At 37.5% G+C, this 72,089-nt stretch overlaps 1 long non-coding RNA gene across 1 annotated transcript; it reads left to right on the top strand.

The window, feature by feature from the left end:
- The first annotated feature begins 21,823 nt into the window (after nucleotides 1-21,823).
- Nucleotides 21,824-65,858, top strand: LOC120243737. Its single transcript, XR_005531383.1, has 3 exons — nucleotides 21,824-22,021; nucleotides 45,245-45,367; nucleotides 65,763-65,858. It is a non-coding gene; the product is annotated as an uncharacterized LOC120243737 (long non-coding RNA).
- Nucleotides 65,859-72,089: the final 6,231 nt, after the last annotated feature.

Raw genomic sequence — 72,089 nt, 5'->3', positions numbered from 1 at the left:
GGGTGGCTTAGTCGGTTTAGCGTCCGACTTTCGCTTGGGTCATGATCTCGCGGTTAGTGGGTTCGAGCCCCGCGTCGGGCTCTGTGCTGACTGCCAGCTCAGAGCCTGGAGCCTGTTTCAGTCTGTGACTCCCTCTCTCTCTGACCCTCCCCTGCTCACGCTGTCTCTCTCTCTCTCTCTCCTAGAAAAAAAAAAAAAAAGAGGTATAACTTATGTGTAATGGGGATACGAAAGGGGAAGAGAAGGAGAAAGAAACAGAAGAAATATTGGAAACAATAATGACTGAGAATTTCCCCAAATTAATGTCAGATACCTAACCATAGATCTAGGAATCTAGGAAGCTCAAAGAACACCAAACAGGAAAAATGCCAAAAAATTACGCATACACATGTCATATTTAAACTACAGAGAACCAAAGTTAAACGAAAAATCCTAAAAGAAGCCAGAGGAAAATTACACCTGACCTACTGAGGAGCAAAGAATTACATCTAACTTCCCCTTAGAAACCATGCAAGCAAGAGGCGCCTGTGTAGCTCAGTTGGTTGAGCATCCGACTTTGGCTCCGGTCATTATCTCATGGCTCGTGGGTTTGAGCCCTGCATTGGGCTCTGTGCTGACAGCTTGGATCCTGGAGCCTGCTTTGGATTCTGTGTCTCCCTCCCTCTATCTCTGCTCCTCCCCTACTTGCTCTATTTCTCTCTCAAAAATAAATAAAAACATTAAAAAAATTTAAAAAGAAAAAAAAACATGCAAGCAAAAAGAAAGTGGAATGAAATATTTATTTAATATGATAAAAGAAAAAAACACTGACCTAGAATTCTGTATCCTGAGAAATTAACCTTCAAAAGTAAAGGAGAAATGAAGACTTCCTAAGACAGAAATTGAGGGAATTAGTTTCCAATAGTCTTAACTTGCAAGAAATGTTAAAAGACGTTCTAAGGAGAGAAGGAAGATAATAAAGGTCAGAAACTAGGATCTATGTAGAGAAAAGCATCAAAGAAGGAATTAGTGAAGGTAAAATAAAAAGCTTTATTTTTCCTATTTTTAGTTGATCTGACAACAGTTTGTTCAAAACAATACTAACAGTGTATTTGATTATGTATACTTATTTGTAAATATATATATGATATATACATATGATACACACATACAATATATGTATATTATATATGCATATACTATATATATAATATATATGCTTATGGATGCTGTAGATAAGTGAAATGAATGACAGCAATGATATAAGAAACAGAAATAATTAAGATTATTTGTTACAAGGTACTCATACTTCCTGAGAAGCAATATAATGTCATCTGAAGGTTGACAAGATTAATTGTAAATATAAAAAAAAGAAAAGAAAGTTTAAGAAAAGTATAACTGATATGCTAGAAAAGAAGAGAAAAAGGAGTCACATAAAATACTCATTTAAAGTCACAAAGGGCTAAAGGAGTAAATGGAAGATTAAAAAATAAAGACAACAAATAAACAGTAATAGCAATGGGATATATGAATGTAACTATATCAGTAATCCCTTTGAACGTCCATGGTCTAAATGTACCAATTAAAAACCATAGATTGTCAAAGTGGATCAAAAAAAGAAGATCCAACCATATGTTGTCTATAAGAAACACATCTTAAAAATAAAGACAAATATAGGGAAAAGTAAATCGATGGAGAAAGATATGTCATGCTAATACTAATCAAAAGAAAATAGGAGTGGGTATATTAATTTCAGACAGAGAAGGCCCCAAAGCATGGAAAGTTATCAAGGATGAAGGGGAGCATTACAAAATGAAAACAATTCTCCAAGAAGATAATAATCTTTAATATGTATGTGTCTAACAGCAGAGCATCAAAATAAGTGAAGTCAATCTAAATATATATATTAAAATTTAATTTATTGACAATTACTTTGTCAGTCTTTGAACATGAACATGGTTATGTTTTTTGAAGTGGGAAAAACACAAAAACTGAAATATATTCATACTAATGCCCTACCTATGTAAAATTCACCTAAGAAAGCTGATTTTTTTTTCCTTTTGAAAACAAAACTAAACAGGACAGCTCTCCTAACAGTGTTGAGCTGCTTGAACATCTGGAGAATGTCAAACATAGCTAATTATTTCTTTTTTTTTTTTTTAAATGCCACCTATTGTTTTTTTTTTTTAATGTTTTATTTATTTTTAGGAGAGAGAGAGAGACAGCGTGAGCAGGGGAGGGTCAGAGAGAGAGGGAGTCACAGACTGAAACAGGCTCCAGGCTCTGAGCTGGCAGTCAGCACAGAGCCTGACGCGGGGCTCGAACCCACGAACTGCGAGACCATGACCTAAGCGAAAGTCGGACGCTTAACCGACTAAGCCACCCAGGCGCCCCCATAGCTAATTATTTCTAACATGCTTCCTTTTAAAAATGAAAGGGATAAATCTCTATGTTACTTAGTGGTCATTTAGGAAACGTAAGCATTATTTACACGGAAAAAAAGTCTAAATAGTTTTATTATTTTGAAATTGGATCCTGAATTTGCAAAAGACAAAGTTAAGAAGTTGTTAGAAGAGATAATTTATGAACATATGTCACAGTATCTAACGACAGTAGTTAACAGGCAATATTTTAAAACTTCAGTGACTAGCAGTTAGCATGAACAAAACATTTTCAAAGAATAAGACACTTTAGCTGGCGTAATTTAAGAGTATGCCAAAAAACAGTTATTGTGAGAGAAAAAGGGACATTTGTTATTTCAGAAGGATATAACTTGGCCCTTTTTAAAAAAAAAAAAAAAGAAAGAAAACCCACAAATTTTACTTACACTTTTTGGACATTATCTATATAACAACATTCAGTAAAAGGTTCATGAGTCTTTTTTTCCTTATAAATAAACTCACCACATTTATACAGCTTTATCAAAAATTTCAACACATTCCATTTTTCCTTCAAGCTCATTATTTCTAAATATTATAAACCAGGCAGATGAGGTTGACAACTCGGACTTTGGACATTTATGGTACAAGCTACCAGATTTGTATTTTATTATCTTTAGCATATTTTTACTTTAAGTTTAAATTATTCCATAACAAATCAATATATATTCATTATCTTGTGTTCCTATCTCTTATCATTCCATGCTTGTATATTTCTTTTTTTAAACTGTGTTTTTTTTTAATGTTTATTTATTTATTTGAGTGAGAGAGAGAGACAGAATCTGAAGCAGGCTCCAAGCTGAAGTGTCAGCACAGAGCCCGACATGGGGCTCAAACTCTTGAACGGTGACATCACGACATGAGGCCAAATCGGGTTCTGAACTGACTGAGCCACCTAAGCACCTTTCCATATTTTAACATTTCTTAAAAATGAACATGAACTCTAACATAACAGATTCCTTTGGCCTTTTCACCTGTTAACTGGTGGCTAATCCACAATGTAGTAAATAAGAACACAGGTATTTTAAAAATTAACAGTTTTGTAAGTGATGTTAGTTTATCTGATATACCAAACCTGTAGAGGAAGTTTAGGAAATTTAAAATAGACCATTCATAAGAAAATACATCCAAGAATTGCATAAAATAGAATACTGTGCTAACAGTATTTTTACATGGTGGTAAAATGAGGAGGAACATATGAAACTATTTTTCAACCAAAGTTATTAAATTGGCGTGATTAGACTGTCTTGAAGAAAATTACATTACTTTTTTTCTTATACAGTGATACATCAGGTATTAAAACTTGAAGTTGTTTAAAAGTCATTTTTTTCCTTACATCCTAGTAACTGAGGGCATTGATTACATTTACAGGTCAAAGCTTTTTGTTTTTGTTTTATTTATTTTTAAGTTTATTTATTATAAGTACTCTTTCCACCTAATGTGAGGCTTGAACTCATGACCATTAGATCAGTATTTGCATGATCTTCCGACTGAGCCGGCCAGGTGCCCCAGTCAAGGCTTTTTTAAAATGAATTAAAATTATAATTTTGAAATAATTTTATATTCATATATGCTTAAAAGAAATAATTCAGAGAGATCCTGTGTACTGTCTTCCCAGTTTCCCTTAATGGTAATATCCAGCAAAATTATAATCCATCTATTTCATTTGGATTTCCCCAATTATATGGGGTGTAGGCATATTTAGTTTCATACAATTGTATCACGTATGAGTTGTACATCCACCATCGAGATACAAAATAATTTCATCACCAAGAAATTCCTAGTGGATGCCCTTTGATACCCACGTCTCTTTCCCTCCTCCAATGCCTCAACTTCGCTCCCAATCTCTTCTTCCTGTATCCCTACCATTCCTGACCCCTTACAACCACTAACCTGCTCTCCATTTAGGTAATTTTGTCATTGCAAGAATGTCGTATAAATGGAATCATATAGCATGTAATCTTTGGGATTGGCTTTTTTCAATGAGCAAAGTTTCCTGGAGATTCCAAGTTGTTACCTGTGTCAATAGTCCATTTCTTTTTACTGTCGGGTAATATTCCATGGTATAAACACAGCACAGTTTCTTTAACTCTTTGTCTATTTAAAGTATCTGGGTTGGTTCCAGTTTCTAACTGTTAGGAGTAACACGGCCATGAACGTTCATGTACAGGTTGTTTTTTTTTTTTCTGGACTTTGTTCATGTACAGGTTTTTTTTATGTGAACATAGTTTTCATTTCTCTGGGATGAATGCCCAATAATTTATCTCTGGCTGGTGTGTCATTGCATGTCAGTTTTCATAAGAAACGGCCAAACTATTTTTCTCTCTACTTTACATTCCCACATACACTGTAGGAGTGACACAGTTTCTCAGCATCCGCACCAGCATTTGGTGTGGTTACTATGTTAGGTCTTCTGATGCATGTAAAGTGATATATTGCATTGAGATTTTAATTTTCTTTTGCCGAATAATGGTGCTGAACACTTTTCATGGGCTTATTTGCTATCTTACACCCTCTTGGGTGAAATGTTTACCTCTTTTGCCCATTTTGTAAGTAGATTTTTTTTTCCTGTAAGTTTGAAAGTTCTGGATACTAAGACTAGATACTCGTCTTTGGATATGTCTTTTGCAAGTATTTTCTCTCAGTCTACAACTTGTCTTTTCATCCCATTAAAAGTGTCTTTTTCAGGGGAAAATTTTTAAATTTAGCTAAAGTCCAACTGATCCATTATTTTCTTTCACAGATCGCATTTTGCTATCAACTCCTTGCCTAGTAAGAACTCCTTGCCTAGGCTTACATCCTGAAAATTTTCTCCAATTTTTTTTCTAAAAGTTTAACTTAAAATTTTTTTTCAATGTTTATTTATTTTTGAGCAAATGAGCAAAAGAGAGAGAGACAGACAGACAGAGAGAGACAGAGTGTGAGTGGAGGAGGGGAAAAGAGAGAGGGGGTATACAGAATTCGAAGCAGGCTCCAGACTCTGAACTGTCAGTACAGAGCCCAACGTGGGACTCAAACCCACAAACCCTGAGATCATGACCTGAGCTGAAGTTGGACGCCCAATTGACTGAGCCACCCAGGTGCCCCTAAAGTTTTAAAATGACCCATTTGGAATTATTTTTGTATGAGTTGTGAGCTTTATGTCAAAGTTTAATTTTTGCCCATGGAGGTCAAAGGCTTTTGTTTTTGTTTCTCTTCTTTTCAGATGAAGCTATAATAAGAAAAAAAATTTAATTTATTTTAATGTTAATTTATTTTTGAGAGAGAGAGAGAGCACAAGGAGGGGGCAGAGAGAGAGGGAGACACAGAATCTGAAGCAGGTTCCAGACTCCAAGCTGTCAGCACAGAGGTGACACCAGACTCAAACTCATGAGCCGTGAGATCCTGACCTGAGCCGTAGTCGGATGTTTAACCAACTGAACCACCCAGGAGCCCAGAAAAACATTTTAAAGAACCAAAACATTTAAAGCATAAATCTCTTCCTGGAAATATTGTAACTTTATACTCTTGTCTTTCAAATGAAACCTATGGAAATAATCACCTTCTTATACATACTTGCTGTCCTGGAATTGGATTCTGTGTATACATGAAGCTGTCCCTCTTTCAGTGTCACCTACTTCAACTTTGTTGAAGAGCTACTAATGCCACCTATTTGTTGCTAATTTTCTCTGGAATAACTTCTTTCTGACAAGATACCAGAGAGAATATGTATACACAGGGACAAAGATGTACCTAAAAGAGATTCCTCTGTGACCATTTCTTCCTTATTCTCCTAGCATAAAAATTGATCATTGAATGTTTTTTCCTCTAACTCTCCATAATTGCTATTATTTTTCTTTCTTTTGTGGTTTTATATTCTTCGAATTTGCACATCTGACTCCATGATGGTATTAGCAACAATAATGATTATGTATCAAATGATGACTTTGCACCAAACCCGTTATATAATTTTTCCCTGATCCTCATAATTACGCACGTAAGATGCATCTTATTTTACTCACTTTATGGGTGAGAACATTGAAGCTCAGCACGCTTTCTAATTCCAGTGCTTGCATCATTTCCACTAAGACCCTCTCCTATCTGCATACTTCTTTTACAAATTAGCTATTGCTACTATATTGAGATGTGATAATCTACCACAATTTAAAAAAATTTATGAAATTCTTAGGTTCCTTTCGTCACTACCTTGCCTTCCAACTTCTTGAATTCATTACATTTACCTTGTTCCACTACTACTCGCTGCTGCTTGAATGGGGACCAACGATCTCATTCTCATTTTCTTCCTTACAGCCCTGGAAGATCTGGAATTTGCCATTCTTGTTCTAGTCACTTTAATTCTTCCCTGCTGCTTAACTTCAAAGATGGACCACAGTGTGTAAAGGAAATAACACAATTCGATCTTCAGAATTGAATAGATTCATTCCCTAAGTGAAGGATGAGAGTGAGGGATTCTCCTATAGTTCTACTTATTAAGGGTTTTTCTGGGTATGTTTGACAGCAACCCTTTGTACCTTTTTTTATTTAAAGCTTTGTCATCTTACATTATGTTTCAACATAATGTTCTAGCTTAATGGATTATGAGCCCTATCCTGACCAAAGATTTTCATAAAACACATTCATATTTCTATCTAAACGTGTAACATGTTAGTGTGTTCACTGGATACAAAATTGGATCTGATGACTTTTTTATAACAAAATTAAATACTTAGCCTAAGGTTTTGCATAGGTACTTAAAAATGGAAGGAATACTTCCTGCTGCCTTCAGTAGGATTAACCACAAATCAACCCATAGAATCTTAGAGACAAATAAAACCTTCTTCATGGCTCTTCATCCTTAGCTGCATTCTCTGTATGCGAGTGTGATAGCTTTCTCCACTGGTCTCAGTCACCCCTCCCCTTGAAACATAACAGCAGTGTTTTTCTCCCCTTGTTCCTTCAATAACTTTAATGACTAGCCTTCTTTACTCTTCTCCTGTATAAGGACTTTACCCCAGATGAACTCACTGTTTTCACAAAACTTTCTCTCACTTTCCTCCCTCACCCTTCATCAGATTATTCTACCCATCTGGAATGTATTCTTCACTACAATCTTTCCCAGTCCTTGCCAGGATTTAACACTGAGACTAAAATATATCTCCTTGGAAAGTTTTGTTTTTGTTTTTCTTTTGTGATCATCCTCCCTCCAATGTCCATTCATCGGTCCTTCTTCTTCTTCTTTTTTTTTTTAATGTTTTTTATTTATTTCTGAGAAAGAGACAGGCAGCGTGAGCAGGGGAGGGTCAGAGAGAGAGGGAGACACAGAATCGGAAGCAGGCTCCAGGCTCTGAGATAGCTGTCAGCACAGAGCCCGATGTGGGACTCAAACCCACGAACCGTGAGATCATGACCTGAGCCAAAGTCGGACACTTAACCTACTGAGTCACCCAGGCGCCCCCATTCATCTGTCCTTCTGTCTGTCCCTCCTTGTATTCATGTATCCATTCATCCATTCCTCCAGTAACTCAACAAACATTCACAGGGTACATAATATGTGCTAGGCGTTGTGGTGGGTGCTTGAATTATAAAGGCATGTATCAGATGGAGCGGGAATACAGGCATAACTTACCTTAGGGAAGCTGAGAGAAGCTCTTATGAATGGCCACCGGGAGGATCAGGAAAGTTTGACAACCGACGTTTAAAGATAACAGTTAAGACAGAGGCAACATGTGCGGAGCTGTCAATAGAGGTGAGAGAAGTTGAGTTCCATTGTGAGATTTACAAGAGATTCCTAGAGCAGTATGGGTCTTCAGAAGTGGGAAAGGTTGAAGGGATCATAAAGAACACTGTATACTAAGCCAAAGAATTTGAGACCTGATGATAAAGTGATGTTACTTTCTTACTTTATTAAAAAAATAAAATTGCATATATTTAACTGTGCAACTTGATGATTTGATACACATTCGCATAGTGTAATGATTTCTATAGTCAAGCTAATTATCGTATCTTCTCCTCACATAGTTACCACTTGTGTGTGTGTGTGTGTGTGTGTGTGTGTGTGTGTGTGTGATAAGTCTATGCTCTGAGCAAATTTCCAGTATTCATTACAGTATTATTAACTATAGTAACATTTCTGTATGTTAGATCTCTAGACTTATTCATCCTACTAAACTGCAACTTTATACCTTTTGAACTTCCCATTTCTCTTACCTCTACAACCCTGATGACCATTATTCTACTCTCTGCTTTTATATATTCAACTTTTTAGATTCCATGTATAAGTGAGATCATGCAGGTTTTCTTTTTTCTTTTTGTGTCTGGCTTATTTCACTTAGCATAAAGTCTTCTAGGTTCATCCGTGTTGTTGCAGAAGGTTGGAGCTCCTTTTAAAAGATGGAATTATATTTCATTGTGTATATGTACCCCAATTTCTTTATCCATTCACTTGCAGATAGATACTTAGATTGTTTCTATATCTTGACCATAGTGAAGAATACTGCAATGAACACATGTAGATGTCTCTTCAAAGTACTGATTTTCTTTCCTTCCAGCATATACCCAGAAGAAGGATTGTTGAATCATGTGGTATTTCTATTCTTTTTTTAAAGAACTGTGATAATGTTTTCTATAATGGCTGTACCAATTTACATTCCTACTAATAGTGTACAAAGTTCTCTTTTTTTCACACCCTAGCCATACTTGTTATTTTTTATCTTATTTCTATAATAGCCATCTTAACAGGTGTACATTTCCTGGATGATTAGTGATATTGAGCACCTTTTCATGTAACTGTTCGTCATTTATAGATCTTTATTTTAAATGCCTATTCAGGTTCTTTGCCCATTTTTCAACCAGGTTGTTTTGTTTTCTCTTTGTTTTGGTTTTGCTTTTCATTTGGATGAGTTCCTTATATATTTTGGATATAAATCCCTTGTTAGATATATCAATTCCAAGTATGTTTTCCCACTCCATAAAATGCTCCTTTAATTTTGTTTGCTGTGCAGAAGTTTTTTTAGTTTGATATAGTCCCACTGGTTTAATTTTGTTTTTGTTGTCTGAGCATTTGGCATACTTTACATTTATTGCCAAGGCCAATGTCAAGGAACTTTTCCTTATAAGAGCTTTACGTGTTCAAGTCTTATGTTTCTTTAGTTCATTCTGAGTTGATTTTTGTATGTGGCAAAAGATTAGGGCCCAATTCAGCTGATTACAACTGGGTTTAGCTGGTGCTGTCACGCTGAGCACAGAAAAAAAAAACCCCATCTTGGCTTGGAACTTTCTATTCATGGCAGCTTGGCTCCCAACATGAAGGTCTCACCCAAGAGAGTATCCATAAGGTGTACATTCCAAGAGCCCAAAGCAGAAGCTGCATGGCTTTTTGTGACCTAGCTATGGAAGCCACTTAGGGTCACTTCCTCTGTAGTACATAGTGTGCCGGTTGAAGCAGCCACCACCTTACCAAATCCCAGGGGAGAGAAACCAACTCCAAAGCTTAATGAGGAGGATAAAGTCTCACCTTAGAAGAACACAGAAGATGGGAGATTTGGGGAAGTACCAACTGCCCTAGGTATTGTAGCTGCTGGCAGGTTGGGGAAGGATTTTAGTAACTACATTGTCTTAAAGTCTTCTAAGAATACTTCTTCAGAAAAAAAAAATCTAAGGAAATATTAATAGTTAGGAACATTGAGAGGTAACATAATATACTCATACATCTTGGTGGAGATTATAGTTTTGTGACTTTGTACTTACACATGTTTAATTAATAGGTTTTCTTTCTGAGCTCTTGACAACAGCACCATATACCATTTGTTGCTACTTTTTCAAATGATAAATTGGGTTGCTACAAATTTTCATTAAGGTTATTATTAATATCTACTATTACTGCAAGCTTCTAAGTACTTCATTTATAACATTACTGGTGGTTCTTTACTTACATTTTATCAGAGTGGCTGCTAGAAAGATAGAACATTCGATATGCAATAGAGATAAATGATGGCAGAAAAATGGATTCTGAACATTGCTTGAAAAACCACAATTCCCTTCACTGAGTTGAGACTCTAGAACTGGCCACACTTAATCATCAACTGTTCATTTTTTATTTTTATTTATTTATTTTTTTCCTATCTGGCCCACTGAATAGAAAACAAGATTGGTATCCCTTTGGAAATCTCAGTTAAAACCATGTCCTTTTCTAAGGTGAATGGGATATATATATACACACACAGTCACATATAATTTTTTGGTTTACCTGTTTCTTTTTGCTCCTATACCTGTTACCAGGATAACCTCGTATTTTCTTAAGTCTGTCATTTTTTTCTTGATAAGCTTTGTTGGCAAGTTATTTTTATATCATTACTAATCATGGAGAAATCTACTTAGCTTAATCAACAATCCATTTCTTAACATAATTATGTGTGTGCAAAGAAACGGTTCTTGTATTTAAGGTAGTTTCTAATTTAGTTATGAAGGCAAATCACACACAAGTAGTCTATCATAGGAGAAACAGAAAGATGACATGTTTAATAATTAACATTGATCAATAATCCTTTTCTTTTTTTTATACTTTTCTGGGTCTTTTGTGTGAGGATAAAGGTGAGTGGTAGAAGTAAAGGGTAGAATTACAGTAAATTTCCAAAAGAAAAAGGGATGAATTATTATCAGTTGCTACATTATACTTTAAAAGAATGTTCCTATGCTTTTAAAATTTTTAAAAATGTTACTTTATTTTTTAGAGACTGAGTGAGACAGAGTACAAGCTGGGGAGGGGCAGAGAGAGAGGGAGGCACAGAATGTGAAGCAGGCTCCAGGCTCTGAGCTGTCAGCAGAGCCCGACTCGGGGCTTAAACTCATAAACCATGAGATCATGACCTGAGCCGAAGTCTGATGCTTAACTGACTGAGCCACTCAGATGCCCCATGCTCTTATGTTTTTATGATAAAAGTAGTACATGCTCATTACAGAAAATTTCAAAAATATAGAAAAGAAAGTAGGGGTGCCTGGGTGACTCAGTCAGTTAAGCATCTGACTCTTGGTTTTGCTCAGGTCATGATCTCATGATTCATGAATTTGAGCCTTGCTTTGGGCTTGGCGCTGACAGCATGGAGTCAGCTTGGGATTCTCTCTCTTATTCTCTCCCCGTCCCCTCCCTGTTCACTCTCTCTGTCTCTTTCTCGAAACAAATAAAAGAAAATATGTTCATATTCTCCTATTTCAGGAGACACTAAATTTAAATTGTAGTGCATGTTTTTGTAGGCCCGTATGTCTGCCTGTGTGTGTTTTATGTGCAAGAACGCTGGAGGCATAGTGAGGCAGTGCTTATGGTGGATTATCACCCTTATCTCACCTCCTCCTGCCAGTGTCCTTTGCAGTACTGCAGAGGCTAGAAAACTTAAGACGTGTATTTTCTAGATGCCTTCGTAGAGAACGAGATGCCAGTTAGTTTTGGCAGTTAGATGTTCCTTGTGAATTGTTCAGGGCTCAGGGTAGCAGCAGCTTCTGCCCTCGCTCCTGCCAGGCAAGCACAGCCAGAGAGATGGCTCTCAGTTGCTGTTGCATCACTGGCTTCACAGCTGCCTTGAGGCAGTTTAGTGATGGCAACGGCTTCCAGATCCTTGGATGTCTGGGGTTCCAAAGAGTCTCTTGATCCTTTTACTTCCCAATTGCAATGCTGATTGCAAGTCCATAGACACGCAAAGTTGATGATTTTATTAATTAGAGTAATTCACTGGTTTGTAATAAATAAATCCTAAAATTTCACTGCATTAGCACATTCTATTTCTCCCTTTTATACTAGTTCAATGCCAGTGTTCTTGTTGGCTGACACTTCCCTTCTATTTTTTGTCTCTGGCTTCCCCCAGTCTTCATCATCTGTGTCCAACCAGCAGGAAAAGAAAGGGATTATGGGAAAAGTCTACTTACATCTTAAGATCTCTAGCCCACAAATGACACACATCACTTCTGATCAATCCCACTGGCCAGGGTGGCTTTTCCTACATTCAAGGTGGTTGGGAAATGTGTTCATTGGACAATTGTTTCCAATAACAACTCTATGTTAAAGAGAGGGTCACAGTGGCTTTTTCCGGGTGTCATTCCTGGAATACTAGATGGTGAAGCCCATTCCTGCATATCTTGCAATGAATTTTAACCCTCTATATTCAAGTTCTTTTTGTTTAACCACTCACATGGTTTCTGCTCTTTACAATATATATGTCATATCATTCGTTTTGTGTCTTTTGCAATCTTTATATTTCATCAAAATCAATTTCTAGTATCATTACAACTTGCCTTTTAAGAGCTTCTCAGATGTTGCTTCCATGACTTCTACTGTTTTATATTGTAGAGCATTATAAGCATAAGTTGATTTTTCCCTTTTATTATGAACATATTTTCTACTTAGATTTAAATGTGTTATGTGAATTCACATCTTTGACAGAATGTGTCTTGATATAATTTTCTCAGGAATGCATCCATCGTTTTTGTTCTGTGGTCTCTGGGCTTTCTTCACTTCATTAAAGTTTATGCCAGCTTTAAACATATTGTTTTTGTTTTTGTTTGTATATAGGACATAAATTCCTTTTGTGAGAACACCTATAGTTTTGACACTGAATTTCTGTCATATTTAATTTTTAATGAAAAAAACCCATGTAGATATCTTGCTTTTAATTATATGCATGTATAATTTCAATAAAAAGAGAACCTAAATATTATATATCAGTATTCATAAAATGCTCTCCAAAATCTGCTCCCCAAATAGTAAGTTTTACTAGAAAGAACAAGCAGCTAGCTTTGTTGGAAACATCTTAAATACTCATGGTAGGTGCTGCGTAAGTGCAATGGAATATCCTTAAGATGGGATGTGGTATAACCCTTAAAAACAAACGAATTTTTATTTTATTTATTTATTTACTTTAAAAGGCTGTTTTTTTAAACTTTTTTTAACGTTTATTTATGTTTGAGAGAGAGAGAGAGAGAGCGAGCCTGAGTGGGGGAGGGGCAGAGAGAAAGAGACACACACACAGAACCCAAAACAGGCTCCAGGCTCTGAGCTGTCAGCATAGAGCCCAACACGGGACTCAAACTCCACAACAGCAATATCATGACCTGCACTGAAGTGGGACGCTCAACTGACTGAGCCACCCAGGCACCCCAAAAACAAACGAAGTTTTAAAAAGCAAATGAATAAAATCACAACAGCTGAGAAAACTCATTATATATCCATGTGAATGAACTTTAAGGTTTCTTTTTATGGATAAATTCAAGTTTCACAGCAGTGGAGTCATGTTCTACATTTTTGTAGAAAGGGTATGGAGGAAGAAAACAAATTTATATTAGTGTATGCATAAAATACTTTTTGAGGCCTATATTAATAATTGATCGTTTTGGTTGTCTTTGTGGGGATGGGGATGACTGGGTGGCTAAGGACAAGATTTGGAGAGAGTTTTGCATTGCAAGCTCTAGTGTGCCTCTTGAACTTTGAAATATATGTGAGCATAACTGCCTCCAAAATAAAAACAAATAAACAAACCCTATGATAATTCAGGGATTACATCATTCATGTTGAACAGTCTTGATCTACAGTCCCTTCAGTATAACTCCCTGTTGGTTGTAGAAACATCGTAGATGCACATTGAGAGTCAGCACTGTGTGTGATGCCCAGGATCCTAGAAAGAACTAAAACAGTTGTAATTTCAAATACCTAAAAGTCTAGGAGGGGAGAATCCATATAAACAAATCAGTGCAATATATGTAGTAAACATTATAATACAGACCAAAACATTGTTTTGCTGTCTATACCCAGTACAGGGAAATGTACTCATAACCTCAACGCCCTGCCAAACCTAGAACCATTTACTCTTGACTCCTTGACCTCTATGCCAGATACAGACAGCCTCTATAGCACCCTCATGAGACCCTAACTGATCTGTCCTAATTATTTGTTTAGATGTCAGGAAATGAGTGGGCAGAGATTTCTCCAGATGTCTAGGGTTGCAATTTCTTTCTTGTTTTGGAAGAATATCTTAGACTTCTTCCACTGCAGTGCTAACTGTTCTTACAGCAACTTTCCTAAATAGATGTTATTCCAGCATTTGCCTCCACTGATGGGAAATGAGGCAGCCCACACTAAAAAAGCTTATTTCTAGACAAGCTGTGCACGGGATGTCAGACAGGATTGGAGTCTCTCTCCACTGAAGAGTCTGGTGAAGCTGTGGGAAGATGATGGAGAAGCAGTGCTGAGCAGTGATTAAGACCTCAACCGCTGAAGTCAGTCAGAGCCTGGTTCAAATCTCAGCTCTGTCTCTTTCTGCCTGCTTCATGTTGGGGTAAGTTGATTAACTGATTCAAGTCCCGGTGCCCTCAATGATAAAATAAAGGAAACCAATAGAATTTATATCGTGGGATTGGCTTGAGATTTAGATAAGATAATAACCTGAAACTGTTTAGCAGAGTGTCTATAGTGCACAGGCAGAGTTTGGAGCCACGTTGACCAAATGGGCAGAGTCCATTAGGAGAGACATTCAGAGAAGAGGGAGCTGTGGGGAGGGAGAGGGGTGGACGTTCCTGGCCAGAATCGACCCAATGGAACTGTGGCCCACTGTGTTTCCTGGGGTCAGGAAAGCCTGTTGAATGGAGAGCAAAAGGCTGTATGAGCAGGAGAAATAGAGGGTAATCTTAATCAGAATTGGCTTCTGTCCCAGAGACTTCCTTCTCTTACAAATTCAAAGTGCAAGCCGAAGTGTCCTATCTGTGATTCAAACCTTTCAAAAAGTTGTGAAAAGACCTACATCCTTGACCTTCTTCCCTTGTAGGTTCTTATAAAGATGATGAAATTACCTTATTGTGGTGATCTTATTGTAGGGCACGTAAGATTTCTGGTGGCCTTTCTCATTTGGTATTTCATAGCACAAATACATTTCTCCCACAAGCGTTATTTTGTGACAGCTAAATCCTTGTGGCACAAATGAAAAAAGAGACGAAGGGCACAATTTTCTCAGAATAGCTTAGAGTCCACTGGGGGAAAACCACCAGATAAACTACTGCCTCTAACAAAACCTGGAGGGAAGTCATGTGGGAGAAACACAGGGGAATTTAGGAACACGGTCAAATCCAGATTTGGGGTGGGGAAAGGAAGAGGGAAGAAAGCTTCCAAGACAGGTGAGTCTTAAGATGAATAAAAAAAAAAAAAAAATGGATGGTATTCCATGGGCGGTGGGGTGGGGTGGAGTGTGAGGATGTGGTGTTTGAAGAAACTGCCAGAATTTGAGAAGGCTGAGCGGAAAGCACACAAGAAAACTGTGGAGAACAACCTAAGGAATCGGCAGGGGCCAGGTATCATAGATACCGAAACTCTAGATGGAAGACATTACAGTGTCCATCTGGGGAGGGTCAGGATTCACTGACCATTGCAATCTAACTAGGACAGGGAAGTCTTATCTGTTTTTGGATTTATTTATTTATTTTTTTACATTTATTTATTATTGAGAGACAGAGAGAGACAGAGCATGAACAGGTGAGGGGCAGAGAGAGAGGGAGACACAGTATCTGAAGCAGCCTCCAGGCTCTGAGCAAGCTGTTAGCACAGAGCCCGACGTGGGGCCCAAACCCATGAACCATGAGATCATGACCTGAGCTGAAGTCAAACGCTTAACCGACTGAGCCACCCAGGCTCCCCTGCTTTTGGATTTAGAAAGCCCACACTGACACATCTGACCTGAGCAAAAGTAACTTAATTTTATAGCAATTGCTACGCTTACTTGCTGCATATGGAAAAGATGACAGTTCAAATCAGCGAGAGCATAAAGTGAAGTCAAAATTATATGCACAGACTTTCTCTGTCCTTGCTTCCTAGCCGAGAAAGAAGTACATAATGGAATAAGAAGAAAAAGACTAATGGTGAGATTGAAGCCGTTTGGAAAAAAAGAAACACATCATTCTTGGGTGGTTAAAGAGAGAAAACACAGGTTGCAAGAAAAATAGGCTGGAGGGGGGTGATAATGGAGAGCATTGGATGAAATGACAAGTTTGAACAAGAGAAATATAGAAAACAGAATAAAAGCCTTGAGCAAGAAGAAAAAGGTGATTTTCTCAGAGATGGATGAGGAGCAAAGAGAAACTAGACAATCCTAACACACGGAATCCACCCTTAATTGAAGCAAAGAAGAAGGGGTACAAAGCATATGGCCAATTCATAGGGAATCTCCATTTTTAATTTGTCTTTCCCTTCATACTGCAGTATGCGACAGGATCTCCTTAGAATAAACATATTTGTTACAGTCAGTATAATTTTCCCACAAACAAAAATGTTTCCTTCAATGTGTTAAATGTGCTACAAAATATTGAGCTCTTTCTTAAGAATTCAAATGTACTTTGCCGTGCAGCATTTAGTAATGGGGTAGAATCCATAAAGGATTTACTTCTGATGAGCAGTCATACATTTAAACCTCATCTTTAATGCTTAGACATTTCATTGGAATCATAAAAGAGAGCAATTTTCCATGAGGCTGTCAATGTTTTCTGATCTGATCCACTTAAGAGTTCTCTGAGCTTTCCAAAAGAATTCTGGATAGTACAAGATCTAAGCATAGCAGATGTGAGTAGGTAAGCGCAAAGGGGGGCATATTTTTTTTGTGCAATCTGAAGAATTCTAGAAAGTCTCCAAGTTCTCTCTCCTGCCTAGGTTGTCAGGGCTTGAAATTTTATCCTGAGGACAAGTTTTTTTTTGTTTTTTTTTTGTTTTCTTTTTTGAACTAAGAATTTCTGGTCTTTGCTGACCTGAAATTCAAATATCCCCCGATGTGGTCAAAGCCTTTCTTTATTAACTCCTGAGGATTTAATTATTGTGGAAGCATAGAATGATGGAGCTAAACATGTTAATGTTGCAAATTCACCTGTCTCAGTGCATCCTGGTTGATTACTTTTACTTAGTGATGGAGGATTGTTTTTCTCTGAGAAGCAAGGGGCAAGAGCCAGAGAGCTCTGGGCTGCATGTGGAGACAGAAGGGACAGAATGGCTCAAGGTGGAAGGCAGAAATAAAAGGATTTCACCTCCTTCTTGTTTGGGTTGGTTGCCATTGACCTGTGAACATGCAGAGGAGAAAGGAATTTTGACCTTAAGTCTACTCAGGTTTTGAACCATTTTCTTCCAAATAGGAAGTCTTTACAGTTTTTAACTTGGGATGTTATCCATTTCAAAAAGGGAGCAGCTACCTTGCTTGGGTCATTCCCTTGCCTTTTTTATGAGTGTCTCAGGCAACAAACTTTCTCTGCAGTAGAGCTGCCGCATGAAGTACAAGATTCGGGTGATGAAATTCAAGTGTTTTCCCAGTATTTTCTTCTTCTCCAGCTGTGTTCTCTGATTAGAGAGCTAGCATTTGGAACTCTTACTCTCTGAATGGCTCATATATATTCCAGTGACCAGGAAGCCTGCGGCTGTCTCCCCTTACCCTTTTAAAGTGCCATTTCAGTGCTTAGAAAACATTTCATCCATCAGTGGTATCAATACTTGTCATGCTGTGAAAGTTGCCTGTCCTGGCTACTTGCACAAATAATGAGCATGCAGAGCTGACCCAAATTCTACTCAGGAATGGAATAATATAAGCTAATCATTATATAAAAAGTGCATTGAGTGGCTCTATAATAAATTCTGAGAGATCTACAAAATAAAATGCACACCATGTCAGCTCTTTAATATGCCTTGTCAGTATTAGGAAAAACATATTTTCTTTCAATCCTTTCCTGTTCTCCCTCAATTCTCTCCTAACTTAGACTTTCAGTGCTTAGTATAAAAAATGTAAACAGTAGATATAAAAGTAAAAAAAAAAAAAAAGGAGTAGATGTTCTCCCAAAAGAGTTCCCAACCAAAGAAAGAATTGCTCAGACTTTGGTATATTTCTTTATCCGTAGGTATGCGTAGAGAATGTGTACACACACATGCACACCAATTTGTGTAGCGGGACCATGGCAAACATTTTATTCTATGACCTGCATTTTCTTACGGTGAGATGCCATGGGAATCTTTCTGTTTCACAACAAAGAAAACCATGTCATCATTTATAATGGAAGTTTGCCCCATGGTATGTTTAACTAGCCACTTATTGGTGAACACAACAGTTTCAAAATTTGTGTTTCAAAAATTTTTAAAGTTCATTTATTTATTTTGAGAGAGACAGAGACAGTGTGAGTGGTGGAGGGGCAGAGAGAGAGGGAGAGATCAGGTTCCATGTTGCCAGTGTAGAGCCCAACGTAGGACTTGGACTCATGAAAGTGCAAGGTCATGACCTGAGCCGAAACCAAGAGTCGGATGCTTAACCAACTGAGCCACCCAGTGGCTACCGTTGTAGCACCCCAATAAACTGCCACCACCTCTCTTGTTTGCCTCCCTGGCACTTCCTGTCTGTGCCATGTAGTAGTTGGTTCTTTCATATGCTCTTCTTTATACCTGGTGCTGTTAGTATCTATTTTAATCCATGTTTACCTTTTTCTATGTAGTATATAAGCCCCCTGGAGAATGGAATTAGGTCTTCCATTTCTTTACTATTCTTCCCTTAATGTATAATAAAGACCATTGATATAATAGGAGCTCCTCAAATATTAATACTTCCAAATTGATTTTTATTTCAGTTTGATTTGTGGTCTCTGGGCAATTTTCCATGTCTGAGGCTTTTGCCGATTTATTTTATTCTATCCAAATGTATCTAATCTTTGATTTATCCCTTTTTAAATATATGTACCTAAATACAAGATGGTTAATACAGCTAGGATTTTTATGAACTGACAATGAAAATACAAAACAGACATAGTGATTGCAACCAACGTTCCAGGAACCGTTCTCACATATGTTAATTCATATTCGCATGTGGGAACTGATTTGTTCCTACAACAACCAAGTAACAGGCTTAGTTAGTAGCTTTGTTCTACACGTGGGGACACTGATGCTTAGGAAAATTAAATTGCCCAAACCAAGAGTGGCAGAATGAGAATTCCAGCCCTGATACTCTGGCTCCCAATCTATGCACTTATCAGTATGTAAATTGCTTCTCAAGTCTCTGATGACCTTTCTTGGACTTCAGTGAACTCTTCTGGCTCGACGCACTTACACAGTTGCTATTACAGAGACCTGAGGAGACAGGACGTAAGAGTAGGAGCTTCAAGTATCGTGGTAAGAGGAGGAAATGGCTTCCCCTTAGATCCCATGGGAGAGGCGCCTGCTCCTTCCGTCTGCATTAGAGGTTCCCTCACCACATTGTACGACCATATGTCTGAAAGGCAAATGCCACTAATAGTTTAAAAGCAAAAAGAGCCTTCAAAACTCTTGCAGTTAGTGAGGCTGTAGATATAATATCCCATGTTAGTGGCTCCAAATATATATAGCTCTAATTTTATGCCATCTTCTGTCCTAAAGTCCACCCAGAGCAGTCTGTTTACAGGGTAGGTTTGATAGCAGGATGCTGAATCAAACATTTGGAAAGGGTCTTCCTTTGTTTTGTTTACCAGCAGCAAACATGTACTGGGTGCGATCCCAGACACATCTCCTGTCTTATATGCCAGTTTCTCCAGGAAAGTGAGCTGTTTTATGAGTGATCTCCAGGCCTTCCTAAATAAGACATTCTGGGATGATCAGATATCGAATCCTCTGAAATGAAGGTGTCAGGTAGAAAGTTCTGGAGCATGTAGAGAAGGAAATAAGTCAGTTGATAGTGGCCGGGTTCTCTGCAGGGTCTTAGGGGCATAGAAAAATAGCTCTGCTCTGCACAAAGGTAAATGGCCTCACCAAATCCATGCTTCCCCTGAATGTGAAGGATGTCCCTGAGCTGTAGATTTTAGGTGCAGAGAATATCAAGGTGATTTTGACAAGGATGGGAAATTAACTCTGCTATGTGTTTGTGGGAATAGGTGAGGTAATTTCTGGGATGGCCTTTGGGGTTCTTTTCAGGTGCTGGTTCTTGTAGAAATCATGTATGTGAAGACAGTAATACTGCCTCACCGATTACAGCTAACTCAGCTCTTGCAAACAGGGGTTTGTAGGGGACACTTGGCAAAATCTTGAGGCATTTTTAATTGTCACTACTGGGAGTGGGCTGGGGGAATGGTGTACTGCTGGCGCCTAGTATGCGGAGGCCAGAGATGCTGCTAAATGTTGCATGCTAAAATGCACATGGCGGTCTCCTCAGTAAAGAATTGTCCAGCCCCAAATGTCAGTCGTGCTGCTTTGAGGAAGCCCTGACCAGCTAATGCATGGCGAAGGCCTACGCTGAGGAGAAGGTAATGAAATGTGAGTCCTTACTTCGGTTGCCATGCAATCTCATTTCGTGGAGTCAGAAACCTGTGTAATGACAACCGAATGAGCTTAGAGAATATATTGCTACGAAGCTTTTTAAACTAGCAAGATAATTTAGGATTAATGAGCCCTACTACCTTCATAAATATCTCCCCCAAAACTTTGTTTCAAAATATAAATTGAATTATGAACCTCATCTGTTTAGAACACTTTAATCGATTGCCCTCAGGAAAAATTCAGACTCCTTAAGTGGCCTGTAAGTTCCTGCATGATCTGGTCCCGGCTCATTCTCCGGCCTCTTCTCTGCCTCCTTGTCTGCTGTTTCCTCACCACACCAGCCCTTTACTTCCTCAAATGTGAGGCTTATTCCTGCTTCAGGCCTCATCCCATACTCTTTCCTTCTTCCCTCTACTTAGAACGTTCCATCCCAACCAAAGAGCATCTCTCTGTACATGCTCATCCCCAGCCCAAATGTCGGCATCTCTGTGAATGTTCACAGAAGCTCTCCCTAATCTAAGGTAGGTTTTGTGTATTATTATAACCCTTGTCACATTTCTAATCAAGTATTTGTGTGGGCTTATGGGTTCATGTTTGGTTCCCTGATGGCCCTACGAGCCACCATGTGGGGCAAAGTTGATGCTGTCCTTCTTTCCTTTTTTAACTTACCAGAAAGTATTGATTGCTTCATTTGTTCATACATAGTTACTAGGGTGACGAATATAGGATATATCCTTTTTATTAATGTGGCAAGAACAGATAACATGAGTTCCACCCTCTTAACAAACTTTAATTTTACAGTACAATATTGTTAACTATAAGCGCTGTCAAACAGCAGATCTCTAGAACGTATTCTGACAGTGCTTTGGCACCACGTATCTCCAGCATCTCTACCTTAATGTCTTTACAGGCTAGGTCCTTGATAAATATTTTTTGGAGAAAAAAGAGACTGGCTTTGAGTCATGGAGGAAGATGATGCCTCTGCCCTCCCCTGCTTTTCTCATTCCCTCAGGTATAACCATAATACACCATGACTCCAGACAGGAACTTTCTTTGTTGGGTACAGGGCTCCGCCCCTTTGCTGATGGGGAAATAGACAGCTGTCCAAAAGCAGAGATCATTTGTCTAACACAGTGCATTGTGACACAGAGTTGATGCTTTTCCGCTGCATGTGAGGCAATTCCATCTAGCTAGAGGTATTGTCTCTGGGATAACAAGAACGAAAAGGACAGAACAGTTTTTTCACCAGTTTAGGGTTAGAACAACAGAGCGTCTCTGCTTGAAGTATGCATCAGGTTGAAGGAAAACTCCTAAATGTTATCCACACTTCAACGGGTCTTTTATAGGAAGAATCTTGGTAAGTATCAACACCCATGGAAGTTCAGGGTTCTGAGTGACAAGGATTTAAATGAGAGAGCTCAGGACCTCAGGAAATTGTCTGGTCTATGCACATCACTTTTAAGGCAGGTAGAGCTTTATTGACCTAATCTGGTTAGCATCATGATATTCTGATTGCTAGTAGCCTGGTCTGCCGTAGTGTTTATCATCAGCACACCATCATTCTGTTGCCAAGAACTGGGACTGACCCGGTACACTTAGTTCTTTTGAATAGAGTGATGAAATGTGTTTTCCTTTTTCATTTCTCTGAATGTCTGACCTACATTTTACCTTTCTGTTATCATGTAAAAGAACATTGTATTCTACTTCTGGTTTATTATAAGGCGAGACTATGTTTCTGTGGTGTAGGAATATATGATCTTCAGCTTGTATTGGGTCAACGTAGCCCACATACAATGAAATATATTCATACAGAGAAAATCTTTTTATGTATTTTGATTCAGATGCAGAATTTAATTTTATAAGATGAATAAACTAAACACAGAGGTCAAAATTTTTTGAAGCCTTATAACTCCTTCTATTTGAGGTTAGAGATAAGGTTATCTGAGTGCTTTTAGTTCCCCAAGCCAAGAAGTTAGTTAGAAATAGGCTTTTTAAAGGAAAAAGATAAATGTTAATTTGCAATTATTTTCAAATATGAATTGCTGTGAAAATGGTTCCACTTTGTTTGGGTTCAAAACTTCATCATCCGATGTTTTGAAATCAGATCATGGGTTTTACATATTGATTATTACCTAGTGAATAAAACAAGTGTCTGACTCGAAAATGATATTTCCTTTACTGATGACAAGAACATTTTCTTGGCTCTCTGTTACCCATGGAAATAAATATAGGCTATAATCTCGATGGTCACACTAATTATTTATCATCAGTGTCACCGCCATCAATGCTTTGAACATTATTACTGTCATCACCTACTGCCAGTAACATCATTGTCATGGAGTTTTTCTTTTCCCATCAAATCCTCCTCCTCTAATTCACAAAAGTCTGGCCGACAAAATTTGCCAAAGAACTACTTTAATATCCACTTTAAGGAACAGTTAATACTAGCAAACTTTATCTGATTAACTGATGCATGCTGCTGAAAGTTTTCAAAAGCCTGTTCCCTTAAACAGGCTAAGTAAGCATACATTCTCTGTATTCATTTTCTGTTGCTGCATAACAAGTACCACAGATGTTGTGCCTTAAACCCACATAAATGTTTTTCTAGCAGTTTCTGTGGGTTAGGAGTCCAGGCCCGGTTTAACTTCGTCTCTGTCCGGAGTCTCCCAGGCAGCAGTCACGGTGTTGACAGGGCTGCGGTTTCATTTGAGGCTCAGGGTTCTCCTCCAAGCTTGTTCAGGCTGGTGGCAGAATTCAGTTTCTTTCAACTGGAGACAGAGGCCCTTTTTCCTTGTGGCTGCTGGCTGGGGACTACTTTCAGCTCTTAGAGGTCTCCTACTCTTCCTTGCCACGTGGTCCTCCCTATAAACATGGCAGTTTGCTTCTTACACCTCTCTCATGCTCCAATCTCTCTCTCTAAGAACACGGTCCCTTGTAGGGACTCACCTGGGTAGGTCAGGCCCATCCAGGATAATATATCATTTGATTAACTCAGAGTTAACTGAATACTAACTCAGCCATGAGAGTAAATCCCACGCATTCTCACATTCTCACATCTAGCCTTCTTTCAGGGTGAAGGATTATATAGTGTTTGTGTGCATCAGGGGACATCTTTTTTTTTAAGTTTATCTATTTATTTTGAGAGAGAGAGAGAGAAAGAGAGAGAGAAAAGCACTAGCAGGGGAGGGGCAGAGAGAATTCCAAGCACTGACAGCGCAGAGCCCGACATGAATCTCCATCTCACAAACCATGAGTTCATGACTTAAGCAGAAGTCAAGAGTCAGATGCTCAACTGATGGCACCCAGGCGCCCGAGGGAGGCCATCTTTAGTTCTGCCTACCACATTATCTAACCTGCCTGGTACTTTCTTCAACTCTTCCCTATAGACCTGTGCTGTCTAATATGGGAGCAAGGTGGGGTTCCTGGGTGGCTCAGTCAGTTAAGCGTCCAACTTCAGCTCAGGTAATGATCTCACAGTTCGTGGGTTTGAGTCCCGCGTCAGGCTCTGTGCTGACAGCTAGCTCAGAGCCTGGAGCCTGTTTCGGATTCTGTGTCTTCCTCTCTCTCTGGCCCTCCCCTGCTCATGCTATCTCTTTCTCCCTGTCTCTCTCTCTCCCTCAGAAATAAATTTTAAAAAACATTAAAAAATTTTTAATATGATAGCAAGGAGCCATCCTGCTACTTGAATTGACATGCACTAAACTGAAATGAATTAAAGTCACATAAAATTGAGAATTCAGTTTCTTAGTCACATTAGCCACCTTTTACATGCTCAGTGGTCTCATTTCATCATCACAGAAAGTTCTATCTGGTGTGAAAGTGTTAACGGTTGGGACGGATTATCATTTCTATATAACCTAGCTAATACGACTTTTATTGTCTTAATGTATAAAATTGGCTAAAACTGGAAATTTTTAGACACTGTGTAGGCAGGCAAGAGGAGACATATTTTAAAAGAGTATGTTGTAAGGACACCAGTCTAAACCAGACTGACTCCATAACGGGCTTTAAGTTTCCCCTCTAAACTAGAAGGCCTAAGTTTCAGTTTCCCTGAAACTATCAGGCAGCTACACATTGCCCAAGGCTTAAGAAACTGCCCACCACTTCACTCCACCACACTACCTTGGCAACGCCCAATCAAGAAAGGCCAGCAACTATAGATAAAACTCTATTACCTAATGTTAAAGTTAACCCATTAGGCGCCGAACAAGACCCTAGGCTCGCTCTGTAATAGGTTAAATTTAAAAGTACTCTAGATGTTGTAATTGGGTCTCGCCAAAAGTAACAAATACTCTAGACAATGTGTATTGTTAAACCCGCTGTCAATGGTATTTGTATAATTATGATTGGATCACTGTTTCCATGCCACAACTTCTGTCACTCCCCCGTCACAAACCCCATAAAAACCCTACTCTGCCTTTGTTCGGGGCTCACAGCACGGATCCACCACGCTGGTAAAATCTGTGAGCCCGAGCTCGAGCCCGTAATAAAGCCCTTTGCCTTTGCATGCGTGACTCGGTCTCCCCGTTGGTGTCTGGTCATTGAGGATATCGCGATCTGGGTATAACAATATTAATATGTGTTAAGTCATATCACAAAGGTGGTATTTTTTGCCCTACTCAGAGTCTGAACCTCAGGGACAATTTCTTGCTATTGTGTCTCCTTTTTGTTGTGGCTAATGGCAGCAATGGAACATTTCCATCACCACATACACTCCTACTGGAGACTGCTTCACAGAAGCCCATAAAAAGAGATACACTTCAATCTTATGCACAACTAGTGCAGTCTTGTCCAGTGGGACATTCTCTGATGACGGAAATGTTTAATATCTATGCCATCCAATATGGTAGTCAGTAGCTAGAGTAGTTAGTGACTAGTGAGCACTTGAAAAGAGACTAGTGAGGAGCTCAATTCTTAATTTTATTGGATTTTAATTATAAATTCGTAAATTTAACATCTTAAATAGATATATGTGGCCACTGGTTACCAGATGGGACAGCACAGGTCTGGAATACTACACATTTACCATTACCTGCATCCCTCAAAGGAGCTGGATACTATTTCACCATTTGCTCAGATACAAAATCTGGGAGCTCTTGGGAGTGCGGCGGAAAGATGGCTGGGTAGGTTAGGAAGAAACAATGCAATGCTCTTAGCTTTTCGCTATGGTGTAGACAATTTTGAAAGTCCAAGAAAAGAGGTTGAAATGTAATATCTCCTCGTTTTGAATCTTGCTTTAGATTCAAGTTAGCTTTTCATCTTTAGCAATTTGTCTGCCTTGAGAACTTTACAGCTTTATTCAGCTGGAAGAAATTTTCTCACAATGTTTCTCCTTGCATTCACTTGCCTCTTGCTTTGTTACATTTAATTATATCTCCCCTTAAGGCAGATGGGAGGGAAAACATCAAGTAAACATGTTCCACTTCAGAACTTGTTCTTCCCCCAAAAGGTATAATTTGTAACTTAATAAACATAACCACATTGTGATTTAATTAACAAGTCACAGCCACAAACAAAATAGTAAATCTGTGATTTATTTTAACATGAGGAAAATGGCAGATCTCTTTTAGATGAGAATTTAAAGTGAAGTAAAGTCAAATTTAGCTCAGTGTATCATCCCTTGATGTGCTGATGGGCTGTCACAAAGACACACACTGTCTATCTCCGTGGAATGTACACCTATTTTTAGGGATGACAATTTCCAACATGCCAATGTGTTTAGGTATCATTTCCAGATGCTCAGCTTCTCAGGAACTGGCCCAAATGTTGAAACCGCATGACACTCCTGAAGATAACTATCTGCATTAGCAACAGCATGTAAAGTCCAAGTCAAAAATGAAGTTAGGCAAGCAAACTTTATGGTTAAATTTTACCATAGCTAGAGTTTGGCATTTCTACTATGTATAGTTTGAAAAAGAAAATCCCTGAAGTACTTCTGTTTGTAGAGGAATAAGAAGAGAATGGCTACTTATTTTTCTTTTCTATGGGCCAGGATGTCCCAGAGTCAAATGAAGGGTCACGGCTGTGAATTTCTAAGAAAAGGAGACATCCTTGGCCTCCATACGTACCAGAGAGGTTAGAGAAGGCCACTCTGGGCATTGACTTAGGTATGGTTACAAGTTTCAACTCCAGTTACCAAGTAGAGCTATAAGGAATAAACTTAGGGAACAGAACTCTGAGAATTTCTGTACTTCCCCTTGTACGCAAGAGCCAAGGACTATTTCCACTCACTATATTCTCTATGCTTGGTGCCTTATTATTATTATTATTATTATTTCCTTGAGCTACTGAGTGATAAATAGGATTGGAGGGTGGTAATGTGCAGCAGGATGGTGATACTTTGAAACATCACCTAAATCGCCTTCTGTCTTAGGTAATTAATTTCATATTTTCTTCCTTGCAATCTTCTACCACTCACTTTAGGTTCTGAAGTTGAGACTCACTGCCATGGAAAATAAGAAGCAGAGGGTGGATACAGCTGAAAACAAACACTTTAACTAAGTCAACGGAAGGATTTTATTTAATCTCCCAGCAGGCACGCTGGTCTGAAAACAAGATGCATTCGATTTGTAAAAAAGCAGGAACTTGGGGCACCTGGGTGGCTCAGTTGGTTAAGTATTTGACTTCGGCTCAGGTCATGATCTCACTGTTCAGGTCATGATCTCACTGTTCGTGGGATCAAGCCCCACGTCAGGCTCTGGGCTGACAGTTAGCTCAGAGCCTGGAGACTGTTTTGGATTCTTTGTCTCCCTCTGTCTCTCCCTCTATCCCACCCCTGTTCACCTTGTCTCTCTCTCTCTCTCTCTCTCAGAAATAAATAAAACGTTAAAAAATTTTTTAAAAAGCAGGAACTTGAGAGAAAAGTAGTTTTGGAGTTGAGTTGCCTTGGTAGATTAAGAACTATGTGGAACAGCACAGTGGGAGGCTATAGGATATGACGTCTTTATGTCATAAAGGTTTGTTTTTTTGTTTTTGTTTTGTTTGTTTTTGCTTATTTTAGCTAGGAAGGAAAGAAGATACTAAAATATATCCTATTCAGAGGGAGGAACTTACAGAGAATTGAGAGAAGAAAACAACAGACTGGGATGTTTGCATAGCCTGTGTTCCACCCACCTCTGCCTTGTGGGTCAGAGCTCCTGTAGGTGAAGAGAATAGACACCCTGATAGTTGGAGGAATGTGAAAGAGGGGGTCTGTACAAATGTAGGGCTGTAGTTGATTTGTTCATTCATTCAATTGTGTTTTGCATGTTTCAGGCACCATGCACTCTTTTTTTTTTTTTTTTTTTTTCAAATAGTTTATTTTCAAAATGGTTTCCCCACAATTTCCCCCCTTCATTTCCCCCTTGTTCCTCAGTTAAGTTCTTCTTAATCCTCCTATACGTGCAAACATATGATATTTGTCCTTCTCTGCCTGACTTACTTCGCTCAGCATAACACCCTCAAGGTCCATCCATGCTGCTACACATGGCCAGATTTCGTTGTTTCTCATTGCCATGTAGTATTCCATGGTATAGATAAACCACATCTTCTTGATCCATTCGTCTGTTGATGGACACTTAGGCTCTTTCCATGTTTTGGTTATTGTTGAGAGTGCTGCTATGAACATTGGGGTACATGTGCTCCGATGCATCAGCATTTCTGTATCCCTTGGGTAAATTCCTAGCAGTGCTATTGCTGGGTCATACGGGAGTTCTATTGTTATTTTCCTGAGGACCTCCACACTGTTTTCCAGAGGGGCTGCACCAGTTTGGATTCCCACCAACAGTGTAGGAAGGTGCCCATTTCTCCACATTCTCGCCAGCATCTAGAGTTCTCTGATTTGCTCATTTTAGCCACTCTGACTGGTGTGAGGTGGTATCTGAGTGTGGTTTTGACTTGTATTTACCTGATGAGGAGGGATGCTGAGCATTGTTTCATGTGTCTGTTGGCCATCTGGATGTGCTCTTTGGAGAAGTGTCTGTTCATATCTTCTGCCCATTTCTTCACTGGGTTGTTTGTTTTTCGGGTGTGGAGTTTGGAGAGTTCCTTATAGATTTTGGATATTAACCCTTTATCTGATATGTCATTTGCAACTATCTTTTCCCATTCCGTTGGTTGCCTATTAGTTTTGTGGGTTGTTTCCTTTGCTGTGCAGTCAGGCACCATGCACTCTTAACTGGAGTGGACTCAAGAGAGAGTATGAGGGCAAAGACTCAAAAACAGTGAAATCTAATGAACGTTTGAGGAGAGTAATTAAAGGGGATGGATGATATGGGCCAGTATCTGTGGGAAGTAGAGTCAGGGGACAGTTTTGTTTTTTTAATATTTTTAAAATTTGTTTTTAAGATGAAATGAAACACAGCATGTTGTGACCAGATAGGAATGACTCAGTAGGGAGGGGGAATTTGTCAATGCAGGAGAGAGGGACCAAGTCACTGTAACAATGTGCTTGATAAGTCAAAGGGGATGGGAATGAGAGTTGGGCTTTGCTGGAAATTATAACACGGACACCAGAATATGGGTAAATGTAATAGTAGGATCAGAAATGCAAGCAGACAATATAACATGATATGAAGGTTGCAGTGATATAGATCCAATACATTAAATATTTAGGAAACTCCATTCCAGCTGATGACTTGCCACCCTCCTGACTTGAAAGGCAGTAGCAATGTCCAGTGGCTTTCTACTGGGTATGATTGTCTCCCTCATTGGCCAGGGAGATTTGGTGACGTGTGGAGATGGATTTTGTCACAGCTGGAGGAGGGGCTGTTACTGGCATTTTGTGCATAGAGGTGAGGGAGGCTGCTAGAACACGAAAGATAGTGGCCCACCATCACGAATCACCTGGTCCAAAGTGTAGAGAGAGCAAGGGCTGAGAAACTTTGGCAAGAGCCAGGCTACCTGATCTCTTCCAAAATGTGCTGCAGTTATTAATGGCACAGTTAATTTTGTTTGTTTGTGGCCTCACATAGTGTAACTGCAGTTTGGAAGCTCTTTGGGGCCTCTTTTATGCAATCACTAATAGCCAAACAGAGAAGAAAGAAGAAACAAACCGAACACCAGGCCAAAGGATTGAATTCGTGGCTCCTAGAAGACATCCAGCCACATGACTCCCTGCAGGAAATTCTTCCATCTGAAAGCATGTGACCTTTGGTTTAACTGTGTCACCCAGTCAACCTCCCACAACGCAGCTTGTGTTGAAGTGACTCATCCCGGTTCTAGCTCGCCACCTTCATGGAACAAGTTCTATGAGAAACAAATGCCCACAGGTGTTCCAGTTCAACGGAGAATGGTAAAATGGGGTTAACTGGTGAATTAGTTCTGGGGGAGAATAAACTTCTTATAACTATCTTTTGAAGTCACGTGTTGATGCATAATATGCATCTTCTCAGCTCAAATGAGAACAATGAAGACGCAATTTCATAAGCTTTGTAATCATATGGTCATGCAAAAATATTGTTTAAAATTTGACAAACCAAGCCTCAGGAAAAAATAAGGATTTGAAAATTTGCCTCTTCCTAATGCAAAGTTCACATCATCTGGTCCATGTTTCGATAGGATTAGAAGTGGATTTTTTATAACCATAAGCAGAGTGGAAGGAATGGGAATAACAAAGAGGTTTGAAAGACCAGAACATTTTATTTTAATATTCACTAACTTGAAGACAGATGTGAAACATTATCACCTAGTGCTTAGGCAAGATTTGATGGAATGTTTTCTAAAAGTAATCTAAGTACTAGTACCTATGTGAGAGCTCCTATCTTCTTCGACAACCTGTCTTATTTTTCAAATTCACTGAATGATAGTACCTGCAAGAAGGAATAAACAAGACCAATCAACTCTTACCAGCTAAAATTAGCTTTACCTAGTTGCACATAGAAACATAGGTAAATGACATGAAAAAAAAAATCAACTGGCTCCAAAAAATATCAGTAAGTATGTGTATTGTAATCTACCTCAAAATCTTTTCAAAGAAGGCAAGGCATAAACACTACAGAAACATACAAAAAGCTAGTGGTATATGTCTTACTATTGAATAATGCATTGGACTTCACTTATATTCGTTCCTTTATTTTTGAATTCTTTAAAGAGAGTTTTCTTTATTATGTCACCTTAGGCTATAAATTGATCTATAATGCATCTGTCTATATTTGTTGACTGCTCACTCTTCACAGAATACTGACTTGGTTCTGGGATTCGGTGGTAAGTAAGATGCTCTCGTTGCTCTAAGGGGCTTGCAGTCAAGCAGGATAGAGAGAGAGAAAGAAGTATACAGGTAACAGCAACATAATGAGATAAGTTTTATGGCAAAGGTAACATGAGTATGCAATGTAAGGTCAAAGTGGGAATACTTAACAGAACCTGAAAGATTTCTGAGGATGAGTCAGTGGAATTCTGAGCTGCTCTCTGAAGGATGAGCAGTAGTGTGTAAGAAAGAGCAGAACATTTCAGGCAGATGGAATGACCTATTCAGATGTTCAGAGGTGAGATACAGCATAGGACAGAAACCACTGACAGAAATGTCAATGGTTCAATATGACATTGGTCTAGAAAATAGGAGAGACCAATGGGATCATGCTATGGTCTGAATATTTGCTTCTTCCCAACTTCCATATATTGAAATCCTACCCCCTAAAGGTGATGGCATCAGGAGATGGAGCCTTTAGCAGTTGATTAGGTGATGAAGGTAGAACCCTCATCAATGGGATTAGTGATTTCATAAAAGAGATTTTATAAAAGTGCAAGTCCCCTCCACTATGGAGGACACAGTGAGAACGTGCCAGCTATGAACCAAGATGAGGACCCTCACCCTGCCACGATGGCTCCCTGATCCTGGACCGTTAACCTCTAAAACTGTGAGAATAAATTTCTGTCATTTATAAGCTACCCAGACTTTTGTGATATTTTCTTAGAGCAGCCCAAACAGACTAACAGACTGCTGAAAATAGGTAATCAGGGGCCAGATCACCAAGGACACTTTATCCTGAAAGCACTGGATAATCACTAGGATTCATTAGTCAGTGAAGCAACATGCTTACGTTTCTAAATGAAGAATCTATGGTTAATAATGTGGAGCACATATCAGAGAAAGATGAACCTGGAGACAATGAGCCCAGGTAAAAGGCCGTTTTGTAAACCATGCGGCCTGGGCTAAGGTAATGAGATCTTGATAAGAAGAGTTGGGGGTAAAGTGGGCACAATTTTGTGATTGTTTAGATATAAGAGGTGAGGGAAATAAAGACATTGAGAGCGATCCCTATCTCTTTGGTTTAGGAAATTGAGTTAATGGTGATACCACTGACAGGGGAGGCCAACCAGGAGTTTTTAGGGAAGATAAGGTCTTTTTTTCTAAATATAATTTATTGTATGCCTAACATACAGTGCATACAATGTACTCCTGGTTTTGGGGGGTAGATTCCTGTGGTTCATCACTTACATACAACACCCAGTGCTCATCCCAACAAGTGCCTTCCTCAGTGTGCATCACCCATCTTCCCCTCTCCTCCTCACATCAACCCTCACTTTGTTCCGTCTTTAAGAGTCTCCTGTGGGGGCACTTGGTGGCTCAATCGATTTAGTGCCTGACTTCACTCAGGTCATGATCTCACAGTTTGTGGGTTCGTGCCCCATGCCGGGCTCTGTGCTGATGGCTTGGAGCCTGGAGCCTGCTTCAGATTCTGTGTCTCCCTCCCTCTGCCCCTCCCTTGCTCACTCTCTGTCTCTCTTTTAAAAATAAATAAACATGTATAAAAAAGAGTCTCTTATGGTTTGCCTCCCTCCCTCTGTGTTTATAACTATTTTTCTCCTTCCCCTCCCCCATGGTCTTCTGTTAAGTTTCTCAGGTTCCATATATGGGTGAAAACATATGATATCTCTTTCCCTGACTGACTTATTTCATTTAGCATAATACCCTCCAGTTCCATCCACATTGCTGCAAATGGCATGATTTCATTCTTTCTCATTGCCAAGTAGTCTTCCATTGTATATATAAACCACATCTTCTTGATCCATTCATCAGTTGATGGACATTAGGCCCTTTCCATGATTTGGCTATTGTTGAAAGCACTACTGTAAACATTGGGGTACATGTGCTCCTATGAATCAGCACCCCTGTATCCTTTGGATAAATTCCAAGTAGTGCTATTACTGGGTTGTAGGGTAGCTCTAGTTTTAATTTTTTAAGTAGCCTCCACACTGTTTTCCAGAGTGGCTGCACCAGTTTGCATTCCCACCAGCAGTGGGTTCCTGTTTCTCCACATCCTCGTCAGCATCTATTGTTTCCTTAGTCGTTAATTTTAGCCACTCTGACTGGTGTCAGGTGGTATCTCAGTGCTCTTTTGATGTGTATTCTGTAGGGAAGATAAGGTCTATCAACTATTGAACTTAAAGGTATCCACCGACTACAGTGAGCATAGAGATGCACGATGATGTTTTTTCCTCTGCAGCTGCCTACTTCCCATTCATAGGATTCTAAATGCTACTGTTAGAGGAGTGTATATTTCTGAAGACAACTAGTGGGATTTGCAAACAAATCCCTCTGGTAGCATTTCAGAGGTATCAATTCAACAATTCTGTTATTACTGTTTTCTCAAGCCAACTGGCTCACTAATAAATACATCCAAACTAAAGATACATATATTTGCAGAAGTGGCCACTAAATAAAGAACAGGCATGTTACAATATTTAGCACTCAAGTTTGGAAAAAATAAAATATTCTAAAACTAGTCTAAGGTGCTATCAAGAAATGATATAACAGAAATGTATAGAATTGTTGAATCATTCATTGTATTGCACACCTGAAACTAATAAAATGCCTTATGTTAATTATATTTCAATAGAAATAAAAGTATGCATTTAAATTATATCTTATGCAATTCAATAACAATACTATTAAATACACTTATGGGTGAGAATACTCACTGGTATACTGAACTCAAAACATTTCATTTGGTTATGGAGAATGAAGAATAAATAATGAGAATTAGCTAAATTTTATTTTCAGACAGTTTTTGAAACTCTTTTTCTTGATATAGTTAAAAGTAAAGTATTAATAAATTGTCTCTTAATAAATCATTGTTGCTAGTTTAGAGTATTAGATATAAATGAGTTATGTGTGACATGCCTTATCCTTAACAGTTTATTGTTTACATTAATGATGACAAAAATTATATTTTGTTTTTTTGAAATAGAGTCCAAGATCCTAACAGAATTTGTGACAAGAAACAGCTTATACTAAAATGTTAATATTTTTTTTAAGAGGAAGAAGGAATATTGTTTTTAAGAAACAGCACGGAAGCTGTTTTCTGGTCTTAGGTATAAATTTTGATTTTTCTTAGGCTCTATCTTGTTGTTCTTGCAAACCAAACTACAATAGTCATCTATAATAGAGTGAATCATAAAATCACGTTGAAGGTGATTTTAATGTTCCATCATGAAAATTGCAGAAATATTATTCTTTAAGCATGCTGATGTTTTTCAAACATTCTCTTTTTTCAGTGCCATAGCTCAGAGAGGGAAGTGGGCCACTTTTAGAAGAACATGCTATGTGCATAGGTCTGCCTTTTTAATTTCAATTCAAAGAAAATGCAAAAATCTTCAAACACAGCAGAAATTGTGAATTAATAGGACCTGCAATTAAATCTTTTTGTGGCATAAACTGTGCCTACGCCTTAACAAAACAAGATGTCAGCATTGTGAAGGTCAAAGTTGCTTGGCGTCAAATAGATCAAATGCTGAATTGTTTATAAACATGTTAGAAAAGTGCACTGTTGTAAAAATATTCTTATAATCTGCAGAACTTGACACTGACAATAACATTTGCTATTTAGTTAAATGTTGAGAAGGCATTTATAGATAGACACCAATATACAGCAGTTTTCCTGGAGTGTGTCTAGAACGACCTTTATTCTCCTTTGCAATAATGTTGTACCACTGGAAATACTTGACAAAGACAGATGCTTGCAGTATATACATTTCTTACAATCTCATCTTGGTTTTGAACTTTGTGATCTAAGAGATTTTTTTTCACCTAAGTGAGAGTTATTTTTCATAAGATTTTATGATTATTTTTTTCTAGTGAATGCTTTCTACCCTTTTCTCACCCTAAGTATGATTATTCAGGTTATAGGTAAAAGTTTTTACTCTTGAAAGGAATAGGAGATCAGACACGGACACTAAAAAACAAAACAAAACAAACAAACAAACAAATAAACAAAAAACCAATGTAGCACAGGTGGTTCCTCTGCCAACAATATTCCAATATCTTCCCATGCTTTGTGGATAAACATTTAAATTCATTGACTTTTCTTCCCATCAGCCAGCTTTTCCAGCTCTGCTAAAGTGTTCATGTTAGCTGAAATGGCTTACAATGTATCTCTTAGGTACTATTGTATTGCCTCTGCTTTATGTTTCTTTTGTCTAGTTATGTTGTTTTATCCAAAAGAAATACCTTTCCTTTTCCGTGTGTGTTTGTGAGTTCCAATGAAAAGATATTTACATCAAGATACTTCTCTCTCTTGTCTTCCATTTGGGACTAGTTGCTTTTTTCTTCCACGGAATTAAGAGAAATATGCAGAACAGACACTCGAGAGAAACCACTGCATGTTTTTATAAAACTGTGTCTCCAAGCTTCTGTGATGAAACCATATTCCTGGTCAACAGAATCAGACCACAAAGGACGTTCAAGATGCTTCTTCCTTTTCTGGTCTTGGATCTTTGTCCTTGATTCACAATAACTTGGTGCTCTAGATCTTAAAATTCCAAGGAAAATAGACACATTCATCTATTCTCTATCAGAAATGTCACCCTCAAGCATCTTGGTTCAACAATAACTAATAATGAAATTTAGCATCCCTTTAGTGTCAGTCGTGAGGCAAAAAAGATGAGGATTGGCTTTGAGCAGTTTTTTTTTCAAATTCTGAAGAGCATTTAGAGTTTGGGAGTGCTGAGGACAGAAAGGGTCACCGAAGGAAAGAAACTCCCACTCTTGTGTTCAGAGCCGCTCTTCTTTCATGGGTTTTGTGATTTTTTTCATAGAATATTTCATTTAAACAGATTACAATGGATTAAAGAAAAAAATAATTTGTTTTAGAGGTCTAAGGGAATCTCTAACTACTCACTCTGTTTATTCAAACTCAACTTTCTCTCCATAAAGCAGAAATCATAGCTTTCCATGAAATTTGTCCTGACCTCTCTCCACCCATAATATCACTTCTTGGAACTCCTATAGCAGTTATTGCCTGGGCTCTGGAGTCTGGCAGTCTAAACTCTGTGCCTTGTTTTCTTCCATTATTATCCTATAATATGATGCTAATAACAGCACCTACCTTAAGGGTCTGTGGTGAGGATTGAATGAATTAAGTTACCGATACTTAGTATGCAAATCACACTGTTATCCATTACTATTATTATTGGCTACTTAATTCTATTCTGCCTTATGATACAATGTGTTGTGTATCATAAAAGATATCAAAAACTATCTAAAGTTGCTTTTTCATATTACTATGAAATATTATATACATTCAAATAATTGATATATATGATATATGTATTATAGAATATATATAAGTAACTATACACTTAGGAAATAGAACTTCCCTACTGTCACTATGTATTTTTCTGGGTGCATACTGCCTATGTTCTGTCAGAAATTTTATGACATATGTATCTCTAAAATTAGTTTTTTTTCAGTTTAATATGTTTAACATTTATACATGGTGTCATTTATTTTTCAAAAGCGTGGTTTTTGTTCCTCAGTATTATCTTTGTAAAGGTCATATAGCACATAGCATGTACAGTAGTTAATTCATTTTTGCTACTGTAGAATGCCACATTTGATGAATATTCTACAGTTTGTTTATCTGATTTTCTACTGAGGCAGATTTTGGTTTTCTTCCCTTCTTTGTTAAATTAGCAATGCTGCTATGAACATTCTCATACATGTTTCCTAGTATTAAATAATACTTTAAATATTTTACTATTTAATTTCCCTTTGCCCTCACTCCCATTCCACCTAGGTTGAAAATGTCTCCTAAAGTCTTGTCTTCATAGCATTTAACATAGTTTCTTGACCACCATAAAGGTGCTCCATATATGATGGTTAATTTTATGTGTCAGCTTGACGGGGCTGACGGATGCCCAGATAGCTGGTACCGTATTATTCCTAGATGTGTCTGTGAGGGTATCTCAGAAAGAGTGTAGCACTTGCATCAATAGCCCGAGTAATGAAGATCTGCCCTCACCAGTGTGGGAAGGCGCCATCCAATCTGCTGAGGGCCGGAATGGAACACAAAGGGTAAAGTCTCTCTCCTTTTAGGCTGAGATGTCTTTTTTCTGCTGTCCTTGGACATTGAAGCTCCTGGTTCTCTGGTTGTTGGATGACAGGCCTTCTACCAGCAGCCCCTCGGGTTCTCAGCACTGTGGACTCAATTGAATGACACTTCCAGCTTTCCTGGTTCCCTAACTTACAGGTTAGCAGATCATGGGACTGTTTGGCCTCCATAACAGCCTGAGCCTGTTCCCCTAATAAATCTCCTCTTGCATATAACCTATGCGTACTGCTTCACTGGAGAATCCCAAGACACCACAGAAGTGCATATATTTGATGTAATCGAGATAGACGTATCCTTTGACCAATATATCAATTAATTTACTTGGCCTTTTTCCTTTTTTCCGTCCCTTAGCATTCTTCTTTTTCATATGTTGTCTCCTCATTTGTCCCTTTATTCTGTGCATGGTAGCCCTTTAGAATATCAATGGCACGTGCACTTATCTATAAAGTCATGTTCACAGTTAATGTGCTCTTCAATATTGCACACCATCATACACCAGAAAAGCTACTCAACCTGTCCAAATTCATTTCTTCCACTATAAAATGAGTATAAAAATACCTACTTCCTAAGTTTGTTGTAGGGATTGGACACAACACATTTAGAACAGCTAGTATAGCAATAGCTCAAAATATGCATTATTATTGTTATTATTATTATTCCCTAACTGATTTATGTGGTTAACTCTAATCTCTGTAGCCAGATGGTGTGTCCCCAGAGCACAAAGAACATTCTTATAATTATACCCATCCACAGTGCTTGACATAATTCATGCATGTTGAATTGAACAGAATAGTCAGAGGTTATTAAGTAACCATTGATTGGCTGAATCCCTGTTGAGCAACTCTTCTTCCTCCTTTCTCTCACTTAACTCTTGGGGGTGATTTATGGTCCTGTAAGATTGCCAGTTAGTACTGGCGTAGAGAGGGGAGCCATGGGCTGTAACAAAATGAAGGAGAAATAATAATAAGAAGTTGTTCCTGACAAACTTAGGTTTGCTGGAGGGTTGTTGGATGAGAGGGATGGGATAAATGGATGATGGGCTTTAAGGAGGGCACTTGTTGGGATGAGCACTGGGGGTTATTTGTAAGTGATGAATCACTAAATTCTACTCCCAAAATCACTATTACACTATATGTTAACTAAGTTGGATTTAAATTAAAAAAAAAAAAAAAGAAATTGTTCCTGAGGCTGAGACTCTGAGTAGACAAATTATTTGGCCACTTCTGTAGAATGGCTTGACATATGTTAAATATTAATTTCAAAAATATCCCCTCTCACTTCCTGTCACATTGTCAAAAGTCTCCACTTTCAGTCATTCTTTTGGATTCAGACTTTTAATAAAAGTCATGTTAACTATATTACATGTAAATATAGAAGGGAGGATGCAGAATGGTCAATGGAACTCTTCAAGATGCCAAACAAACTATACTAATATCAGAATGTTTCTTAGGAATACCTTATTATAATAACAAATCATTTACCATATATTTCCCATGTGCCAGGCAGTTTACTTTCATTGTTTGTAATGTTCACAAACCTCTTCAGCTTTTATTTATGTCTGTATTACAGATGAGGAAATTGAGACCTAGCAAAGTTACTTACTCAATTTATCCAATCACAGTGCTCCATGCCTAGGAATTAGCATTTAGAGTTCTATAATCCTAAATGCTCCTGTACTGTGAGCCTTTCATCTCCTACTGTGGTCTGTGTTCTGGATAAACCAGAGTGAATGCTAGCATGATGGAATCCTTAGAGAAAAAGTTCTTAACTTTAGTCAACAACACTAACAACACTGTAACCCCATTGCCTGCATCTAGCTGGCTTCCATTCACCCAATAGCAAAGACTAATGTTAGGCTTCATTTCATGGATAAGTGGGCTTTCTCACGTTTTGGGGAAGAAGGCATCTGCACTTCTCCCAGATGACTCCACATTGCAGCTGGCTCCTAACCAGTAACACGGTTCTTGATCTTTGCCTGAACAGCTCTCTCTCATCTTCATTTCCACACCTGTGGCCCCTGGCTTCCCTGTGCACAGTTTTGCCCTCCATGTGATTGCTGTCTTTATGCCTTCATTCTTCCAAAGCACTAATTTTATAAGATAATTACCAAATGTGCAGATAGCAATGTTAACGTCATTTTGGCCTCAGCTTGAGCTCTACACCCTAAAGTCTTAGCCAATGGTTTCTTTATCTAAGGCTAAAGAATTCCCTGGATGTTCACATGGTTTGCTCTCTCACTTCTTTCAGTTCTTTTGTTACTTGTTCAGTGAGATTTCCCCAACCATGCAAGCTTGCATCCCATCCTTTTCCCTTCAGTTTCTAAACTTTCTATCTCACTTTGTTTCTCAGTTTTTATTCACAGGACTTATCATCATTTTACTTACACAAATTTCACTTATTTTTTTGTCTCCCTTCCCTCAATATAGTTAAACTTCAAAAGTAGAAGACTTTTGCTATCTTTGTTAATTATCTTCCGTTTTAATGTTGATTATATAATGGATACCTAGCAAATGGTTACTTAAGAAATTCAATTTTTGTCGGATTACTTGAATACCAGGCATGGTATTGACTTTGATGGCTGAAACTACTGAGGAAGGGGACCTCAGTTGGTTCCTGTAAGTCATTTCTTTAGGAATAGGGACTTTATCAAGATGCAAATATTCCCACTACATTTATTTATTTAAAAAAAGTGTTAGAGACACATGAACTTACTTAGGGTATTTTACTCCTTTTTCTGTCTCAATTCAAATCCATAAAACTTGTTACAGGTAGTCTCTATTCTGTACACTAGTGTCCTAATTTGGAAGTTCTGGACTGTGTAGATAGTAACCATTTTCCCCTTCAGTTTAATCTGGAGTACTTGACAGAGATATTCCAGGGTCATTTTGCTCTCATGGTAGGAATGATGACAGAGATACAAGGAATGAGAAAACAGAAGGAGCCAAAGGACTTTTAATCTGGTACCAATCTTCAGCTATATGAGATTATTATTATATAATTGTCAAAAATTGCTGATAAATGGATGGCAGTTTTATTAGCTCAATACTTAGGGTCATTCTTTTAGTGCTTGATTTGACATGGATTGCCAGGTAAGGGGAAAAAAAAAAAAAAACCTTGGCAAGGCTAGTAAAGACATCATTTGTGAAATTTTCAAGTTCAAACCTAATTAAAAATTTTTTCATTACTGAGCTGCTTAAGCAAATTAATAATAGGGAAGAGTCTGGAATATTCATAAATACCTGAAGGATGAATTTCATAGGTGAGGTTGTAGAACCCAAGGTCTTAAAGCTGAGTTTTTTCCTAGGTTTATAAATCATGGTCTGGTATTAAAGCCTCATGAATTCTTGTTTTTTTTCCTTTTTTGTTGGTGATATTTTCTTTTTTTTTTTAAATTTTTTTTAATGTTTTATTTATTTCTAGGAGAGAGAGAGAGACAGCGTGAGCAGGGGAGGGTCAGAGAGAGAGGGAGTCACAGACTCTGAAACAGGCTCCAGGCTCTGGGCTGGCAGTCAGCGCAGAGCCCGACGCGGGGCTCGACCCCACGAACCGCGAGATCATGATCTAAGCGAAAGTCGGATGCTTAACCGACTAAGCCACCCAGGTGCCGGTGATATTTTCTTATAGTATGAAATAGTATTTATAGAAAATTCCCTAAGGTTAAACTATAAATCTATCCTTTCAGTTTTTCTAAAGTTTATACTTGGATTCAACCAGGCCATCAGAGAACTGCATAGTTGATCTGCATTATTTCAGCCCCTTGTAGAGTGACTGGTACAGAATCGCATTTTGGATTTATGCCATCAGCTTGCACTGAGGGACATTATGAGAAATACTATAGGAAAGACCCAATTGTACATATTGTAAAAACTCTTGTCAAGCACTCCTTCAATACATCCTTCTGAGAACTCCAGGAAACATTTCTTTCAGTGTCCTGTAACAGGACAACCTAGGTTTCTTTTCAGCAAATGGTTTCTATTTGTTTTATACATACAGTGAGTTAAATACGTGATTAGTAGGTTTTGTCTCTGCTTTGGCCTCTCAGGAACTGTATCCGCCAGGACTTGAACAGGAAAACAGAAGCCACTCTACATGGTCCAAGTATGAAGGAGATAGTTTGGAGAGTTAGAGGCTTACACAACTGCTAGAGAACTTTCAGGTTATGAGGGCTGTCACTATTGAAGATTTCAAGCTGAAGCAGCAAAATAAGTGATTCTCAAAAACTCAATAGAAAGTTATTAGAGTCACATGGCTGCTCATAGCTTCCATACACCCTGGACTCTTTTTTCCTTTGCCTTCTAAACCCATGTGGGTGCTCCTCCCTGGTGAACTCGAACATGGACAATAGGGAGAAGAAATTTTGAAGTATATTTTCAACTTTTAGAAGAGCTGGTGGTCAGGCTGAACTGATAATAAATAATTAAGCCAAAAAAGAAAAGTATAACACAATTTGGCCACTTCTTGGTACAGGGCATGATATAGTAGTGTAGTGTTTGCGATCTAATTCTGTACTTGAATTCAATAGACTTTACCCACCTGCTTTTTAAATCCCAAATTCCTTATTGATTTATTTCTTTATTTTCATTTTGTTGTATTGTAATTGTTTCTGTAAGCCACCTGAACTCTTTTGGAAAAGTGGGTATATGAATAAATAATTTGTTGGAAGTGTAAGTAAAGAACAATGAGCTTATGAGGAATGTGCATCTAAAAACAAACTACAACACATTAAATGTGATTTAGATGTAAAGTCGATGGTCAGAGTAACCCATGGAATGGCCATGCTACTCTCCAAAATAGGGTCCATTATCTTGGAGTTGTCTTATTGTTGTTATATTGATTTTTTTCCTGTTACTAACAGATTCTCAAAATATGTTGTTAAAAATATAAGACAATAAAACATACATACTTACCCAGCATAACTGAAAAAGGATGTCTTTCATACAAGCAAATTTTCTATGCATCTAGGCTTGCTCCTTTAAAGGTCTTAATTTTCAAACTCTAATAATTTTTGTAAATTTTTATAAATAGATATAAAATTTTGTAAATAAAGATATGTACCTCTGCCTTCTTAAGCAGTCAAAAGTTAAAATAATTCAAGCTTTTCATACAGGTTTAGGGTAATTATGGAAAAATAGTTGAGTAGTAATCTATCACAGTGATGTTTAAGGGATTCTGGGATATAGAAGACTCAGATTCTTTAAAATGAACTGAATTCTTCTATTCTTTCCTCTGGAATTTGTTTCTTTTTTGCACTGTTATCCTTGTCTAGTGTCCTATTTTACACACAGTTCTCCAGAAGAGATCTGAGAGTGGCTTTACCTTTCCAGTAGAATAAGTATAATGATCTGAGTGTAATAGTTAATATCTTTTCATGCTTGAGAGCTTCCTTTTTCTCATTTTTTTCCTTTTAAGTTTAAGGCTATATATCAACTCCTGAGGTTTCCAGAAGCTTGACCTCTGAATGAGTGGGCATTATTGCATGTATTTGATCTCTTTAATAAGATTACAGAGTAATGAAATTTAGAGACTAAAAGAGACTGTGAAAGGTCACCTGGTCCACCACTTTCCCAAAGAGGCTACTTCCATTTAGAACCATATCGAAACCACTGCAGGCAAAGGGCAGCCTCTACTATTTTATAGCCTTTCAAAGACAGAAATGCTATGATCTCTAGTGGCAAGCCATTTTTGTGTTTTATAATTCCTGATTTCAGAAAATTCTTCCTTACATTTAACTTAAATTTCTCATGTAGAAGTTTAAGCCTGTGAACTCAGTCCCTGAGGATATTTGAAAATAAAACTGGGCTTTTGAAAGGATTTAAGAAAATTGGGTTCTGTTGTTCCTCTGTTTTACATTCTTTATGGCAAAAGTTGGCATAATGGTGTGTGCGTGCGTGTGTGTGTGTGTGTGTGTGAGAGAGAGAGAGAGAGAGAGAGACAGAGAGAGAGAGAGAGAGAGAGAGAGAATGAGAGAGTGAGGGTCTATAGATTTCTTTTAAATGTCCATCACCCCTATGGCATTCATTCGTGGATCAAACTAGTTGGCCAAGAGTTAGGCTGAACTATATTCTCACTAGGTCTCTCTTGATACTAATTCACATTTACAAGCTAGCCAGCTATTTCAGATAAAGAGTATAGTTTGTAGCTATGAGGTAGGAAAAATGTGAGATGATACAGCAGAGAAACAGGATGGGGACTGGAATGGAGACCCACCATTATTCTTGGCATTTAAGAACTGTATGACTTTGAGCAAGTCCATTTCCACTGTGAAATGGAGATTAATAATAATATATCCTTTCTATCATCCCATAACGAGGGACTTTTTGAGGACCTAAAGAGAAAATGGGCATATAAATTCTTTGAAAATTACGAGCCATGTATAAATAGATGGTAATTTCTCATTCCCCAAAGCTTTAACTCTTTTATGAGTAGTGGATTGTAGAATTAGGAAAATCTGGCTTGGATTATCACTTTGGCACAGTCTAACTCTGTGGTTTTAAGTAAGTCTTTTAATGTATTTGAGCCACAATTTTCTCTTGCAAAATTGAACAATAAAATGGACCTCGCGGGGTAGTGGTGATGATCAACAATAATAAATGCAAAGTGTCTAAGATGCTGTTGCATACACAGTAGGCATTCCGTAAATACTATTGTTGTCATAGGGATATTGATGCAAAAAACAAAAATCTACTTCTTTTGCTCCTATCTCACATCTCCCATGTATTTGAGTATGCAGTCATGCCAATTCTACCTTTTTAATATTTCTGGAATGCACTCCTCCCTTATAGTCTCCATGGCTACAGTATGATGTGTGCCATTATCCAAACTCTCATGGCGTATTTTAGGAGTATTTAACTACCCCCTTTGCTTCCAGTAATTTTCCCTTTAATCCAGCTTCTCTAACTGGATTATAACCAAAGTCATGTTTCATTTTAATTTTCATTATTTTTTCAAAGTCATTAAAATTTTTTTAATGTTTATTTTGAGAGAGAGAGAGAGAGAGAGAGAGAGACAGAATGTGAGTGGGGGAGGGGGAGAGAGAGAGAGAGAGGGAGACAAAGAATCTGAAGGCAGGCTCCAGGCTCTGAGTTCTCAGCACAGAGCCTGACAACAGGCTCGGATCACAAACCCTGAGATCATGACCTAGGCCAAAATTGGATGCTTAACTGACTGAGCCACGCGGGTATCCCCTAAAGTCATTTTTTAAAAAATGTTTTTATTTATTTCTAGGAGAGAGAGAGAGAGAGACAGCGTGAGCAGGGGAGGGTCAGAGAGAGAGAGAGAGGGAGTCACAGACTGAAACAGGCTCCAGGCTCNTGAAATAAAAGAATGCTCTATTTACACATGAATGAAGCCATATTTGAGAACATTATTTGTACATTATTAGTACGTTAGAAAAGTCTTGCTCACCTTTGGTTTCAGGTTTGGGTTTGTGTTGTTTTCTTTTTTTTTTTTATTTAAAAATTTTTTTTAATGTTTTTATTTATTTTTAGGGGAGAGAGAGAGAGCGTGAACAGGGGAGGGTCAGAGAGAGAAGGAGTCACAGACCGAAACAGGCTCCAGGCTCTGAGCTGGCAGTCAGCACAGAGCCCGACGCGGGGCTCGAACCCACAAACCTCGAGATCATGACCTAAGCGAAAGTCGGACGCTCAACCGACTAAGCCATCCAGGCTCTCCCTAAAGTCTTTTTTTAAAGAGCTATCTGAACACTGTAGCAATCTTTCTCGAACATTATCGTAATTCTGCCATTGAATGAAGCTAAAGATATCCACAACCAGTTTAAAAAAACAAAATGAAACAAAACAGGTTTTTTTTAAAATTTTAAGCCGGTTTAACTTATTTTCTTGATATTATCTTCAACCATCATTTCTCAGTAATGCATTCCATTTTACACAGACCTGGTGGCAATTGATTAAACACACCATGTCTGGATCTTTGTGTGTGCTGCTTTTCTGCATGAAATACTCCTGTGTTCTCATCTACCTTGCAAGTCTGCATTTGCCCTTTGGAAAGTGTGGAGATTCTAAACTCCATGGCCACAGGCATGTAGACGAATCCGTTTGTAAGTTTGAAAGGGCCAAATCATGGGTATCTGGATTCTTCCAAGAGTACCATGATTCTTAAAATCTTAGGAACCACTGTTCTTCACTCAGCTTAAATCTCCTCTGCTTTATAAAGCCTTCACTTTTTGGTGATACCTTGGCCATTGTATGTCAAATGATGTACAAAGCTGTCTTTACTATTTTGAAGCAGGTACTTACCACTATTGTTTCCAGCAGGCAACCAATAAGTCAACGTGGGATTCTGAGCAGATAAGCTCCTGTGTGAAGTGCCTTGAGAGGAAGATCATTGCTCAAGCTCTGTCTTGTTTGATGAATGCCTGGAAATCCGCCATCAAAGTTCATTTATCTAATATTAAGGTGTTGATTCCTTTTAATACACAAATCCATAAATTTTAGTGTAAAATGTACTGCCTGGGCCATTATCAATCATCATGCTTTAAAATAAATGAGTTTTAGGTGTTTCCTTCACAAAAAGAATATAAGGTCCCAGAAAATATAAGGAAAGCAAAAGGGCCACCTCAAGAGAAAGAACAGGGAGGTTAAGAAAGCCAAAGTCAAATTTTACCTCTTCTGTGTTAAGTGACACTATAAATCAATAGTCACCTCGCTGGATGTTAAGTACCCCTGGGCCAACACAAACATTTCCCAAAGGGTACAGGGACACCATGAATTTCAAAGGAATTTATTTCTCCATATTCAAATTCCATATACTCTTTTCCTTGACTGACTACCTGTTGAGTATGGCTGAGGTCATGCTCAGAGCCCTCTCCCATCATTCCCCACCTCGTTTCCCCCACTCTGCAAGAGAAGGGAAAATCCGTCACCTGCACAGAACCACATGATGGTGCATTGCTCTGACATGTAAAAGCCTGTGGGCATGGTGGAAGGGTATCAGGGGAAAAACTGGCGTGGATATTAAGAAAGTGAATAATTATAATTGCTTAGTAACAAATTCATTTACAAGTGAATGTGATCCCAGTTTTTTGCTTTCAACACAAAGAAGGTCCAAATTGAATCGTTGGCTGTGATGATTTTTGTCAGGGACCTCAGAACTAGTGTAATAAACTGAGAGATGTTATTATGTCAAAATTCTTTTCATTCTCATCTAATTGTTTATGGAACCAAATGCTTGTGTGTTATGTATAAAAATGAAAAAGTAAGAATTGAGTTGATGCTAAATCCTCCCATTTTATCAATAAGTATTGTTTACCCATGGTTACATGCACTGATTGAGGAATGAAAGCTCCATAGATCTCATTAAGAAATGCCTTTCTAATAAAATTTAACTTTAATATTTTATTATTATCCATAAAGTATACATTTACATCATGCTGACCAATGGTGTATTAACAATAACTGTAATACTGAAAAAATTTTCTTTTTATCATTTAGAGCTTTTTAGTCTCTGAAACGAAAACCACATACACAAAATATTTATTGTATTTATAAATATATTTGTATGTTTACATGTGTAATAATAATGTATATATGAAATATATAATATATGTGAAATATATATTTGCAGGAAAGCATGATAATGAATAATAACTATTTAAGAAAAACAATATGTTACAAAATAATATATTTTTCCCATAGAATTTTTTCTGTGGGAGAAGTGAAATGATAATGCAATTTTAAGGAAAGAAATGTTAATTTTCTAACCATTAAGAAGTGCTTTTTAGTAAAATTTTCAGTTGACAATGGTATCAGTTTGCTGTTATAAACATTCAAAAGTGTGATATCATATTTTAAATTTCAATACTTGCCATATGCTAGAAATTATGTCCTTTACAAGTATGTAGACTTAAGCAAATGGTTTACTCTCAGTTTAAAAAATCACACAGACTTTCAAAATTCTTTTCTTTTAGAGTTTATTTTATTCATTTTGAGGGAGAAAGAAGAGAGAGAGTGGGAGAGGGGTAGAGAGAGAGGGAGAGAGAGAAACCCAAGCAGGCTCTGCACCAACAGTGGGGCTCGAACCCACGAACTGTTAGATCGTGACCTGAGTGGAAATCAAGAGTTGGATGCTTACCCAACTGAATCACCCAGGCACCCCAACTTTCAAATTCTTTTAGGGGATATAAGAGCATAGAAGTTTGAGTGTCACTCCTCCCAGCTACCGGAGGTCAAAATTTTCTCTCTCATCCCAGAATCATCTATAACGAGAGATTATTTTTTAGGGTTTCTTTTCTTAAATTCTCGTTCTCCCCCAAACAGTAAATTCACATTGCAGTCCATTGACCCTTCAAAGAGATCCCAGAGGACTTGGGGATGGCTTTGGGGACTGAGGGCAAGGGTGCTGGATCAAGGAAGGAGAGAGAAGGATGGAGAAAGTGGGGAGTGCCAGAGACAAACAGGCCTGGCCTTGCTTTTCCAGCCTCTGGCTTGGCTCTTCAATGGCTCCTCTCTGGGTGTGGTAACAAGGGCTCACGTGGTGCTTCAACCCCTGAGGGAAGTTTACCTCAGAGGAGGAAGAAGCAGGCTCCTGGGGCCTCCAGGCCTTACCTCGGTGCCACCTCAGGAGAATCATCTCCAAGGAAGAACATGAGGTAATAACCAGGCAAACATAATTCAGTGAGAGAAAAACAGTCAATTTTTATCTCATTTATGTTCAGGGATGAATTGTTTTCTCCTCGTTTATTTTTCCTGTTTATTAAATCATGCGCGGCTCTTCGTCATCACAATCTTCATTTCCTTTAGGCTTGTTTCCCCATGTTCAATACTCCTTTGCTTCACAATTTATATTTCTAGCTACCAGCTTAGTGCGATGGTTTTGAGCGAGTGAGGGGGCAATGCTCTTGACAAATTCCTGACTGATTTGTCCCTGTGTCTGAATTTCTAACATATTTATAGAAGTTAACACAATCAATAAATATTTTTTGTGGTGCTGGGGAGGGAATCCTAAACCTCACAGAAGTGCAAACAACACAAAGTAATGTCATGCACATTCATCAGAAATTAGCTTATCATGTTCTATTATGTAAGTGTCATTTAACACTGTTTTTAGTGACAAAATGATACATGGAGCTTTGAGACTGGGGTTCCCGCATCAGACCGTATTGTTACCAGCACTGTGTGTCTTTCAAGAAATTTTGGTCCCTAGTATCTCTAGTCCTCAGTTTTTACATTTATAGAGTAAAGAAGTTAGGCTTGATTGATTCTCATTTTCCTTTTTACACTTAAACTCCGTGATATGACTTTCTAATCTTATAATGGATGTTAATAGGGAACTATTCTTTCCACATCACATTTATTCATTCTATTCCTAGGAACACTGAACATACTCCTCTTTGAATTTTAAGTATTTATGTATCTCTAGTATTTTTTGGTCAGAAATCTCCTTAATGGGAGGGACATGTTTGGATTTAACTTTGGGTCCTCCATATCTTTCCTACATTAGATGCTGTGTAAGTTTTGGTTAGATTCACCTGAAATTGTTTCCTTTTCTACTTATTATAATGCTAATGCCAAGATTCATTTTGTAGATGAATGTTGAGTGATCTCGTTCCTATATCATGTTTTCTTTCATTCTGTTTCCCATATCCATATTGATCTAATTTAATGTTCTGCCTCTTTAGCTCAAAATCAAATTTTTCTGTTTCTTGTATTTCTACTTAACCTCTCTAAACTTTATCAAAGGATCTACATCCTGCTTTATTCTCTACTTATTCAATCATCTTTAGGTCTTTGCCTGTCTTACTGCTGCTAATCAACTTCACTATGGGACTTTATTTAAAAATATTGGCGTTCAGAGAGAATAGGGGAGTGAATTATTAAAACCCATGTTCAACTAATTTACATTTGTATTTATATGACATTTTGTTTAGTACTAGGAAAACTAGATTTTTTGAAAGGTGGAACAACACATACATTTCATGCTTGCCTACTTTCTGTGTTTGCAATTTCCATGAAATAGATGCATAAGGCTGCAAAAGAATATATTCTACCTTATCCTAAATGACGAGTGAAATATAATGCTGTGATATTTTAAACGTGGTGAAAAGCATTAATATAAGTTGAAAACCTAATAAAAAATCTGTTTTCAAACAGAGTATGGATTTTTAAATAGAATTAAGAGGAAATATAATAATAAAAAGCTGCGAAGTAATAGCAGTGTAATAAATCCCCATCTTTTATTCTCTGCAAGCTTTTTGTCCCCTTAAAGCACTGTAGAAAATACTGTCAATTCTACAAGTACAACTGAAAGCTGAATTTAGTCTTAGAAAGACAAGCCCTCCTCACCGACCTTAATTTTATTTCTTGAAAAAATATAACTAAAAATATTTTTCTCGGACGAGGGTCGCTGACCCTTGGCTGTTGCTGGGGACACCTGAGCCCATCTTCTCAGTGGGAACTGTGAACCTATAGTTTCGCCTGCTGTTTTCTGGGAGCATGTTAACGATGGACTGGTGCGCTCTTGGGAATATTAGATGATCACTTTTGCAGGACATCTCAACAAGGCATGTGTGGGGCTGACAGGGAGATATAGAGCAGACACGAAAGAGATGGCATTCAGTTCAAATCACACTTCTCATACATTAGATGTGTGGTCTCATCAATAAACTGGGGAAACCATAGGAGGTAGGCGTGGCCGACCTAATCAGTGTTTAATTTTACATACACCTTTCTCCTCTAGGGATATGCCTGACTCTGTTAAGAAAAATTGGTGAACTCCAAAGGTTTGATTCGCAGGGTATCACCACAGATCTGAGCTGGGGGGATTTAAAAGTCAGGCCAAGGTGCTTGGATTTAATATGACAAGAACCAAGGAAGAGTGCACAGTTTTGCACGTAAGAAATGCTGTGCTTTTGCAGGCAATTTTCTCTGAGAAAGGTAGTTCATAAATCTACTCCCATTCAGAATACTGTGTAAGAGGACTTCTTTCTCTATCTATAAACTGAGTAACAGCTGTCCACCTCAGTTATGAGAATCAAAGTCTAGAGTGGTGCTTTATAACCATAAAATATCACACAGTGATACATGAGAAATCCGGGCAAACGATGCGAGGATGACGGGAAGCAGCTTGGCCCAACCTCTTTTCCCATCTGTGGACATAGAGGATGATATGCGCTGCTGTGCCACAAACTCCCGTTTATTTTCCCAGATTTGTGTTTCAGAAAGTAAGAAATACACAGCAGTATACTTTTGGATGTGTGGTGAGGCAAAGAGCTTGATACTTTTAAAACCATGTTTTAGGGGAGCCTGGGGGGGCTCAGTCGGTTGAGCATCTGACTCTTCGTTTTGACTCACGTGATGATCTCAAGGTTTGTGGGTTCGACTGCCTCACCCCCACCCCCGTAGGGGTCTGTGCTGATAGTGTGGAACCTGCTTAGGATTCTCTTTCTCCCTTTCTCTCTGTCTGTCCCCTGCTTGCATGCTCTCTCTCAAAATAAAATAATAAAATAAATAATAAAATAAAATAAAGTAAAACATGTTTTAAACACAATAGGTCATGAAGTGAGTCATTTTAAATGTTCACTCAGTCTTGAGTACACATGGAAATCATCATATTTAGCAGTAAAAACACAGTTCCTTGCAAACTACCTCCCCCTCTTTTGCTTCCACAAGAACACACTAGAAAGCAAGTGAAAGGGATGTCACTGCACAGATTACTTGAGCCAACTTATATAATTCACGAACCTCAGTGCTATTAGCTATTTTTATTGGCAAGCAATGCATAATATTTCTGTTGGCCAAGACACGGAAGTGGAGAGATGTAAGTTGGCCTGGAGAAAAGATGGTTTGCCTTCCCTTCTTTGTAAAAGTCATATGCCCGGTGAGAGGAAGAGGGAATCTTGGTACCATGACCTAGGATCCTCCATCCAGTCCTGGCATCTTCCCAGGATGGATACCACATATTTCTCATCTTCCTTTTCCCCCAGCTTCTCCACTTATCGTCGAATGCTTTCCCTTCACTTCCTGGCTTTTACCACTGCCCTTTACCTGTAGTTCTTGTGTATTACCAACAAACCTGGGAATGGAAATGGTGCCAGGAGGTATTCCCTTTTTTAATGTTTATTATTTATTTTGAAATAGAGAGAGAGCGTGCAAAAGCAAGTAGGAGAGGGGCAAAGAGAGAGAAGAGAGAGAGAGGGAGAGAGAGAAACCCAAGTAGGATGTCGAGCCTGATGCAGGGCTCGCATCATGACCTGAACCGAAATCAAGAGTCTGACCCTTAACAGACTGAGCCACCAGGTTCCCCTTCAAGAGGTATTCCAGTAATATTTAAGATATTAAAGAGTATCTGGTAATTTAAAAAATAATAAGCTGACCAGTTTTTTCTTCACTGATGGATAAAGATCAATGAACATAATTTATTATAAATTCTCTGTTATCGAAGTCATCCATCACTCCAAAAAACTTTCAGCTGCTGTATCAGTTATAATGACTAGAATGAGGCAAGACACCTACCTCCTTGTTGTGTTTGATGGGCAAAATGTGTTTGGCTTCACGCAGCCTAACGTGGGTCCCCCAAACTGAGAAGTCATGGAGGAATGTTGAAAGAAAATTTATGGGTCAAACAAACTATTGGAGGGAAAGCTGGGAAAAAAGAAGATAATCAGAAATTCAGCAAAATGAGTCTAGGAGGTAGCAGACTTAGCAAAGAGGGTAGGACAGAGCAATGAAAAGTCCCATCTGTTTTAACAACTTGATTATTGAGTGGTCCTTGGGGAAAACACAAATCTCCTGTCTCTCTACCTCAGGGGAAAAGATTATTAGACTTACTTCAAAAAAGACAAAAAAGGTGTGAGGGACAAGCTCTCAGATGAGATAAATATATACAGCACAAACACCAGAGAATATTTCCCCAACAGAGAAGCCAAAAATAGCATTTTGTTTCCCACTGGCACCACCCAGGTTGATTACTGCATCTAGTAACTCACTGAAGAGAGAATTTTAAAAAGCACTTTTTTATTTTATTACTCCATATAGGTTTGTTGCCTTTGGAACAGTTATTGTGTTTTTAAGCTTTATACTTAATAGGAAACTGCTTACACTATCATTCGCAGCTAAACGTGTGTGTGTGTGTGTGTGTGTGTATGGCTTATTTGTAGGAAAGTACCAGAATAGTGCTTCTTTAGCCCAAGGATGATTTTCACTACAGACATCAGATGTTAATGTGAACTTACTTTTTCATTCTCCCCTACAATTCACACATCACCAGGCAGTTCTGGGTGTTGGGATCAGAAATTAATCCAGAAAGTCAGGAAACATAGACAATACACTTGGCGTGTCTATGATTATAATAGTCTTAACTCAATCTAACATGCAGTGTCCAATTTGAATAAGAAAGAAATACAAGCTCATTGACCTAAAAGTTAAGCAGCAATAACAAGTAAGCAGGCTGGGAGGAGAAAGAATGTAGGACTTGTGTGATTTTGTTGAACATCTCTTAGTTTACTATGTTTTATCATCTTTTTTATTGTGATAGAACATGCAAAACATAAAAGTTACCATTTTGACTATTTTTAAAAAATTAAAAAAAAATTTTTTTAATGTTTATTCATTTTTGAGAGAGACACACACAAAGTGCAAATGCAAGAGGGTCAGAGAGAGAGGGAGACACAGAATCTGACGTGGACTCTAGGTTATGAACTCTCAGCACAGAGCCTGACATGGGGGCTCGAACCCACAAACAATGAGATCAGACCTGAGCTGAAGTCAGACACCCAACTGACTGAGCCACCCAGGTGCTTCCCGCATTTTGACTCTTTTAAATGAACACATCAGAGGCACTGACTACATTCACAGTGTTGTGCAGCCATCACCACCATCTGTCTCCAGGATGGTTTTCATCTCCCCAGACTAAAACTCCAAACCCACTCTCCTCCCCTGAACCCCTTTGGCAGTCACCATTCTACTTTCTCTATCAATTTGACTCTTCTATGTACCATATTGTCCTGTTGTGACTGGTTTATTTAGCATAATATTGTCCAGGTTATGACAATAACCTTTTCCTCCTTTTTAAAGTAGAATAATATTCTGTTGTATGTATAAACCACGTTTTTTTTATCTGTTCATTTATTGATGGGTATTTTGGTCGCTTCCCTCTTTTGGCTATTATGAACAAGGCTGCTATGCACACAGGTATACAAATATCTGTTTGAGCCCTTGTTTTCAAGTTCTTTTGGATATATGTCCACAGTGGGATTGTTGGATCATATGGTAGTTCTTTTTCTCTATTTTTTGAGGAAACACCATATTGTTTTCCAGAATGGTTTACCATTTTATATTCCTACAGGCAGGGCACAAGGATTCCAATCTCTTCACATCCTCACCAACACTTATTATTTATATAAATGTGTGTATGTATATACACATTTATATATTATATATTTTTTGTATATCTGTATATTATATATTATATTACATGTAACTTATCTATATATATATATATAGATAGATAAACATATATAATACCATTTGTAATGGGTGGGAAGTGTTATCATTTTTTAAAAGTAGATGTATTACTGACTAATTTATGATACAGACTGAATGGATTTACAAATCCTGATTTTACTAACAGAATGTTTTATTCTCTTGGGGGGGTTTCTTTTCAGTATTAGTTCCCAGTAGACCTGTAGCACTCACTTATGGTCACATAGGCACTAAAGGATAGAGACAGAATGCAAAGCTAAGTAAACCTGATTCTATCACACAAGTCACTTGACACAGAATCTTATCTTATAGTATGAGAGATATACACCAAAGGAGTAGTTCATATCATTGATGGCTTACTCTGTGCCAGGCACTATGCTAATGGCCTTTCTCACATCACTGCCAATCTTCACAGCAACCTTGTTTTTATGTGTAAGCAGACTGAGGTTCAGACAGTTTAGTGTAATGCTCGGTATTATCCAGTTGTGAGTGACTGGATTGAGATTTGACCTGAGGTCTTCATATACTCAAGTCATAGTTACCAGTATGGCATATACTTAAACTTGACTTTCACAAAATGCGTATGAAAACTGATGGGAAGATATCCTACTTGTGATTGGTAATAATGTTCTAAGAGTGTTTGTTGGGAGAAATAGCATTTGACTAGATCCCCGGATGGGAAGGAGCTCAGGTAGATGGTGGTGGTAGAAGGGGGACTCTAGACAGAAGGAAAATGTGAGCCTCTAATCTAGAACCAGATCTCACGTAGCATTTGATAGCAATGGCAGCTTAGTGATGATATATCTCTCTTCAAACGAGTAACTCAACCAGCAGGGGCTTGAGTCACTTTGTGTTCTGACTTTGCCTGCATCTTCCTGCCCATTCTGATTCCAGTTTTGTATTCACCACAGTCTCAGCTATGCCTTCAGCCTCCTTTCCAGTGCTGGGAATTCTACTCCAGCTCCTGGTTTCAAGAAACTAGATCTAATTTGTAGGGATCAACTTGGTTTCTGCTTTCCTAAAGAAGCCAAACACCATACCTATTCTGTTTATAACTCAAAAACACAGCAGGCAATGGCCCCAGCCCCTCTCACCACTTCACGTGTGTATTTTTGTTTTACTTCATTTTGTTTTTGTTTGGTTCCTGATGATGTCTGATTTTTTCTCCTCTTTTTATTTGTGTCTCAATGCTCTGTGTTTGGAACATCAAGAATGCTTCAAAGTGTGACCGCACAGATCCTTCTTGACTACAAGTCCTTGAATAATGTTGTAAGGTGTCATAAATCAGCTAGGCTGAGGGCAGGATGGAATGGAGTGGAGGGAAATGACCTAATATCTATTCCCGCCTCCAGCAGTAGCAGACAGTGCACTGTCCAAAGGGACTGTGCAAACTTGGGATCATTCAAGGAGATACTAGTAACAAAAGGAATGCAGTACCCACAGCTGGGTCACAGCAGTAAGGGTCTTAGTTTCGAACTCTGCTAAAGGCCATAATGTAGTTTGAACAGTCAATGCAAACCCCAAATGACAATGAGTTGGGTATAAAAGACGAAGTTGTAGGATTCACCTGAGTGGCCCGTAAGCCCACTTGAGAGAGGGCTTCCAACATAGCAGGAAAGAGAAGAGCCGGGTAACATAAGTAAAGTGACACAGCACCTTGGAGGCAGGGGTACGTGCGAGATTTCATCTCCTGAGAATAAATATTCAATATTCACCTGTACTTCTCATGTCAGTCAAGAAACCAAATGGTTTCTAGACCCACGGTGGGAGGCTCTAGCACCTCTTGGTGAGAAGTGCTGGGAAAGACCAGGGCTCACATCAGGTCCTTATAACTCTGGCATTTTAAAATCTATTAAAAAAGTCTATTTAATTTTATTTGCCTCTTCCACTCATAGCTAATATCACAGCAAGGATGGCTATCATGTACTTGAAGTGCATTTTATAGCCAAATGGAAATCTGTACAGTCAGGTACCACATAATAAGGTATGCTGCTTAGTACCAGTACTCTGGAGTAATATCTGTAAACATTAAAGGTGAGTTTTCTTGTCTGTGCATTTAAATGGCTTTTTGTTGTTCAAGACCTTCTGAAGACAATTCAGGAGGATTAACTGAGAAGAGCTAAACTGTTAATATCAAACTATAGAGAAGTTAATAGACAGGTAAAGTATCAACTCTTATGTAACAAAATAAAAATAATGTTCAGCTAAGACTTCAATGTGATTGCCATGGTAAATGAAAATTAGTAGGGACTTGGAGATGATTGTAACCCATGAGAGGAATTGCTAACAAATATTCACAATTTTGGGGTCATTTTTAATTAGTTAACCTTTCTACTAAAAAAATATTTATTGAAGGTCTACTACGTGAAAGGTATTGTTCTTGGACCATGTTCTACACCCTAATAAAGCTGATGTAAGCCGTCTTGGAGCATTCTTTGCTGGTTACATATTATCCCTTGCTAGTTGCATGTTAAACCATACCAAACCACATTAACCTATTCGCTTGTACCTGAGATGACAACAGCAGATCCCCAGAGAATTTGTTCTGAGAAAGAATGAATCTTACTATTGCTCAGAGACCATCTAGTAAAGTCCAGTGACTTTATGGTGTGCTTTTTTTTTTTTTTTAATATAGCTTTCTCACTTTGGCAATGAATACTTCCTTTACAAAAATGTATACTATAAAATGTTGTCTCTACTCAAATACGCTGGGAAATATGGGAAACACTTTTTGGATTTGGGTAGGATTAGAATAATTTTCAGACTGGATCCTACTTGAGAGAGCTTCCTATTTCTTACCTCAATTAATTACTTGGAATTCCAATACTCAGTGGCTTCTTCTTTCATCACCCTGGCTAATGTGGGTCATGGTCCACAACTCAAATGCTTATAGGATTAGACAAATGATAAACATGAATTAAACAAGCTGAGTGCATGGCAATAAGTAGTGGTGAGGATGTGGTCATGTGGAAAGTGCGTACTCTCCCTGATGGAAGAGATGGCCATCACTCGGGTGCCACTGTATAATCCCATACTGGAAATCTGCTTTTATTGTTAGACCAGCTCTTCTAATTTGTAAGTAAAGACAGATTTGAAATGTTACACAAAATTACCAATAAAGAATATAATTAAAAATTTAAGAATCACCTGACCAGAGGGATATTTGCATGTTTCTCAGTTTCCATTTTGAGATCGCTCCTGTACTCCGAAAGCTGAATAAAATGATTCACATTCTACCTTATTGGATTAAGCTCTTTTAAAGTGTAATGTCTAGATATGGTTATATTGTACAATGTGAAATATTGTTCACTTTATAGTTATAGGAAAAACCAGCTTTGTAATCAATTCTAAGAGTAAAAAGACTGAGTATACTTTAGTAATTTCTAGCTATGTCTTACACATGCAAAAGGAAGAACTAATATTATAATGCCATTTTCTTTCCATCAATCATTACACAATTTCTAGGAGAATCACCTTTCAAGATTTTAACAAGTTTACCAGGATTCTTTAACCAAATTAGGAAAGGTTCTGGGTGAAATGTTCCTGAAAACTCCTTATAAGATAAGTAATCAAATCATCAGTGAAGGAACTTAATGCATGAAAAGGAAGAGAATTCAGAAGGGTTCATCCAGTTCTTCAAAACTATAATTGATCTCTGCTTTCTCTGCCATCGCCAGTCTTTAAAGTCATTGCTTATTTCCTGCAATCTTGAACAATGCTGCCACATAATAAGGTGCTCAATTGTATTTCTTGAGTGAATAAATGAATGAAATGAAATGAAAGAAAATTTAGAGTCATCAAATAATGGTAACGGTCATAAAGTAAACCCCTCTGAAGAAGACAGAAACACACGCAGAGCCATGTGTAGAAAGAGGGCACATTTGTGCCCCTGGGGCAAATGTGCAAAGATATGCTGGCAACAGGCATATCATCCTGGCTGGGAGGCTGTCACTGAAGTGAACTCCAAAGTGAGTAATTGGGAACAATGGGACAATATTGAGAAAGGATACATATTTTTGAAATTTAAGGGAAGGATTGGATTACAGATGTATTTCAGACCTGGGACAAATGTGTCATGATTAGAAGTGTAGAAAATATAAAATTAACTAATAGGGTGTTAGGGCCAGGTGTGTAACAACTGTTGGATGATAAGATTTTTCAAGTCATTGCTTCCCCCCTCCCCCTGCCTCCATCCTCCTCCTCAGTGGCTGTATTTACCATTTACAGTGATGGTTGATGTGAATTTCATAGTACAACAGAACTCAGCATCTTAATTAATCACATTAAACTCATATACTGGTAAAGTAAAATATCTCTTAGCTAAAAATATTTGCTTTGTGAAAGGGAGGCAATTGAAGGCCATTGAATCTGATAATAGTTTCGAATCAATCAGTTGAATTACTCCATGACTTGATAGATCAACATGGAAACTTTGTAATGAGCTATAGGGGAGAAACAATTACAGTTGCCAACTTATCATCTCAGTATCAATGTTGGAATGAAAAATGAACCCTGTGTTGCCAGCTGGTTTCCTTGTGAGCAGAATAACAAGTTAAACATGAGAATGATTCTAAGGTAGAATGAGAGACAGTATTAGATAAAAGTAAATAAAGGGGACAGCTCGGTTTTATTAATTATTGAAAATTGTTCATTCCTCTCCACAAACAGGGCATAATCAACCGCTCCCACTCTGGATCTCCACCACCTCTTAGATTCTACTTTTATATCTAGCTATCTAGATATAAAAGTTTCGGGAGTCTTAATACTTCACTGTATTATGTATTTAATACTCACAGCAACCCTACAAGGCCTACATTTTAATCAGTTTATGAATTGAATTCTTGAGCAAATAAAATGATTACTTTATTATTTTACTGAATACTAATTAGGTCATCGAAATAATGGTTATGGCATTTCAAAATTGAGAAATATTGATATTTTTAAATTAATTGTGTGTTGAACTCTTATATGTTTTTGTTAAAAACATATATAAAGTTTCAAAATATGTTAAAAGTACAACATGGCACATGAAATAACAGTGAGGTACAATAGAGGTACAGAGAGCAAATAGATTAAAATAGACAAGTAATTAACCTCCTAAGAACTTTTCAGGAAAAGTTTTGGAAGATTAATATCTAAACATATGAGCTGCTCCTCAGAAGTCTCTACTTTTAGTAATTTTTCTTTTCAAAGATAAAAAAGAAGAAGATTAAATTATGGATACTTCATTTAGTTTAAATTTGGAGCTTTATATAAAATGCATTATAGTATTTTCCATTAGAGTATTATAGTTTTAAAATGTGCACACATGAGCTATTATATGGTCCAGTCACAGTAATTAGGTGATTGCATGACCAGGACATTTAGTTCCTACACATTGAGTACACTTTGAGGTAATTAAATGATTAAATGGCATCAAGGAGAATCATTTTGTTTGTGAGAATACTGCATGTCCTTAAGATATTTCTTCAAATTTCAAAGCTGAGAGACACCATCCCTAAATCTTTGGTTATTTTAATCACCTGTAATCTCTTCACCATAAATTGTTTAACATAATGGGTGATAGATCATGATGATAATACCCTCAAAATTCCATAGTCTTCGGGCTCACCTTAGCAATCACTCATTCAAGACAGAGAAAAAAGAAAGTGAATTCTTGGGTAGATTCATTACTTGGCTTTCATACTACAAGCCAAATCTAATTGTGCTCTCCTTACCCTATTACTGGACAATATGAATGGCATATGTGTAAAATATGCTTACAATTAAATGATTTTCCACAGTCCTGTGTGTGCTTTGGTGTCTGTCAATGTATATAATTGAGTTTACACTGAAGTAGAGGAGCTCTGGGTAGCTTTATACAAGTCCTGGAGTTATCACAAGAAAAATAATTCAACTATGAAAACAAACATATTAGTATCTTACCTTTTAAAATTGAAGAACCATGTGTTAATTTTTCTTTATGTCCTCAAATATCACGTTTTGAGTACATGTTCTGAAAATAGTCATCAATCCCATTTGTATTTAAAAATTAAATAAACACATTAGCTGAAAAGTACAACACAAAAAATGTTTTCAGCAATTTAGACTCTTGTCGGTGAAGGCAAGCATGAAAGGACCAGCAAAATCTATTTATAAAAATGTCTTTGACTTCCATTTTTGCAGCATAATAATGTGGTGTTTTGATTGTATAAAGGGTGTTTTGAATCTAAAACAGGAATGCCTAGCTTTAAAACTAAAATAACAGTAACAGTGCTTTAATAACTGAAAACGAGGTTAAGAAGACCCTTGTAAATTTATCCTTAATCATAAACCATGTGAAAATTATATAATTTGAGAGTCAATTTACTTTTGGCAGGTTCTTTTTTTACATATATGTTACAGATTAAAAACATCTAATTTGAATATAAAAATCTAGGTAGCGTGTCTTGTGGAAATAGAAGAACTCAGAATGCTGAATTAGCCCCTTTGCTATGTATAGAGAAACTGCTATAATAGATTCTGAGTTAAACTATATGTCTAGGCTCAGGTCCTGAATGGGCTAATGTCCATTAACAATCAACAAATTAGTGAATTGCCTTTATTGAAATTTCTTTTCTCAACCTAATGGTTTGTTTAACTGATGGCTGATGTGACCATTAGGAGCTATTAGCATGTTAAGAGGGTATTAAATAAAGCCAACAGTTGGCCTTTGAAACAAAAGGATAAACACAGCACAATTTATTATTTTGCTAGGCTAAGCAAACATGGTTTCGATGCATTACTGCCTTCTAACAATTCCAGTAGTCATCTGTTGAATAAATATTCCATTGGACTAAGAACAAAAGAATCAGCAAATCTATGATCTACTAAACTTCTAATTGTTGATACGTTTTAGCTGATTTGTGGACTTTAGCTGAGTTATATGTATATGTAGACTCATCTAAAATTTCATATTGTGTCAGATTTTTTTTTCTGTCAACTATCATTATTTGGGATAAGGAAAATGCAGATTGTAACCAGATGTGGGTGAAATTGTCTTATACTGAAGCCAGTTTCAAATATACAAAAATTCTAGATGTGAAATAAAAAATTATTTTTCTGTAATTGACCTTTAAGAAATTTACTTTTGGGGCTGCTTATTTACTTTCATATTTGAGACTGATTTAATACTTAGAAGGGCAAAATGTCATAGGCAGATCCTATACAAGAAATCCCGTATGGTATTTCAAAGGGTCCTTCTGAGTAACTTTTTTCTCCTGGATGTTCAGATGACTATATGGACCTCTAAAAAAAGAAGGTCCACAAAATGCTTTTGTAGTAGATACCTCTAAGTACAGAATTAGTTTATATTAAAGTTTCAGTCACATAGAATTTAATAAATAGATTTTATTTAAACTGGGATGAGAGTGGAAAATAAACATGAAAGAAATCTTATCCCCAAAATGACCATATTATTCAAGATATGCTTTCTGCATAGCATGTATAAAGTAACAAAAAAACCTGGGAAGAAAAATGACATTCTGAAGTTTAACCACTTTACTATGTCCTACAAATCTCTATTCAAAAGTAGATAACTTAAAAATTAATTATTGGAAAATGATTTGTCTAATATCCAAATAAAAATTCAGGTTGCATTATATCTTATCAATTAAAAAAATTCATTTTGTGGCAAGGTGATTCTTGCAGTAAACACTTTCACTCATCTGCAGTCTATCATTGCCTTTGTAGAATATCACACAGAAACCAGAAACCTAATATTGGAGCAAAATAAAGTTTTCGTAGCTCTGAAATCAAGGGTATTCTATGGTGGTGGGAGGTAAGTTTGGAGGAAAATACTGGATATATTATGAAGGAGCTCTGTGCTTGGACAAGAAGTTTGGGAGTGATGAATGGTTTCAGGCAGTAAAGTAGCAGTCAAATTTATGTTTATGACCCGTCTCTGAAAGCAAGTTCGGAAGAATATAAAAAGGATGTCTTACGAATATGAAGCTTATACAGCAATTCAAACAGGAAATAATGAAAGGCCAGATCTATAAGCAGTAGTAGAAAAGATGGAGAAGGAATAGATTCAACTTTTTGATAATTTTGATAATTAGCTTTGATACTTTCCTTTCCTTCCATATCTTCAGAGATTTTTTTTTCTTTTTGCGCCATTTCAGTTGAGTTTTGTTAAAATAAACTTCAGTGAAAGTTTGATCAGGTGTGTGATGGTTGGGAGTGTAAGGGGAATGAGGAGGGGAGCAGATACATTTTCTAATGACAGAAGTGACAGACTTGATAGGGAAACTCTCTTGTGAATACCCAAGAGTCTGACCACTGACCTTCATCTAAGTAAGTAATAAAGGTGTGAAATAGGGCCAGGCATGATATCCTTAAGGAATTTGATATATCAGCGCATGCTCCCCTTGCCCCGTAGAGGACAACACAAGCATTGCTCACAAGAAGCCTCCTGTACACTCCAGATAAGCTAAATCCTTTCCTCTGTCTTCTCCATTTTGGAGGCATTTGCCAAGCTGCCCAGGAAAAAAATTTAACAAAGATAATATGCTTTGCATCTATCCTATGTCCCCTTTGGACAATCAGGCTAATTATAACTATTGATTCTCCAGTTCTACAACTCTGTTAGAAGAAAAAAAAATAGATTTGGCAGACATGCTTTTTTCTGTACTTTTTTTCAATTCCTCATTTTCTTTTCATTGATTTTTGCAAGGTGTTTAATATATACTATGAATGATTATACAGTTCACAAAGTTGTTCTTCTTCTTGTTTACTTGGAAATAATGCATGGTTGCCCATAGAATGTCTTGCTGTAACATAGAGCTAAATGAAATATTTCTCATTTTCCCTTTTTGCTTTCTCTCCTTTTCTCCATTCACCCCAGCCCAAATCATTTGTTTTCCGTGATGGCAGATTTCTTCCTTCCAGGCCTCTCTGGGCTACCCAGGAGACTCCTCAGAGCATGCTGGAGTTTCTTTTATTTATTTATTTAAAATTTTTTTTTATGTTTTATTTATTTCTGAGAGAGAGACAGCATGAGCAGGAGAGGGTCAGAGAGAGAGGGAGACACAGAATCTGAAGCAGGCTCCAGGCTCTGAGCTAGCTGTCAGCACAGAGCCTGACGCAGGGCTTGAACCCACAAACCATGAGATCATGACCTAAGCCAAAGTCGGATGCTCAAGCGACTGAGTCACCCAAGTACCCCTGGAGTTTCTTTTAAAAGGCTTGTCTCTTCTCTTGTTGAGGGAGCTGAAACAAGATGGTATCAGCTGGCTGACGGAATACAAAAGAGAAGCCTCCCAATGCTTTCTTGCAATGATCTGGGTGAATACCTGTCTGAAAAGCCGTAAACTAGTGACATACCTCTCTGAATCTAGGTCCTGTCTTTCTGTCATTTCTCCACCCTCAAGCCTTTGGGAGTTTATTCCCATGATATAAGAAATTCCAAATTGCAAACTCATCTGGTTAGCAGTGAATTGGTCATGTATAGAATTGATACTGAATTTGACACTGAAGAATCAACGTAGGCTGCTGCAAGACCTCAGCTTAGAACTACATAGCTTTCTACACATGGTAGGAAGCACAAAAATGGTGTACGGTTAATCAAATGAATACAATAAATCAGTGGATTTAAGCCAGGTCCACATTTATTCTGGGATCAAATTGTTCTTTTTTTATCTTTTTATTGGAGTTTAAACATTCTTAGATATAACCTGATGGTAACACAGCAAAAAGACAGGAGTTTATGAGAAAGTACCCTCAAGAATAGGGTAAATAGGGTACATAGGAAAAATAGGGGCGCCTGGGTGGCTCAGTCAGTTGGGTGGCCAACTTCGGCTCAGGTCATGATCTCATGGTTCGTGGGTTTGAGCCCTGCATCAGGCTCTGTGCTGACAACTAGCTCAGAGCCTGGAGCCTGNCCCCCCCCCCCCCCCCCCCCCCCCCCCCCCCCCCCGCTCATGCTGTCTCTCTCTCTCAGAAAAAAAAAGTAAAAGAATGGGAAAAATATTTAGAAGTGATGGGTAAAACTAGTTGTAGCAAGCAAACACCTTAGTCCCCAGACACAAGTACCAGTTAAATTCTAACTGGATCAGAACCGCCTTTGACCAGGGCAAGGGCAGTCCCAGATCTGGGCCCTATTTTTCAGAGAGCCCTGTATGACACAAACACAGAAGTTCATTGAATGTGAAGCGCACTGGCCATCTGTCAGACGGCACCTGGCACTTGTGACCTGTAACCTTAAACATCTGCTCTTGTGACTAATGTAACTTAGGCTCCAAGGAAATGGATATTTCTCCTACATCTCCTGCCCCATGACCTTGAAATGATAGGTGACTGCATATCAATGTCACGGAGGTCTGTGGCGTGTACAACTGCTGACATCAGATACAAACGATGTCTTGGAATGCATGAAGCGTCTGAGTGGACAAATCTCAGGTGGGAGGCCCAGTGAGTTTTAACAAACTGAGCAATACCTATGTAGTCAGTTCCTTCCAATCACCAGAACTGCCAAGAGGAGCTGCTCTCCTAACTTCTAAAACGGTAACTGTTGCTATCTAATACTTTGTGTAAATAGAATCACATACAGTACTCTTTTGTTCAATATTTCAAAATCCATTTATGCTGATGTCATTAGTTTGCAATCTCAAGGGCTTTCCTCCTTGTAATCTGAAACTGGACCCCCAGAACACACAGGGCAAGGAGTGACTGAAGAAAGAGGCAGACCATCCTCCACTGGAAGGTGGCAGGTTTATTACAGCAAAGGAACTTACATATACCTTAGGTGTCTGCAAGATGACTGGTTTCTGCATTCACCAGCCAAATCTTCAAAGTTGACCCACTGGTCTTAACTGGGTTGAGTCATGTATACCGTCCACATGGTCTCAACAACACATCACTATGTCAAGGCTATATCCATGGGGCAGCTTCTGGGAGTAGGGGAGGCAAGTTCACATTCCAGGAAGGAGTGGGGAGAGGAACTGCCCCTTGCCTGGGTTTATCTTACCGTCAATCAGCAATCAATGACCTCCCCCAACAGATGCGTATAGTTAGCATTTGTTCATTGCTATACAGTATTTTATTGCATTAAAACATCAAAATATATTTATCCTGTTTATTGTAGATGGACATTTGTGTTGTTTCCAGTTTGGAAACAGTGTATAGTGCTCCTATGCATACTCATGTTCATATCTACTGGCAAATCTATATACTTATTTCTTTTGGGTATATACCAAGGAGTGGAATTGTTGAGTAATAGGTATGCATAGGTTTTGTTTCAGTTTCCAAAGTGGTTGTATTAATTTATTACCCCTGCCCCCAAGCACTGTATAGGAGCTGTAGTTACCCTTCATCCTTGCTAACTCCTGCTATTTTCTGCTATTTTCATGGTAATCATTCTTGTAGGGGTATGGTAGTGTCACCTTATGGTTTTAATTCAATCTTATGTGCAGAAAATCCTAAATAATCCACCTAGAACTAGAACTAAACCTAGAACTAATAAATGAACTAATCTAGAAAAACCCTAGAACAAATAAATGAACTTAGTAAGGTTGCAGGATACAAGATCAATAAGCAAAAATCCGTTTTTCTATATATATTAGAAGTGAATAGCCCAAAATTAAAGTTAAAAACTACCATTTATAATAGTTTCCATGAACACAAATTACTTTGAAATAAATCTGACAAAGGATTTATGTATAAAGAGGACATATGTATTTTAAAATCAACTTCTTAATTTTCATACACACACACACACACACACACACACACACACACACACATACATATACAAACCCTAATAAAATTTTAACCTAGATTGACTTAAATCTATCAACTTGGGGGGAATTGACTTTGCAATATTGACTTTTATTTCTGTGAAAATGGTGTAACTCTTCACCTATTTTAGTATTCTTTAATTTCTCTGTTATATTTTCTATCTCTCATTGAAGGGTTTCTATAGATATTTAATTAGATTTATTTCTAGTATTTGATTTTAGAACAGCTTTATTGAGAAATAATGGTATATAATAAATAGCACATGCTCAAAGTGAATGATTGAATGAGTTTGGCAATTGTGTAAATCCACTCAACCATCACCACAATCAAGATAATGAACATATCCATCACAACTAAAAGTTTTCTTGAACCGCTTATAATCCTTTCCTCCTAATGCTCCCTGCTTTTTTCTACCACTTAACCTGAAAAACTGATCTGCTTTGTGTCATTATAAATTAATTTATATATATTAGAAATTTATATAAATAATACAGATTATATTATTTTGCCTTACTTTTTTCACTTAGGATAAACATTTTGCGATTCATCCATTTTAATGTATTCACATATCAATAGTGTATTCTTTTTGAATCTCCAGTAGTGGATATGGCACAACTTATCCCTTCACCTGCTGATGGACATTTGGATTATTTCCAGCGATTGGCTACGGTTGCTCTGAACATTCATGTACAAGTCTTTGTAAGTACGAAGGCTTTCTTTTTCCTTGAATGTATACTCTAGTGTGGTATGGCTAGATTATACCATAGGTATGAGTTTACTAGTTAAAGAGACTGCCAATCTGCCTTCCAAAGTGGTTGTATTCTTTTAATTTAAATTTTAGTTACCATAGAGTGCAATATTGGTTTCAGAAGTAGAATTGAGTGATCCATCACTTACATACAACACCCAGTGCTCATCCCAGCTAGTGCCCTCTTTCATGCCCATCATCCATCTAGCCCATCTCCTACCCACCTCCCTCCATCAACCCTCAGTTTGTTCTCTATAGTTAAGAGTCTAATGGTTTGTTTCCCTCTCTTCTCTTTTTTTTATATTATCACTTCCAGGGTATCAGAGTCCCAGTTCCTCTCCAGTGTAGTTAACATTTGATATGATCAGCCTTTTTATGCATCAGTATAATTGGTGTATGGGCATGTCATTAAATCTCATCTTTATCTTCATTTTTATGACTAATGATGATATTGACTTATTTGTCATTGAAAATCTTCTTGGAAAATATCTGGTTAAATGTTTTGCATATGTTCACAAGCAGTTTTTTTTTTATGATTGACCTTTGAGAGTTCTAAATATATTTTGATTTTTTTTATCAGATGTATGATCTGTAAATATTTCTTACTCTCTGGTTTGTCTTCTCATTCTTTTAACAGTGTCTTTCGAAGAGCAGAAAATTTTAACTTTGGTAAAGTTCATCTTGTCATTTTTTCCCTATATGGATTATCTTTTTAAGGTCATTTCTAATTACCCTTTGCCTAACATAAAGATCACAAAAATTTTCAGTTATGTTTTCCTTTATAAGTTTTATAGTTCTAGACTTTATATTTAAAGCTGTGATCCATCTATTTTGAGTTAATTTTGATATGTGATGTGAGATATAAATAAAATTTACTCTTTTGGAGATGAATATCCAATTATTTCATCATTTCCCAATGAACTAAGTTTGTATCTTTGCCAAAATTAGCTGTCCATATATGAGCAGACACTCTGTTTTTGGACACTCTATGATGTCTCAGAAGTCTATTTGTCTATCCTGATGCCAATATCAAATTCTCGATTATTGTAGTTTTGTAATAAGTCCTCAGATCAGGTAGCATTAGTTTCCCAACTTTGTTCTTTTTAAAAGTTGTTTTGGCTATTTTAGGTCCTTTGCATTTCTGTATACTTTAGAAGTAGCATGCCATTTTCTACCAAAGTGTCTTTTTGGATTTTTCCTGAAATACATTTGGATCTATAGATCTATTTAAGCCTATAGATTAATTCTTAACAATATTCTTTCAACCCAAGAAAATGGTACATATCTCTATCTTATTTAATTTCTCTCAACAATATGTTATTAAAGTCTTCTGTATCATTACTGATTTTCTGTTAGTTTTCTATCAATTACTGATTGGAGAATATTGAAATATTTGACTACAATTGTGGATTTATCTAATTTTTCTTGCAGTTCTGTCAGTTTTGTTTTGTGTATGTTAAATTCTGTTAATGGATGTAAGCATGTCAGTATTTTTATATAATCCTAATGAATTCACTCTTTTTTTTTTTCTAGGAGAGAGAGAGACAGCGTGAGCAGGGGAGAGTCAGAGAGAGAGGGAGATACAGACTCTGAAATAGGCTCCAGGCTCTGAGCTGGCAGTCGGCACAGAGCCCGACTCGGGGCTCGAACCCACGAACCGCGAGATCATGACCTAAGCGCAAGTTGGACGCTTAACCGACTAAGCCACCCAGGCGCCCCCTTAATGAGTTCACTCTTATCATTAATAAACGACTCCATCCTTGTTCATATTCTTTGTTCCAAAATCTACATTGCCTGATACTAATATGCCACTTCAGTTTTATTTTGATTACTGTTATTAAAATATATATTGTGTCATCCTTTTACTTTTGACCTATTTGTATCTCTAAGTTGAATATGTGTTTCTTTTGGGGAGCATGTAGTTGGATTTTACTTTTTGATATCTTACTTCTAACAACCTGTGACTTGAAAAAAGTATGTCTAAATCATTTATATTTTATGGAATTGTTGAGATGACTAAGTCTAAATTTATCAGCTTTCTGTTTGTTGTGTTGTTGTATCATTTGTTTTTTGTTCCTTTTTTCTCCTGTTTTGCTTCCTTCTTTTAGACTGACTTTTTTTTCTAATTCTATTTTATCTTCTTGGATTATTAGCACAACCATTTATTTTGCTATTTAGTGGTTGTTTTTGAGATTATTTACATTTCTTCCTTATCACAGACTACCTTCAAATGATATTATAACACTTCAAATATATTCACATAACTCAACATATTCACATATTGTGATGTTCTTGTGAATATTATACCTCGATTTTTTCTTTCCTGGCTTTTGTGTTATTGCTATATACTTTACTTCTGAATTGTTATAAAACTCACACTACATTATTCTTATTATTTGGTTACACAATCAATTATATTTTAAAGATATTTAAATGGTAAGAAAAGATTTGTATATTTACTGATATAAGTACTTTCTTTGCTCTTCTTTTCTTTCATATGAATCCACATTTTCATTTGGTATCATTTCCCACCTTCTAGGAAGACTTCTTTTATCATTTTTTATGATACAGATCTACAAATGATGAAATTCTTTCATCTTTATATATATGAAAAAAAAAAACCTTCATTTTTGCTTTTACTTTCGAAAGCAATTTTCAGTAGGCATGGGATTTTAGGTCATCTCCTCTCCTTTACTTATTTGAAAATGTTGCTTTGCTGTGTTCAAACAGATTCTTTTTCAAATAAGAAATCTGCTTCCATTCTTACCTTTATTTCCTATGTACTGTGTCTTTTTCTCTGGCTGGTTTTAAGATTTTATCACTACATTCTAGCAATTTGATTGTGACATGAGTTCCTGTAGTTTTCTTTATATTTTGTGTGCTTGGAGTTGTATTTTTTTTTAGATATACAAGTTTATAGTTCTCATCAGACTGGAAAATATATCAACCATTTTTTGTTCAAATATTTTTCTGCCTTCCTCTAAAACATCTACCTCCTCATTTATTTTGGAAATTCTAATTACATGTATATTTGACACCTTAAAGTTGTCAGTTTTGGCTGCATCAAACCCGCAAGTGTTCTGGAGAAAAATGGCTGCAGATCTGTCAGCTACTTCTCCAGGATTCTTACTTTTCCAGAATTTTACCCTCTGTAGTTTTTTTGTTTTGTTTTGTTTTGGTTTGGTTTTGCTTCTACAGCTCTCTGATGTCTTTAAACAGAAGCTCTTTTTATTTTATCTGACGTTTCTATTGGACTTGGTCAGACACAAACTATAGCATCTGTATTAGCATTCTCCAGAGATCCTTTTTTATATTTTATATTTATCTATCTTTCTATTTAGAGATTATGAAGAATTGGCTCATGATTACGGAGGCTGAGAAATCCTACAATCTGCAATTTGCAAGCTGGAGACCCAGGAAAGCTAGTGGTATAATCCAGTACAAATCCAAAGGCAGAGGAGTCAATGATGTAAATTCTAGGCTAAGGTCAGGAGAACTATGTCCCAGTTCAAGCAGGGAAGCAGGGAGAGAATGAATCCTCCCTTCTATTGATTTTTGTTCTATTTAGACCTCAGTGAATTGGATGATGCCCACTTCATTGGGGAGGTCAATCCAGTTTACTGAGTCTACCAATTCAAATGGTAATCTCATGGGGTGCCTGGGTGGCTTAGTTGGTTAAGCGTCCGACTTTCGCTTAGGTCATGATCTCACGGTTCGTGGGTTTGAGCCCCGCATCGGGCTCTGTGCTGACTGCCAGCTCAGAGCCTGGAGCCTGTTTCAGAGTCTGTGACTCCCTCTCTCTCTGACCCTCCCCTGCTCACGCTGTCTCTCTCTCTCCGAGAAATAAATAAAACATTTAAGAAAAAAAAAAAACAAATGGTAATCTCATTTGAAAACACTCTCACTGACACACCCAGAAATGTTTAATGTAGGCACCCATGGTCTGGGCAGGTTGACACATAAAATTAACCATTACAGCCTCCTATTCAGAAAGGTAATTGAATTAGCTTGATATTTATAATAGTTAAATATGGAGGCTAAAGAAAATCTTGCAGTATAAAAATTCACATTGAAATTAAATTTGTATATATGCAATTCTCTTAAAGCATTAACTAGATCTGTGCAATTTACATTAGTGTTTACATTACAGTCGAAAACTAGTTAATACATTTATAGACAGCAAATATCACGATCTTAGTAATAGTGACTTTTGTGTAAAGTTAAAATATTTTGTAATGTTCTATGTACAAGGACAATTTATTGTGTGTCTCCATTACGATGTTTGAATCTATTATGAAAAATTCATTACTTCTGAATATGACTACTATTTTAAGAATTTTATCGACAAGTTTGGTTATTACTGTCTCAGCATAGTTTCTTCAAACTGAATTAATAAAAACTCATTTAATAATTAAATGGCTAAAAACCATTGTCTAATTTGGTGTTAAGGTATACAAAATGATAACTTTATGTATATTTTGAATTTTTAAAAATTTAAAATACAATATTTCAAGATAGGAAAATAGGGGATATTTTACTTGGAAGTTTTATCTCAATTAATAATTTATGTATATTAATGATACGGTATATTAACATCCATTTGTACCCTTGCTCCAGGTCATGCAAATAGGCTCAGACCTAACAATTACATTTGTGTTAAAGACATTTTGAAATTTTTTTGTCTGTGTAGACTTGTAGTATTATGTTTTTACAATTAAAACAAAATAAAATAAAATTCTTTTTGCTTTTACCAACTGTTATTTCATATTATCCTCTTATATCAATTGGGGTTCAATCCTAGAAGCAAAATCACTATGAATATTATGAAATAAGAAACTTATTGTATAAAATAAACCTCATACCATTGTCAGAGGAATTAGAAAGCAAAGATCTGAAAGAATTGGAGAAAAGTCCCTAATTAATATGGTGTTGATGAGTGATCGGGAACTTGAAGAAAGAGAGGCACTTCTGGGTGCTGGAGTAGAATTGGTATAAGAGTCCATGTAGGGTGTTGGTTCTTTATGGCTAAATTCTCAATGAAGACACTCTTGTTGGCCTGGATTGCTAATATCCAGTAGAGTCAACTGTTAGGAAGGAGAGATGTACATGGACCATTACGTAAGAGCAAACTGATATCCACCAAGCAACTTTAACCAATGTCATCCCTTAGAGCACAATGTCTACTTCACTTCTGCCTCCCACATAACACACACATTTTTCTTGTGGCTGACCTTAACCCAAATTATTTAGGCAAGGAAATTCTGAACTATTGAGTTTGAGGTTACCTAAGACAATATAGTAAAAACTACCATATGTCTGTGATCTTATGTGATAGGTTCAAAAATCAGAGAGGGGAATATTGAGGGGAGAATAGAATATGTGGTTTTCATAAGAAAACCTGACTTTTGGATGAGTGTGCTCAGAACCTAGCCTGCTGATGTGCTTCTTTCTTGCAGTACTCTGTGTTTTTCCATTGCATTTATCAGGCCCACATTTGGATAAAGAAGGATGCTTGTCCAGCAGAATGTCTGAGGTCTCCTAGAAATTACACAAAAATGGATGCTGAAGAATTGGGGCAGCCAACTTAAATTAAGGACAACCATTCCCCAAGGAAGTGATGGTCACCATCTCTGGCATCATTAACCATATAAAGACTTTCCTGAGCTTTATAAGACAAGTACATAGAGGAGAAATGATGCCTCCATCAGGGAGAATTGTTCCTTGTTTCTTAATTTATGACTTAATGCTGTTCTTCCTAAGTGTCTCTGCATTTGCTAAAAATTTTAGGAAGATGCCATCTAGGATTTAATATTTTATGTAGTAGAAATTTAAGTATTTTATGCCTCAGGTTCTGTATCTGCCTAGAAACGCCCTTGCTGCAGTGCTTGTGTGTGGCTCCTGTCATCTGCCAAAGTATAGTTGGGATATTTCTTTCCGGTTATGTTCTGTGACAAGGTGGTACTAAGTAGAAGTCTATTTTTATAAGCAGCTTTGCTCCATTATCTTCCTACATAAGCACAAAAACTCTCTTATCAAAACTCATGGGGTTTCCAGAGTAGAATGGCTCTAATTGCCCAGGAAATCACAATACTGGGAGATGTGTATGTACAGTAAAGCACCCTCTGGGGTCCTGAGCACTCCAAAGAATGAAAATGGTGGGGTATGCTAGATTCTTGG

The sequence above is a fragment of the Hyaena hyaena genome, unplaced genomic scaffold (assembly GCF_003009895.1).
Source record: "Hyaena hyaena isolate Hyena2069 unplaced genomic scaffold, ASM300989v1 scaffold_355, whole genome shotgun sequence".
NCBI lineage: Eukaryota > Metazoa > Chordata > Mammalia > Carnivora > Hyaenidae > Hyaena > Hyaena hyaena.
The sequence above is the reverse complement of the archived record's forward strand: the minus strand, read 5'-3'. Positions and strand labels throughout refer to the sequence as shown.